Below are 67443 nucleotides of genomic sequence, written 5' to 3'. Positions count from 1 at the left end.
TTTCGCCCCAAAAAACGACATAGTATAGTAAGGCGTTTTTAGCCCGAAAAAACGACATAGTATAGTAAGGCAATTTTCGCCCCAAAAAACGACATAGTATTGTAAGGCGTTTTTAGGCGGAAAAAAAAAAAAAAAAACGACATAGTATAGTAAGGCGTTTTTAGCCCGAAAAAACGACATAGTATAGTAAGGCAATTTTCGCCCCAAAAAACGACATAGTATTGTAAGGCGTTTTTAGGCGGAAAAAAACGACATAGTATAGTAAGGCGTTTTTAGCCCGAAAAAACAACATAGTATAGTAAGGCGTTTTAGTCAAAAAAACGACAGTATAGTAAGGCGTCTTTAGCCCGAAAAAAACGACATAGTATAGTAAGGCAATTTTCGCCCCAAAAAACGACATAGTATCGTACGGCGTTTTTAGCCCGAAAAAAACGACATAGTATAGTAAGGCGTCTTTAGCCCGAAAAAAAACACATAGTATAGTAAGGCGTTTTTCGCCCCAAAAAAACGACATAGTATCGTAAGGCGTTTTTAGCCCAAAAAAACGACATAGTATAGTAAGGCGTTTTTAGCCCAAAAAACCCGACATAGTATAGTATGACGTTTTTAGCTCGAAAAAAACGACATAGTATAGTAAGGCGTTTTTAGCCGAAAAAAACGACATAGTATATAGTAAGGCGTTTTTAGCCGAAAAAAAACGACATAGTATATAGTAAGGCGTTTTTTAGCCCGAAAAAAACGACATAGTATAGTAAGGTGTTTTTAGCCGAAAAAAACGACATAGTATAGTAAGGCGTTTTTAGCCCGAAAAAAACGACATAGTATAGTAAGGCGTTTTTAGCCGAAAAAAACGACATAGTATATAGTAAGGCGTTTTTAGCCGAAAAAAACGACCATGTATAGCAGCAAGTTTTTAGCCCAAAAAACAACCATGAATAGTAAGGCGTTTTTAGCCCGAAAAAACGACAATATGTCGTAGTGTAGAGGCGCACTCGCCGGCTTTCGGTCCAGGCTGCCTGGGTTCAAACCCCGCTCAGTCACATGTGAAAATAAAATACACCAAACACTTTTTTCTGTACACTCTCCCAAGTGAATGCCAAATACGCCAATAGTGCAGGGCAAGTCACAGTCACTGGCAGTGTAGGGGTATACGTGCAGGTGTCCGGTCCAGACAACCCCGGTTCGAACCCTGCTTGGTGATGTGTGAAAATACAACACCAAACACTTTTTCTTTTTAACTGGCAACCCTTCATAGTGCATGCCAAATACACCTATCGTTCAGGTCAAGTCACAGTCACTGGCAGGTAGGGGTACACATGCAGGTGTTCGGTCCAGGCAACCCCGGTTCAACTGATCGTGTTTTTTGGGTTAAAAACGCCTTACGATACATGGTCGTTTTTTTCGGCTAAAAACGCCTTACTATACTATGTGGTTTTTTTCGAGCTAAAAACGCCTTACTATACATGGTCGTTTTTTTCGGGCTAAAAACGCCTTACTATACTATGTCGTTTTTTTCGGGCTAAAACGCCTTACTATACTATGTCGTTTTTTTCGGCTAAAAACGCCTTACTATACTATGTAGTTTTTTTCGGGCTAAAAACGCCTTACTATACTATGTCGTTTTTTTCGGGCTAAAAAAACTTTACTATACCATGTCGTTTCTTTCAGGCTAAAAACGCCTTACTATACTATGTCGTTTTTTTCGGCTAAAAAAAGCCTTACTATACTATGACATTTTTTTCGGGCTAAAAACGCCTTACTATACTATGTCGTTTTTTTCGGCCAAAATACGCCTTACTATACTATGTCGTTTTTTTGGGCTAAAAACGCCTTACTATACTATGTTGTTTTTTTCGGGCTAAAAACGCCTTACTATATATACTATGACGTTTTTTTCGGGCTAAAAACGCCTTACTATACTATGTCGTTTTTTTCGGCCTAAAAACTCCTTACTATACTATGTAGTTTTTTTCCGCCTAAAAACGCCTTACTATACATGGTCGTTTTTTTCGGCTAAAAACGCCTTACTATACTATGTCGTTTTTTTCGGCCTAAAAACGCCTTACTATACATGGTCGTTTTTTTCGGGCTAAAAACGCCTTACTATACTATGTCGTTTTTTTCGGGCTAAAACGCCTTACTATACTATGTCGTTTTTTTCGGCTAAAAACGCCTTACTATACTATGTCGTTTTTTTCGGGCTAAAAACGCCTTACTATATATACTATGTCATTTTTTTCGGGCTAAAAACGCCCTACTATACTATGTCGTTTTTTTTCCGGCTAAAACGCCTTACTATACTATGTCGTTTTTTTCAGGCTAAAAACACCTTACTATACATGGTCGTTTTTTTCGGGCAAAAAACGCCTTACTATACTATGTCGTTTTTTTTGGCTAAAAACGCCTTACTATACTATGTCGTTTTTTTCGGGCTAAAAACGCCTTACTATATACTATGTCCTTTTTTTCAGCCTAAAAACGCCTTACTATACTATGTCCTTTTTTTCAGCCTAAAAACGCCTTATTATACTATGTCTTTTTTTTCGGGCTAAAAACGCCTTACTATACTATGTCATTTTTTTCGTCTAAAAACGCCTTGCTATACATGGTCTTTTTTTTCGTCTAAAATTGCCTTACTATACATGGTCGTTTTTTTGGGCTAAAAACGCCTTGCTGTACATGGTCGTTTTTTGGGCTAAAAACACCTTACTATACATGGTCGTTTTTTTCATCTAAAAACGCCTTACTATACATGGTCGTTTTGTTCAGCTAAAAAACGCCTTGCTATACATGGTTCTTGTTTTTTTCGGCTAAAAACGCCTTACTATACATGGTCGTTTTTTTGGGCTAAAAACGCCTTGCTGTACATGGTCGTTTTTTTCGGCTAAAAATGCCTTACTATACATGGTCGTTTTTTGGGCTAAAAACGCCTTACTATACATGGTCGTTTTTTGGGCTAAAAACGCCTTACTATACATGGTCGTTTTGTTCAGCTAAAAAACGCCTTGCTATACATGGTTGGGGGTTTTTTCGGCTAAAAACGCCTTACTATACATGGGCGTTTTTTTGGGCTAAAAACGCCTTGCTGTACATGGTCGTTTTTTTCAGCCAAAAATGCCTTACTATACATGGTCGTTTTTTGGGCTAAAAACGCCTTACTATACATCGTCGTTTTTTGGGCTAAAAACGCCTTACTATACATGGTCGTTTTTTTCTCAATGTTTTTTTTGATGATGGCGTGCATCACAAGAAGCGACATCATCGCTCTCCGGAATGAAAGCGGCACGGCTTTGGAAGTGCCTTTGGGAGTACCTTTCTTTTGAGGGACTTCTCAAGAAAAAAAAAAAAAGTCAGACACCCCTGACGAGACTTTCCTGTTTCCGTGCCGTGTGAGCAAGCGCAGCAATGCGTGTCCCCGGGACGACGGATTGCGTTTTGACTTGCGGCCGGCATGTCAGCCTGCCTGCGTCGTGCCGTGAGGAGGAGACGTTTTTGCCGTCACCCCGCTCCAGTTGTGGCGCAGGGGCAAGGAGGGCGCCTTGGGGGGGAGGGATTGAAGGAAGTTTGCTTGTCTCACAGTAAAAATCAACCTCAGACCTGGACAAACACACGCGCACACACACACACACACACACAAGCTGGTTATACTCGGCAAATAAGGTTTGCCGAGTGGCACAGACAGGAGCCAGGTGGAGCTAAGCGCAGCCCGAAATAGAGCGCGTCCCCACAACAGTGATGTCAGCGTTGCCTTCCTCGCACCTAGCTGAAAACATTCAGTCGCGCCTCGCAGTCTGACCTGCTTCCTGTCCTGACATTCTGTGCGCTTCCCACCAGTCATGGCAACAGCACTTGAAGTTTATTTCATGGCCAAGAGACAGTGGAAGAATACAGTCTTCGTTCGTTGGCTCGGCGACGTTTGAACGGCGCACAATATCTTTGGCTGGCAAAAAGAAGCGGTAACGCCGTTGCTCTGGTAGACCTCCCGCTCGTCTCCAGTTGTCCAAGTCCGACCACCGGGGTCCATTAATTTGCTGCGCGTACACGCGCAGCCCGTCATCGGCGGGCAGGTGGGACGAAGGCCCGCCGATTTGCTTCGTCTCCGCATCGAGCCGGGGCTAACGAGACCTTTCTCGACCCTCCCCCGACTTTCGACCCAATCAACACACGGATATTAGCCGCGGCGCGCAACCTCCGCCTCGGCGTATCAGCGACGCGCTCTGCGGTAGGAACCTGTCAAAATATCCCACTCTCGTTTGTGTCGGGCGACAGCAACGAGACCGGAGCCCGACAGTCATTTCCCCCCCCAAAACTCTGTCCAAATTGCTTTCGTCTTAAATGAGCCGTAATTGGCCTGTGCCTTAGGTTACTGGGGGGAGCCTCCAATCATGCGGCGGGAAGCAAAAAGCTTCCATAGTCACTTCCAGCTGCTCGGTGTGACCGCCCGACGGCTGCTTACCGACATCACGGCCGTCGGCGAAGGTTACGGGTGGACGAAGATTTGCTCGGGGTGAGGTTGACTTAACTCCGCCACTTGACTCTGAATGGGGAGGAGGCCCGTAGCACAAGGCGGTCTTGTCTCCGAACTCAACGCTTCCCTCGAAAACACGCTTCATCTACTGCCTTGCCTTTCCACTGATCTGATTAAACACACATTAAAAACAAACTTGAAAACACTTTTTTTTGCTGGATAATGTCGCTTTGAATTCAGCCGCCAGTAAAAGTTGTTCAAATAGGACGGTTACTTTACCCCAAAAAATGCTTGAAACATCTCAAGATTTTAGACAATTTGCAATTTGGGTATTTTAGCAAGAAACATGAAGTTGATTTGCAAATGTTGCTTTTCGCGGGCCACGTAAAATGACGTGGCGCGCCCTAGCTGGCTCCCGGGCCTCGAGTTTGCCACCCGCGCTTTAGGGAGACAAGCCAGCAAAACTGTACTGTGCATGACAAGAAAATGTCCTCGACTCCTTCAAATGACCCAGAAACTGTCCATCTGTGGCAGATGGAAAACAAGAATGTCGGCCGGTGTAGCAAACGTGATTTATCCTCTGCAAAGAACCCCGAGTCTGGGTGCAGCTTACTAAGCGATGACAAATCTCAGGGTGAAGCCACACGTCGTCATACGTGAAGCACACCCGACGGAGCGGCACGATGCCCGTCCAATCAAAGTACAACGTCTGACAAAAGCGGCTGGATTCTCGACATTCTATCTCACTGCGGCAGGAATGCATGTTTGGAAACGCTACGGTAATAGAGAGCGCAACGGGGGGGGGGGGGGGGGGGGTCGGAATGGATTTGTGGCATTGACTCGGAGATGCTCGCTAATTCGCCGGCGTGTCACTTTTCTCCGTCGACTACCTGGCTCACCTGTAACGCGAACTCCGCGGAGCAGTCGGCGTACTCGGCGTGGGGTCACGCTGCATTCGGGGTGAACAGACTGGCTCTTTGTGTTTTGCCAGTCAAGTTAAGGGCCGGGGCTAATCAAGGGGAGGGAGCGAAAATGTACACCGCCCCACCCCCAAATCAGCTCCCGTCAGGCCCGGCAGAATTGATCTCCAACTTATTAACTTTGCTGAGAGCGCAAATTGAAACCAGCTCGCCTACTCCGGAGGTGGCGAGTGAGAGAAGTCGCAGCGTTTTGTTCACGCGGATGCTGGGAGGGCCAATGTCCAGCATTGCAACAGCTTTTTCAATGGCGGGGGGGAGCCCAGAGAGCTCATCGTGAAAAGAACGTTGCGAGCCGTTTGCAAACTTTTTTGGGCCGCAGCCAAAGCACGCGCATGGGGCTGTGGCTCAAGCAGCGGGTTTCATCATTTTGCATTTCGTCGGATTGAAATGGAATTTCCGATGCATTTATTTGAGTTACAATGTATTTATTTTATTGACGGCTTCATTTTTCTATTGTCATTACGACTCAATGCAGAGCGTGGTGCACGAAGAACTAAATCAGTCAATTTGTTCAACCCAATAGTTGATCAACACAGTCCATTTTTTCACGAATTATTCCACAAATAACGGCAGTTCATATCACTAAAAAATTTTTTTTTAAAAGGCCGCCTCGCTCGAGTTTGCAGTAGAAGGGCGTACCCAGAGCCCAGACCTAAAACCTAACAACTCAACAAACAAAAAGCGTCTCAATAAAAGCTGCCAAAAAGGGAGTGGCATCTTTTCATTCCATGACGTGTCAACGGCCACAAGAATAAAACAGCCAATCGCCACACGCCGTGTGTGGCGGGGGCGGAACTGAGAAGCTCCTGTTGCAGCAAGAGGTGGAAGAGAAGAACAAATTTTTGGAATGCGGTAGGAAAGGGCACTACCCGGAGAAAAGCCACGCGGGCAGGCATTGGGAGAACATGCCAACTCCACACAGGGAGGCTGCGACGCGCAATACCACCCCGCACCGCTCGACGTGCTAACCAGTCGTCCGCCTGGCTGCTCATATTTAGATCCGTATCGAGAAGTGCAAATGTGTGTGCGTGTGAAGAGGGTTAGGCGTGGGGGTAGGGTGGTGGTGTGGGGGTGGGGTGGGGGGTGGTGCGTTCCTCCTCTCTTCCTGGGCTTTGTCAGGCCAGGTGCGCTCTCATGCCTGAGCCATGGGAAAAGCAAGAAAGCAACGGCATCCTCTCCTTCTCCATCTGATTGATCCCAGCCGCTGTTTGGTGGCACTCAGTATTGATCTCAATCTCCCCTTTTTTTTTTGTTTGGCAGCACAGGTCTGCTTTCAATCAGTTCCCCCGACTTCTCCTCCCCGACGTTTGCTTAATGTCTCATTAGCCACGGGTGGGCGCGGCCTGCGATTGTAGGAAGCGCCTGCGGGGGTGGGCCGGCGAAGATGGCCGAATTTGGGCAAAACCGCCGCGCTGATCAATCATTGGCCGACACGTTGTTTTGTGTTTGGTTTGAGAGGGCTCGCCGAAGGGCCGCGTCGCCGCCGCCGGCCCGCCGGTCTCATTTGGGGTCGAAACGACGCGATTCCCTCCGGCAGGCCCACGTGCCACTTTTCGAGGACCTGCCCATCTGCTTCCATTGTCCGCGGGCAGCAAAGCGAGCGGCTCGTCAATCTGGAGTGCGCCCATGCGGATCGCTCATCACTGTTTGCATTGTTCTTGCTTCAAGACTCCGCTCGGATGACAGAAACGCAAGCGGTCATCTCAACCAATCCGGCGCGTTTCTCACGGACAAACGCAGCATTTCCGATCCTTGTGAAAACGCAGTTCCGCCGTACGTCTGCGGCCGTTTCTTCGATCGTGGCGCGAGCCGTTTTGCCTCACGTGGGTTTCTCGGGCTTCCTCCCGCCTTTGACAAACACGCACGTTAGATTGTCGATGACTCCAAAAGGTCCCTCGATGCGACGGTGAGCGCGAATGCTTTGTCGGCGTCGGCGCGCCCCTCGATCGGCTGCCGAGCGGTCCGGGCCGCGACCCGGACCGCTTGCCCAAAGAAGAAATGGAGCTCGGCTCCGGCTCCGATTCCACTTCGGAGGGTATGCTGTAATGGATGACATCGCTGCTTTACGCACGGAAGCACGGACCCCGAGGGTGTCCCGTCTTGACACCCGACTCATAAGATCGGTGCTCGCCCTCACCCTTCTTCAGAGCTCGCGGATGAGCCGCCCACCGGAATAGCAGGGAGAGACGGGTCGGAGCGGCCGCTTCCGCCGTCGGGCTTTTCCATCCATCCATCCGGCCGGTAGGGTCCATCTTTCCAAAGGAGAGCGGTCCTGCTCCTGCGCGGTGGGGTCATCCGAGACGGAAACCGAAGATCGATGCCAATGGGCGCGGCGCCGGGGGAATAGTCGGAAGCGGCCATTTGGCGGGCGCACCTTGGCGGCCTGCGCGGCGGTTCCCACACGTATCACCCGGAGCGGCGAGCGGCCCTGGAGACCGGCCCCGATTCAGCCCGTGAGATCAAGTGGCGATCAATTAATGGGAGAACAAGACCGACATCCCGGCCGGCCTCTCCCGCTTGGACTCATACAAGTGCGCATTTGCAACTCTATTTGTTTCCTCGGCATGCGGGGACAAGAAGGGGGGGCTGTGAGAACCGCCGCCGCCGCCGCCATCGTTTGCACGAGTGAGGACAGATAGCTGAGGGGGTCAGCGGAGGGGGTCAGTTCAAGCACAAAGGGGCAACTTTATGGTCCAGGTACTAAGCGGCGTTAACCTCAAAGTCCACGTTGACCATATGAACGCAGAATTTACACGGAGAGCCCAAATTGACTTTGATGTCAGTGGAGCCAAATCCCAAAGCATGACGACGTCCTCGGGCAGAACTAAAATGTCGTCAACCCGCAGGAAAGCTGGCACCCTCTTTGCCGTGTAAACAAATGGGATTAGAATGCCCAAAGGAGCGCAATTGTTCAACGATTGTCCTTAGGAACGAGTTAGCGTTGTCCCACTCCAAAAAGCGGGCAGGAGGGAGGAGCAGCGTGAACTTGAAGAATTGTATTCAAACGCAGAGAAAACTCAACCCGAAACAAACAAAGTCCTGAAAACAAAAAGAATCCAAAGAAGGAAACAAAACCACGACTGAACCATGAGCGAAACATGACTGAGAACAAACAGGACAGCAGCAAACACACAAACAATGACCCGAACCCGACACTGTGCCGGGAGTCCTTTTCAAGCACTAATTGCCTAACGACCGGCAGGTGTGCAGCTGCAGGGAGAGCCCTACAGTGCCACCTGTTGGTCACAAACAGAATCATGACAGACACCTGCGTTCCTCCCTGCCTACCTTCCATTCACGTTCAGCTTTGTACAGCATAGTGACAGACAGCCAATCGCTATCAAAGGCAATTCAAATGCTGGCTTTGAAATCCGAGCGCAGTTTCGGTTGCGATGGCGTGGAACCGCTTGACGGCAGGACAGTTCCTGAGCCGGAATTAGGATCGGGAAACCATGAATGATGTATTGTGCTCATGCGTTATGACATTCGAACCTGAGGTGACCGGGGGCGCTTTCCAACAAAGTATTTCGCGAAATCATTGGGGAGTTGGAAAATGTTCATCCAATAGATCTGCGTGGTGTTATCGCTCCGTTACAATTGAACAACTGCATCCCCCTTCACCAAAATACAAAACGATGAAAACACTCAAACACAATTGACAAGACTTCCTCGCGAGGGGCTCGCCAGCCACACAACTTCATGTTTCAAAATCATGATTTCCTGACTCAGGACTGACGAATGACTTGAGACATGATTTCATCTTTACGGCGGGCGGTCGCTCGATCCACTGGGCGCTTCCGTCAATCGTCGCGTATATTTGAAAACGATGCGGACACTGCATGTTGCACGCGCTAAATTGAGGGGTGCCCGGGGCCTTCTGGGTCCATCTGGGGCTCGGCTGGCGGGGGATCTCTCCCCAGCCGCGGTCCAACGTGGATCCTTCATGCTCTCAGCGTGATTCGGGGCACTTTCAAAGAACGGGAGTTCTGACGGCTTGCTAATTGGTTCAAATTGATGCCAATAAGTAGCACGAGACCCAGCGGGGGTCCCTCTGGCCCTGCTCCGGTCGATGGCCCCCATGCGGATTTTTTTCCTACAGGCGCCGGTAAGTGAGGAGACCGCGGAGGCAGACGAGCATCCGGCCTCGGGCTCGAGAGACGACAGCGCCGTAATCCCGTCGCCATTAAACTGTGACCGATGCCATTCTTCACGGCTCTGAAGCGGAACGAACGGACGGCGGTGTCCATGTGTGACGGAGACACGGGACGGAGGCGCGTCCTCACACTTATCACCCGCCAAATGATACTCGTGTCGCTTCATACTGATACGAAGCCGAGTCAAAACGAAAGACCGGACCAAGTCCAAAGTGTCTCTGAGCTGACTTTCAGCAACAATGGTATCATTGTGGCGCGTTTTGGCTGCCGCTGCTCAACCCGTATTGTTTTGTGTTTTTTGTTACTGTAAAGTGTCCCTGGGTGTCTTGAAAGGCGCTTATAAATAAAATGTAATATTATTATTATTATTATTATTATTAAATCAATCACGACAACAGCCTCCGACCGACTTAAGACACTTGTCCCGACCGCGCGAGCGTTGCACGCGCCGAGCGGACCGGGATCAACTTAGCCAGGCTTTTATCGGCCGCGGACCGGATGGTTGTCATGGTCTTTTGTTGGGCGAACTCCCTGCAATGAGCGTCAAACAGCTGCGGCTCAGTCGCAACGCCGCAGCTCAGCTTCTGAGCAGAACGCGTGACTCCCAGCTCAAGGTCCTGAACACCGGCTCCCGGTCAGCTGTAGAATCCTTTTTCAAATTCTTTGACGAATGACTAAAGGGTTTGGGTCCGGCATCGGTTGGAAAAATGCGAATTGGACATGACGCCCCGTGGAGCGCCGAGGTCTGCCGACCCGCATGTGAAAAAGCAAAGCTCCAAATGAATAGTGCCACTGTCGTTTTCTTGTTGTCCAAACAAAGGGGAATTTCCTTGCCGCGCGTCTGCCCGGTGTCACACTCGGATCCATTTCGAGATCCGTACTATGTTGAATAGTCGCCTTTGTTTGACTTTTGAAGCTTCGCCGACTGCCTTTTCAGCGGTTATGACGTGGACGTCGAAGGATCACAACATGGGGATTTTCTTCGGCGGCTCTCCGTCCCCCTCCTTGTAAAGCCCCGATAAGGGGGTTTCTCTAGCCAAATCCCATCTCCCAAGTAAAATCGCCGTGCCAAATTGCCCCCCCCCCCCCCCCCAGCGTGTCCCCGTCTCGCTGATCATCGCAAGCCCCGCGGCAACCGAAAGCCGCCGTGCCTTTCCCCGAACGCTTAGCACTCGAAGAGCTAACGTGCCCACCCGCAGTGCCAATCTTTCACAAGTGGCTCCCGCTGACCGGGACCGACTGGCCTGAGGGACGAGCTGCTTCAGGCTCCGGCTCCTTGTTTGGAGGTTACGATGCCTTTTGGCGCAGGGGCCGCACCCCGCTGATTTAAAGTCGGCTGACTTTAGCGCATGTCATGATTGATTGACTCGCATGGATCCGCGCGAGGGAGACGGCGACACTTTGACGCGTCGCCAGAAGTTTTATTACTTGCAATTGGATTCAAGTTTGGAGAGGTCTTTTGGGGGAGGCGGGGGTGTCTGTGACTGATGTCGGGCAACTTCTTAAGAGGCTTTTGCAAATTTTGGATCAAAATTCTGAAAATCTTTCCGACTTTTATCTTAGACTCCCGCAAAGGTATTTTGTCAAGATTTCAGCAGACTCTAAAACCTCCTCGAATCTCACAAAACTTGAATCACGAGATTTTGGTTGAGAATCCTCCAAAACTTGGGCCTAGGGTTCCGCAAATCCGACATGACTTTTGAGGTAGCCTCTCCTTCCGGGCGAGGGGCATCTGCGCAAGTCGTCCGGGAAGTCAGCCAATTGGGGAGCCGTCGTGATGGCTACGCGGTAGCTCTCACGTGTCTGCTGTCCTAACTTTGGGTCAAAGATTTTTGACCGCGTGAGGATGTCGAGCGCGACGTTAGGTTCGCAGGCCGCGTGGTTTCGGCGGCACGAGCGTCGGACGTAACGGTCCGCGCATCTGTTGGCGCTTTGTCACAAGAAGGAGCGGCGGGTAAAGATGTGGAGCGCCACGGCGGCTTCTCGCTAGTTGCCGTGTCGCTTTTGTTTTGAAAGATTCCCGGCGTCACGCAAAAGTTCCGGCTTCGAGGTCCCGTCGTACTTGTGCAGAGTAGCTCTCGCCATCCGAGCCCCAAGACCGCCACGTTTCCCGGGGAACCGCCGCACCGATGACGAGCCGAGGCGGGGGGGAGCCGCTCCGAGAGCGGCTCGCCGTAATGCAAATAAACGGTCGCGCGGTGAAACAAAATGGCTTAGCTGCGCAGGCTTGGTCTTGCGCCGAGTCACAAAGGCTCGAGGGAGGTTACGCTTCCACGCAAGGATTATGGTAATCCTCCTGTAATCGCACGGCCTTCTGGTGGGAGCGCCGGGGCATTCTTTTCTTGGCCGGTACTTTGAACGCCGCTCAGAAACACGACCGCTCGTCGGTCCCGAGGGCTGCCTCCGAGTTCCGACGTAGCGCTCGCGTGGTCCGGTTTGGAGCCGGACCCCCAAATTTCCGGCTTTGGCCGAGACTCCCGCTCAGGCGACCGTTGTATGGCCAAAACCCCCGCGCATCTCACAACAATTTGGATGCGGGGGTCCACGAGACGCCCCACGAGAGTTTGCCTGCGACTTCCGCAAACCTCACGTGGGGAGAACTCGCGCGAAACCCACCGGACCTTGGCAAAGACGTCGGCAAACGGCACGAGACCTGGGCCGAGAGGCCCGCAAATCTCACTCGACGTTCGGACAAGACTGACTTTGCTAAAGACTTCCGCTCGCCTCACCGGACCTTGGCTAAAACTTTGGTGAATCTCACCAGACCTCGGCTGAGTTGCGCTCACCCGTGAGAGGAGAGAAAGAGTCAAACAGTGAGAGTCGTAATCCTCAAAGCACAGCTGACTTTTGTGAGAGGGAAAAAAGGTGCCTTTCTAATGAAAACGGTGTGCTGCGCGGCACTTCTCCATGCCATTCTTGATTTTCAACAGTTGAATGACACTTGAAACAGGACTCGTACACTTGGTCGAGATTTCATGCCGTCAAATCGATTTGCAAGGGATCAATGTTGCACTGTCCCACAAACAGAAGTTTGGAACACAACAGCTTTGGAGCGCCGCCTCCTCAGCCGGGCGACTCCTTTCTGGCTTTTGACAGGAAGCTCCTGATTTCCAAAGTACGCCTCATGCATCATGAATGAGCCGCCGCAGGATGTGTCGAGCCGCGCGTCCACGCGGAGCACCTGGGCCAGACAAAGACGCCCTTTCTGCCGCGGCCGCCGGCGCCCCGGCTCACGCCCAGCTGCGAGGCCTTCAGGTTCGGCGCGTCCAAGTCCATAAATCCCAGTTCGATTGACTGATTGATGGAATCGACCGGGCTCGATTCTCTTATCGTTAATTGTGGCGGTTTCACAGCGGCCGGACCGAAACTGGGAGGGACAAATCAAACGGTTGAAGCAAGCACTTTTTGGGCTCTGAGCGAGGGAGAGTGAGAACAGGCGCTCAGCGTCAGGTTGAAATGTGGAGGGGGGGTAACTGTTTCAAACTTGTTTTATTCTGTCTCGCTTTCATGCTGATTTTCACCGATCGCCCCCCCCCCCACCCACGACAAATGAGGGCCGACTGCATGGCCGCGCCGTTGCGAGGGCTCACGTCATCTAGCGACGCTCCACACGAGTCTCCGGTTTGACACATGACACCATCTCGTCTGGCTCTCCCCGAGAGACAATAGCGACACAGCTGAAAGGAATAATTAGCGGCGTCTGAGTCGAGGAATTATAAATGACGACTATCTGCATCCCGCCGGAGCGCGGGGGCGGGCGAGGAGGAAAACAAACAACCCAAAAAAACCCCCGTGTGATTCGTCACAACACACGACAACAAATTGGTTGTGCGCGGCCTCGTCCGCACTTGGCACGGAATGAGCCGCCGCCATTGTCGCACGCGCCCGCGCGCGGCGAGATTTATGCCGGCGGGAGGAGTGCTGGAATCCAGGCGCTCTCCTCCAGCCCAGCTGCGTGGGCGACAAAAGCAAAAGGCCCAGCTGCAGATATTAGCATTCGGGCGGGCGCTCTCTCTCTTTTCCTCTCGCCGTGGCCCCGCGTGCCCCCGCTTGTGTCATGCTAATGCCCAGGAAAAGGAAATGTTCAAAGTCGATTGCAAAAGCCACGGGAAACAAAGCGCAGACGGCATCGAAAAGAATGCCCAATTCCCCATTGAGTTGCGTCGCGGAAAGTCCGGTCGCTGTCGCACGCTCGCCCCCGCAGACGATACCAACTTGTTGCTCGACTTGGGCGAGGAGCGTTTGTTGACCCTAAAAACGTTTGACATCGGGCTCAGGGTTGTCGGGAGAAAAAGGCACCGTTTTACAAGAATAAAATGATCAGGAATCTAGATAGCCGCGGGTACGCTCGTCCTCATTCTTTTGGAATGTCATTTTCCAAGAGTGGAGGCACGACGTTGCAAGAAAAACGGCAGTCGTATGAGAAGCGAGGTCGCAACTTTAGCATCAAGAGAGCCACGCCATCACAAGTTCAAGGCAAAAGTTGGAAGACACAACATGAGAAGGTTGCCATTTTAGTGGAGGGGGGGGGGTGTTGATCTTCTGAGGAGAAGGCCCCACTACGACAAGAATTGACTCTGACATCTTCCCTCCATGTACAGAGTCAGGAGGGAGGCCCGCTTGATTTGCGTCGCCCTCCGTTTGCCGCGAGCGTTCGGAAGCCCCGCGTCAATCAACAGAACGCGTCGGTCCGGGGGGGGGTCAAACGTACGCCGGTCGTCCTCGTGCTTCACTCACTGACGCGATATTGACCTTAGACGGGCCACGCGGATCGGGAGGAATCGGCGTTGCGAAAGCATCCCCCCCGGCTAAATTCAATGCGCTTCCAAAGTCGGGGGGGCCATTCATCGGTTGGCGTCAGCCTGGGACACTTAAGTCTAGCGGGGCCACTTTTGTCCAAATAAACGTGGCCACGCACGGCTAGCGGAGAGTGACAAGTGTGTATTTAATAAGCGCAGATTTGTTTACCGGCCGAGCACTTTCGGAGCGGGCGCTTCCTGAGCGGCGGCGCGACATCTGACTTGACGCGCGCTCGTCGCCGGGCGTCTTGCGCGCGGCACGGAAGCCTTCGAGCGGACCTCGGCGCGCCGCTTCCTTTCGTCTCCGTAGGTGCGCTTCGTCGCCGTTCGGGTGCCGGCGGGAACTTCCAACGGATGTTTGTTGGCAATACGGAACGGGGAAAGCGGCGAGCGGCCGGCCACTGCGAACGGAGCGCGATCTGGTCTCGCCTGGCTCCGACGGCCGCGCTCGCCCGAGGAAGCTCGTCCGGAAACGACGGCGGCTCCCGAGGCGCATTGAGTACTTGCCAACCAGACAATCTTTCCAAATTTTTCGCACAAAAGACGACCCCTTTTTCCATGTCACGACATCGTAAAACACTCTCCGGTCGCACCGTGATGTCTCGGATTTGAAAGCGCAACAAAGCAACGTATTCAGAAAAAGCGCTCTCGACACCGAGCCCCTTTGCCAGACCGGCTCTCGGCGGGGCGCCGTGATTGGGGCCCTCAACAACGATCGGGGCCTTAATGGCCTCACAAAGGCCAGAGCCCCCGTTTGTTGAAACCCAACCGGCAGAGCGCTGAAAATTGCGGGCCTCCTGAAAGGCGATCTAGTGGCAGAACCGCAGAGCTGCCGCTGCCGGCCGGGGTGGGGGAGGCTGAAGTTTACGTAGCGTCCGCGCAAACAGAAGCTCGCTCGCTCGCCGGCCAAGAAACGTGCCGTGCCTTGTGCCGGGTCGTCGCCTCTCGGCGCACGATGTCAAGCGGCGGCGAATCGCTTGACCAATGGGGGAAGGGGGGCAAATGCCACTTTCATGCGGCGGTGACTTTGCTCTTTGTCCGCGGGACAATTGGAGGTGACGGCCTCGTCTGGGACGTCTGCGCCGGCCGTGTGCTAATCAGCGGCGTGGAAGGGGGGGCGGGGGCATGGCGGTCTGGATTTCACGGCTGCGCTGCTGAGAACTTCCATGGCTGGCACGTGAGGCAGAACACCTCAGCACGGGCCCGTCGGGGCCAAATGCATCCCGATCGTCACGGGAAGTCGTCCGCAGAACGCGGTCCGAGTGTCTTCTACGCCGGCCGCCGGGTGCAAAGAGCAGCGCGTGATGCCGTCTGACGCCGTTGGCCCGTTGCGCCGACTTGACTTGTCTGAAAGGACATTTGACACCCACGCCATCCGTTGCGTCCAAACGGATGTTCCATTCAAAGCTTGTCACGCGCTCTCTGATGAAAGAAAAGCAAGACTCTGCTCATCTTTCAAATGAAACTCCTCTCCTCCCAACCGCAACCAAGAAGTCTCCTGTCCGAGCCGCTCGGTGACAAGAAGTCAACGCGAGACGTTCGCCCAAAAAGACTCGCTCGGCTAAGCCGAGGAAGCGATACCACGTTGCGACGGATGCTTGCCGCCACTCCGGCCGAGGAAGCCGGAATGCCGGCGGACACTCGGGCGTCGCGGCCGCGTCCTCTTCTTCCCGGCGGGTGATTTCCCCGGCAGTCGGGGCTGACGGGTGACGTGCGGAATCCGCTCACGTCCAGCGGCTATGTCACGCAAACGTGCGTCGCGCATTCTTGGCCCGCGCGGACGGCTCGAACGGGGCCGCGAACGGCGGCCTTTCAACAAGCTATCGTGAAGCCGGATGCGATGCCGTTGCTTGACATCGTTTGGAAAAACACCGGAATCCCCCGAGGTGATGCCGACCCGGCCGCCGCGTTGTCAGAACCGGAATGCGCCCGAAGCGCACGCGGATCCGCTTGGAAGGTCCTCCGAATACGTGACGCGTATCCATCCGTCCATTTTCTCCTCGGGAGCGTCGCGGGGCGTGCCGGAGCGGGGGGAACGCGCAAACTCCACAGAGGAAGGCCGGCGCCGGCGCGGAACCCCGCACCTCCGCGCCCACGCGCCAGCCGGCGCACCGCCCGACAAATCACCAGAATGACCGAAAGCGAGGACGGCGCGGAGCGTGCGGCTTCTCTACGAGGAGCTCGCCTTGTTTCTTTCTCCCGTGAAACTGGCTTCCAAATGGTATTTCTCTTGCGACTCAAGCAGCCGCCTCGTACGGCCCTCCGTGGCGTTCTGCAGAATGGACTTGCTCCCCCTGGTGGAGAAACGCTTGCATTCTCCTACTGGAGAACTCTGCGAGTGTTCCATTCTCTCCATTCTAACGAGAAGCGGCTGATTCACACGATTCAATCAACAAAGTCAAGCTACGCAACGGCGCAATGCAAATGGGAAAGTCCCGGCTGGCGTGGCTTTGCACCCCACCCCCCAGCCGCCCCCCGTCGCGCCAAATAATTTCCGCTCATTGCCCGAGTCCGCGTTCAAGTAAGCGCCACGCGCCTACGACCGAGGCCCTTGTGGCCTCGCGGGGCCGCTCTCCGCTACGAGCCTCGGTTGTCCCGTCGTGTTGTCGACCTCTGCCTCCCTCGGGATTTATTGGCTGATCCGGAGAGTTTACAACGTGTCCGGGGGCTGCCTGCCGGAGGATAGCTGGAAAATCGACTTCAGGTCAGGAACCGGTTCTTTGCCGCAGGTTAGTCTCTTGGATCAAATGTGCGCCAGGAGACCCGAAGCAGGCGCTCGGAGCGTTTCGCTCGTTGCTCTTGATCGACACGTTGACGCTCAGGGACGGGCGACGCCCTCTCATCAGTGCGACCGGGCGCCACTTCGGACCACAAAACGCCACTCGAAAGAGGGACAAAATATGGGCAACGAGGGCTCTCAACACATTTTCCGGAATACACGCAGATCAAAACATTTTCAACAACAAAGGCTTTGAACAATTCCCCCCCCCCCCAAAAAAAACAAGCACATACTGTGAGGTCCCCCCCCCCCATAGCGAAGGGCGAGCACGGAGGTCGCCTGGGTTTTCCGCGGGTGCGACTAGTTGGGGGTGTCCGCCGCCACCTACTGGCCCAAAGTCATCTGGGAGAGGCTCCGGCACAGAAACGAAGGGAGGGATGGATCAAGTTGGACCACTTGAAAGCCGTCGAGCTGGCGAATGGGCCACATGTGGAATCTTTCCGTCCAAATTCACACCGTGGCATGCGGCCTGCGACGCAAGCGCGCAAATCAAGTCGCCTGCAGACGCGCGGCTGCTTGGGCGTCATCGGAGCGCGGCGCTCCGATCGCCGTCCGCCCGCCACACGGGCCGGTGAGAGTCTGTCCGGGCCCCCGCCGCGCAGGCGAGCGCTTGAAAGTGGCACAAAAGCGAGCGTCGGTGCGCTCCGGCGGGATCCTTTGTTTCCCCGCAGCCACGTCGAGGAGGGGCGTTTATGCGCGGCCGGCTCTTTTCCGCTTGAAATATTTGCACTGGTGATTGCGGGCCATACAATCGGGCTCTTTTTTTGGGGGGGGGGGGCATTCTCTCTCAAGCGTGGCACGCGTTCATGTTGTCTTTGCGGTTTGCTCTAAATTGGAGCCGGGCTCCGGGGGGGCCGCGTTCCATGGTAACCTTTAGCCTTATTGGCTAAAAGTGTTGACAATATGCGCTTTCACATTCCTAAACCTGTTTTTTTTTTCCTTTTCCTTTTCCTCCTTCTTCTTCTTCTTCACAAAGACCAGCCTTAAACGATATCAACAGAAGATCATATCTAGTTCTGGCTTAGGCTTCAAAAGCATTCGGGTCATGACCTGGCTGAAAAGCGGAGTTCAACCGATAGGTCGAAAGCAAAACGACAGTGTCGCCGCGTGTGACGTTAGCGGTTGGGACCTTCAATGAAGTCGACGTCCATCGCGGACTCAAATGAATTTCAACAAGCTGATGCGAAGAGTGACAAAGTTTCTTGGGGCTTGCCGCTCTCAACTGAACGTGGTTGTGCGAACTCCACATTCAAAATGACAGCTTGCGTGCTCGAAGCACCCAAAAGATGGCGAAAATTAGCACGGGCGGGGCGGCGTTAGCACCCTTGCCGTAGACGGCAGCGGCGCACTCGCTGGCACGTGTTCTTTGTCCTCCGCAGACAACGAGCGCGATGCCGCGTTGTCGTCGGGCCGCCGAAAGCCTAAGAATGGGCGGCGCAGCGGCGGGAGGGAGAGGCCCGAAAGCGGGGGGGGCTCTTTTCCAAAGCTTTTTGGGACAAATTTGTGCTGCGGGTTTGCCCAGGGGGCGCTCGCTCATTTTGCAGGCAGGCTAAGGACACAAATGGTTGACAAAGCCTCGACTTGTACGCAGCGGAAGGAACTTTCTGCTTTCTTCCGTCTCTTGGCTCGGCCCGAGAAAAAGGAGCGCCGCCGCCGCCGCGAGATGATGGATGCCACGTGTCAGCGGGGCCAGCGCCCTCAGGGAGCAATGCCGGTGGCCCTTGCATGGACGTCTCATTGGGCAAAAACACACACAAACACACACACTGACTGAACAGCAGGTTGTCGGTCGGTGCTTGTCTGAATTCAGAAAGGCACGCGGTATAAATAGGGTCGGCCGGTGGCCATTCGGAAGGCCCGCTTTCTCCCAAAACGTGACTACACGTCGACTCGAATGACATCACAGGCTCGCAACGGTACAAACCATCTGGCGGCGGCTATCTTTGCGGCCGGAGCTCTTCCGATACCGCCCGCCCCCTTCTGCTTGATCTCCGTCCGCCGGGAGATAACCTCTGTTTGCGCGGAAGTCATGCGCGCCGGCGGGGGCGGAGGCAACTGCCGCAACAAGCCGTCGGCGTCGAAACGCCGCCCGAGTGAGTCCAGCCGACGTTCGGCTCCGGAAACGTCCTCGCTACGGGACGATAAGAAGACTCGCCGCAATCGCCCGCGTATAAATAGCTGCGCTTGGACCATGGCGTCATTGCGGATCCTCAATGAGCGGAGGTCCTCGAGACCCGGACCCGGCCGCTCACGTTTGCCGCCAAAGGGACCTGCGCTAGCCACAGGAGCGTGCGAGCGAATCGGTCGCTCCGAGGCTCAAGAAATTGCGCGGCAAAGTCGACTGACGCAAATCTCCCGCGACGGGGGATTTCATTGCGCCGTCCCCCGCGCAGATTCGAGACATTTTGTGACACCGAAACGGCGTGAACATCCTCCATATTATTTGGAGGAAGATTTGCGCGAGTCATTTCCCCGAGCGAGGCCGATTTTTGGTTCCCCACATTTTGCACCGGGGCAAATTTGGGCCCGGAATTTTGGACCAACTTTATTTTCGCTCGGCCTCACTTTTGGGGGGAGGAGCTCCTCATTCAAAGCTCCGACGCACCACGCCCGACGGCGTTTATCGGCCTGGTTAAAATGACGAAGGGATGCCGCCCGAATCCAACGCATCTTCCGATGGCGACGCGCTTGATACGTAGCCGAGGTGAACGCTTTGCCTCATTTGGATTTTCGTAGCCGGCGGCGGGACTCGGACGGGCTCCGTCGGGGATCCGCCCTCTCGCCCGCGGCCGGAACGGTGGGGGGTTCCGGCCGCAGCCCCCACCGTTCCGGCCGCGGGCGAGAGGGCGGACCCCCGACGGAGCCCGTCCGAGTCCCGCCGCCGGCGCGCCTGTCAAAACGGCCGGCGCGCGTTGGCCCTGACAGTGATAAATGGCCCCGTCCGTCCAGCGTGACGTTTGGAACCGCAAGACCGAGAGTCCGCGGCCACTTTATTTTGACAGCGGCGCGGATGAGACGACGCAGAATCCCAAACCTTATGCGCTCCGAGCCACTGGAAGGAAAGAATTCTCCCGGCGGCCCAGAGGGGAATAGAATACCGTAGCAACCGTCTCGAGGACTGTCGGACTTCAGTTGCCTTGACACCCAGTCGCCTTCGCGGGGATAAAAACGTCCAGAACCCGGCCAAGTGTTTCCCAAGCAAAAGCCGATGCCCCGGGGGCTTCCCGTTTCGGAGGACAAAGCCGCCGCGTACCGGCCCGACCGTCCCCACGTCAGGCTCGGGCCCCCGCCTCGGCAACAACCAAAGCAAACGCTTTCGACGGCGAGGGCCCGCCGCGGCCCCGGCCCCCATGGCGACGGCACGCAAGGGCGCCGGATCGGACCCGATGAGCGAAGCGGACAAAGAAACCGATGCGCGGGCCCGCGGTCGGATGGCCGACGAGAGTTTGGATGCAAATCAAACGGCCACCAAAACAAAGGGCGGCGTGCAAAAAAGGGGCGCCTCCAATCAAGCCGCTCGTGCGAACGCACGCCGTCACTCGAAGCGGAAAACGCAGCGGGATGACCATTTGCAAAACGGACGGCTCCGGGTCAAGCGGCGGTGAGAAAAACGGTGCGTTATCCGGTGCGTGAAATGGGGGCTTCCTATTCAGCACATCATGCTCACCAAAGTTCGGAGGCCGCGGAAAAGCTCAAGACTGGACATCGTTGGGGGGGGGGGCTCAATTCACCGCAGGATTTAGCGTTCACAATCACCCCGCCATAGGTGGCTCTCAGAGAGCACCGGAAAAGAAAAGCCAGTTGGGATTGGACTCTTGAGCGCTTGAGCCTCTCTCGCCCCGCCGTCACATCAAAAGCGATTCGAGCGCCTGCCCAGACGGGAGCGGTGCGACCGCACGTTCCCTTTGCTGAAGGAACGCGCGTGGAAAGTCGAGACGATTCTTTGGAAAGCTTCATCGACAAGCGCGCCGACCGGGATTTCGCGACAACGACGGCATTCGGGAAAGCTTTTTGAAAAAGAGAAAAGAAAATGACGGCGGCGGTCCGGAAAAGACGCTTTGAGCGCGCGGCTCGATCGCCCCCATCTCGACCAGAAAACTCCGCGGGCGCCGTCTCAGGTGCGGCGAACAAGCGGAGGGGCTTCTGTTGTCACAAGGCCGTGTTTATTTCTCTTTTTAATTCAACCAAATGGTTCCCGTCTGTTCAAGTGTTCTTATGGTCCTTGTGAAAGGGCGTTTTTTTTTTTTTTTTTGCCAGACAGTTGATTAGTTGAACGCGGTCCGCGGAGTTGCGCTCCCGCCGGCCAATTATCCTGATCCCGGGCTGTTGATTATTATTTTTGGGCCCCGCCGCCATTGCCGACGCCTCGGCGGATCGCTGAGCCGAGAAACTCGCGATAGGGGAAGAAAAAGATTGAAAGCGTCCAATCGCTTGACTTCCGCCCTCATTTTTGCGCGTCTTCGTTCGGGGCACGAGAGGACTCCTCGTTCATCGCGTACTCGGACGGCGCGCGTGACTTGACCGCCGCGGGCCGGCTTTTGCGAGGCCGCGGGTACATCGTCGGGTGAAACGGACGGCGCGCGACAATAGAGCTCCGCGCCGATGTCGCCCGCTCGCTTCGCCTTCGATCCGAGTCCATTGAGCCGAGTGCTAACGAACCGCCCTCGGCGTCGCCGTTTTGGACCCTTCCAAGCAATGGCTATGAGAACACAAACGGTGCAGCAATTCATGCGAGACCAAAACTGACGAATCTTCTCTCTCCTCTCCAAAAACGCCAATCGGAACCGCAGCCGACGGAGGAGCGTCTTCACGTGAGGCGATTTTGTGAGGGCGGCAAGTGAGGATTTCACACAGTTCAAAATCACTTTTCAGAGGCGACAACGTCATCTGGTCTTTTTCTTTGTTGTTTTTTGTTTCTTTCCCCGCCTTGCCGGACTTGAACAGTAGCGCGACAGGAAATTCAATTAGCTGCGGCCCTTGAACATGCGCCACAGATAACAGAAGCCCGCTGCCGCCTGCGGCCCTCGTAACGCCGACAACACCGCCACACCCGGCGTAAACCGGCGCATTCACCCACTCGGCGTCCCGGCTCGTCGCGCCGGGCGACTGGCGAGGCCAGTCTGAGTCAAAGTGAGGAACGGCTGGTTTTCCCGGGCGATTCCCCAAAGCAGGCCAGATTGCGCGATCGAGAAATGGCTCCTTTGCACGGCTAAAATGGACAACTCGAGATGGGGGGGCTGGGGGCGCTCAATGCGGCCATTGTGAGAATCACACCCAAATGTGCGCACAGAACCAGAAGACATCTTCGGCTCACGAGCGCTTCCCTTGTCCAGTGAGCATTTGGCGCCCCATCCCGAAAAGGCCGAATGTCAATCATCCAGTTTGGAATCGCGCGTCTCCGCAGGAGAGTCGCGGGGCGTGCCGCGGCCTCTCTCGGCCATCTTGGGGCAGTCGGCGGGGCGCGCCCTTAAGGGGTCGCCGGCCGATGGCGGGGCGCACGTCGACGGACAAACCCTTGGCATTCACACCCGCACCGAGAGTGCACATGGGAGGAAAGCCGAGTACCCGGAGAGAAGCCACCCGGGCGCGAGAATGACAAGGCGAGTCTCATTGTTTTCCGCCGCTCTTGACATTCTCTTCCAATGTCCGACTCGCGGCTGACCGTCTCCCTCCCGCCCGCGCTTCCGTGGAGCCAGACTGCCCTCAACAGATGAAAGGGGGCGTTGCAAGAGAGGGGCCCTTTCCTCGGGCTCACACGAGCCGCCGGCGGAGCGGCCCGACTCCCGGTGAGGAGTCATCCGGCGGAACCTTCGCGCCGCACCAAGTCCTTGATTTTCGCGCCGCGCGGCGAACGGAATATGCGGGACATCGCCGGCCCACCTTCGAACCCCTTCCGCGAACCGACGAGCGATTTCCTCCGATGAGGCTCGTCTGCCGGCCGGTTGACGGTTCGATTGCGTCGAAGAGTTGAACGACCGAGTGCAGGCATTGGGGTCGCGTAATGATTGCGCTTTGGGGCAAATCCGCGACGTGCGGAGAAATGTGCGGCCGCGCGGCGCTCCGACTGGGCCACGTTCGCCTCTCTTTGCTCCAAGAGAAGAGAGGGGGGACCGTCTGGGGTTGAACTCACTCGGGACCGAGGGGGCGGCGTCGGACTCAAGGTCGCTCGGGTTTGTCTGCGGAAGCCCCCCCAGCCGCTCCGCGATCCGCGCGGGTCCAACGGAGGATAAATATTATCAAGTGCAACCGGAGAGGGCTGTTGCGTATTTGCGCCGGGGCGCAGGGAGTAGCAGAGGTGAAAGGTCAAGCCGCAGAGCGCCGTTGCCATCGGGGCTTCGGTCCGAGGGACGCTTTTTTCCAAGGCCGCCCGCGAGGCTTTCCTCACGCCTTGCAAAAGCGTCGGCGGCGGGGTCCTCCAAGGCCGCTTTGCTTGCCCGCATCTCGGTGCCAACGGCGCCGGGCTCGTTGGAAGCGGGGGCATTGCGGCAGGCGCACGCGGAAGGTGCCCGCCGGAGGACGGCCATTCCAAAGCAAAGCCACGTCGAGTCGGGGAGATGCCGCTTTTTCTTCTTCTTCTTCTTCTTATGTTGTGAGGTGGATTGCAACGTTTGTGCGCGACGTCGCGCCGACGACCGCGCGCCGTGAGTAGGCGCCAGCCGTTTAAAAACCGCCGGCAGGCATTCTGCGGGTCATCGCCGAGATGCGGCTCGCGTGACACGTCCGTCATTTGGCGCGCGGCCGGCCTCCGAAGCCATTGGCCCCTTCGGCCATCGCACCCGCAACGCGGCTCGGGGATCCGACGGGCTCACAAGCCGTGACCGCGAGATGAAGAATGCGCAGCTCCAGTGACAGCGAACTGGGGTGGGGGCGGGTCGCACCGCACGACGGAACGGGGAGGGGTGGCACCGCACAAAGGGACATTTGCTGCGCGCGGGGGAGGGGTCGAGCGACTCCCCCGCCCCGTCGCACGAGAGCAATTACCGGGCGGGCGGCTATAAGAGCAAAACGGCCAGCGGAGCGCATCCTCGCTCGCGACTGTCGAAGGCCAAGCTCCACATGGCGGCCCGACGCCCGCTCCCGCTCCTGCCCTGCGCGCTTCTCTCCGCCCTGGTGCTGTGCGGCCCCGCCGCCGCCTGGTACAAGCAGGCGGCCGCCCCCGGCTACCGCTCGGTGGGCAGGGCGTCCGGCTTGCTGTCCGGTCTCCGGAGGTCGCCCTTCGTCCGAAGAGCGGCCCGCGAGGAGCCGCCGCCGCCGCCGAGTTGGCGGCCGCAGACGCCAGCGCTGCCTTGGAGCCTCAAGACAACGGTCGGTGCTTTGCCTGACGCAATGTATCGTTGGCAAAAGAGTTGTGAAGTTCAACTTGGGCCCGTCGGCGTGCGCATGCGTAAACGCTCCGACGTTGGCTCGGGGGGGGGGGGGGGGGGGGGCTCCGTGCCGGCGGCTGTCGATTTGCTTTGCGATCAACGGGCGACCGCTCCGTCCGCGCGACTGGACGCGGGCGCCGGGGTGGCGCGTGCACGTGTGCGGGGTGGTGGGTGGAGGAGCCCAAAAAGCAGTGGGGGGGGGGGGCGCACTGAGCAAAAGATTGCAACTGGCGAGAGCGCACTGCACAACGGGGCACGTGAAGGAACAAAGCCAACAGAAAACCCAAGAGCCGCGTTTTCCGGCCGTCGATGCGCTGCCGTATATTGACTGGATTTTTTTCCTCTTCTGCAGCTCACCTGTATCAGGAACGTCGTGCCAAACCTGTCGAGTTGCCAACCGGTCTTTGGCCACGAGACAACGCTCAAGTGCAAAGCCGACGTCTTCCTCTCCCTGGACGATGCGACGTGCGCAGCTTTTTTCTTTGCTTTCTGATTCCCCGTCTCAATGTTGCGCATTTCTGTGTCCGTTCTTGTCCCGATCACGTCCTGCGTATTTGCGCTCCGTCCCCGATGCGGCAATTGTGTCGACGCCAAAAGCAAGGCTCATGAGAGCACTTGCCGACGGCTGCCTAAGCTTCAATAGGTCCAGAACTCTTCTTTGTGTAACCCCCCCCACAATGGATCCCGGTTTAACTACGAATATATAGTAAACTTTCTCCCCCTCTCCCTCCCTTGTTTCTTTCTGACTTTCGGGTTGAGTGAACGCTGGCGCGTTTTGGCTGCCGCTGCTCAACCCGTATTGTTTTGTGTTATTTGTTATTGTAAAGTGTCCTTGGGTGTCTTGAAAGGCGCTTATAAATAAAATCTATTATTATTATTATTATTATTCCCTTGTTTGCCATCTGAGCCCGTCGCCGATACAAAGTACGTTCCCGAAGGGACCCGAGAAGTCAAATAAAGACAACTACTCGTCCTTTGGCCTCACGGCATTTTACGGCCCGCGGTTTGCGTGGCACCGTGGGCCGTGCGCTCGCCCGCGACGCTTGTGGCGCGCAAAAACGACGCCGGGGTCTCTTTTTCTATTCTTAAGCACGTCCGCGGTAACGTTGAAACTGCGCATCTCGTTATCGTGGCCGACAAGAAAACATTTGGGAGGAAATTCAATGGAACGTCAACGGCCAGCGCGTCGCCGTGCCGCGAGGCAACTCGATTCATTGCGCTCCCCCTCTTGGGGCGCCTACCTCGGCCACCGGGAGGCAGTACGTCACGCGGTCGTGCGGACGAGCTCTCGACCGTGCCGCTCGCCGAAGTAGGGCGCAGGAGTGCTCGTGGCGTTTTTCAGAGGACGGGTATCGGACGGAGTGTCCGTGAGCATCGTTGCGATGTCTGCCGAGGCGTCAGGTCGAAACTCCCCACGACGCGACGAGGCACGTCGGAGCCCATCACGCCACAAACGGAAACAAACAAACGAGCGGCTCTCGAGCGTCGGCATCCAGCTGAATCGCTACGAGTGGCGGCCATTTGTTGGCACCCGAAAACTTGGGCAAAAAAGCGTCAGGCCACGGCAAGATGCGAGCGCCCGCCGGCTTCGACCGGCGTCCCGAGCGACGCGAAGCGGCGGCTTGAACGCGTCGGTCCCCGACCGGCCCCGACGGGCCCGAGCCCCGCCAACGTCACTCCGTCGCCGATCCCAGAAGGGACTCTGACGCCGCCTCGCGAAACATGTGGAAGCTTATGTCATATTATTAATTGTCATTTGATGTTTGAGCATCATATTATTTCACGTTAAGCATACCTAAATGATACTCTGTTGTTTCATAATTGCTTAGACGCGTTTTCATGTCGATACGTTCTGATTGGCTGTCAAAGTAAGAGAAGCAGGAAGTGATTTTAGTTCCGAGAGTTGTGTTCTCGAACGCGCTGCGGTGCAGACGTTTTTTCCCCCTTGAATAAACTGCATTCAGGATCCCATCTCTCCTTTTGTCATTCGTAAAGTAGAGCTCCAGCCACTCGAAACAACCAAGCCTTCGACTTTCACATGCATTGGCCTTGGCCATCTGTGCAACCGATCCCCGAGTCGGGCCGGGAGGAAAATCGTTTCACGTCAAAGGCGACGCGGCACTTACCGAGGGCCTCGGTGACACGGCTAACGAGCCGCTTCCGCCGGGGTCGGGGCGTCTCCGCCGGCGTCTGATTGCAGCGGCACTTCAGACAAGCGGAGGAAACGATCGCGCGTCTGGACGATGACGCGCCGCTCCCAAGGAGGCAATCTTCATTATTTCCGATGCGCCGCAAAGTGCGGGAGAGGCGGGAGGGTCGGGGGGGGGGGGGTTCACGGGAGAGCGAAAGGTGCGCTCAAAGGAGAAAGTCAACCGGAACGGTGGATCATTGAGTGGAGTCCTGGCCTCGGGTGCGAGCACGCAGAGCAAGCGCTTTGTCGGCAAGAGCTCGAAATGACGTTTCGGAAACGCTTTCGAGTGTATGATGAGCGGCGAGGGCTCGCGCGATCGAAAAATGGACGGAGGGATGACGGGAGATGAAAAGGTTGGCGACGAGGCTCCTCCGGATTAACTCGGTTCAGCCGCTCGCTCAAACGTCATTATTCTCCGATTTCGGTCTTTTCCGATTGGCTTTTGCGTTTCATCAAAAACATTTATTTGCAAACGCCTGCTTTTACTTTGGAAAGCGACGAGCAAACCGGTCGCTGAACGTCAGTCCCTCTTGTGTCATGTGACTTAATTGTTGCTCAGCGATTTTATTTGGCTGTATTTAGTCACAAAATACCAAATAAACAAGTAAAATCGAAATTACGGTTCAAGAATAAATCTATAAAAACCATCTCAATGCACTAAAAACGGAACGGACAACAAAAACTCAAATCAACACTTTTACCGTAGTAGTTCCACGTTACTGCCAGCAGGGGGCGGCAAATACCCATGAGAGGTGAGCCGATTTGAACACCCGACCTTTATTGGTACCAAGTCGTTGAACAAATGAACAACTATTTGGAATGATACTGTATTGCACGCGCTAACAGTTTCGTCGAGTGTAAATTCTTCATCTTCATTTCTTTTTGGGCATCGGCTGAGTGATTATTTTGGTCTTTTTATTTTTACTCCCTCCGTTTGAAATCAAACGTGTACTTTCGACAACTTGGTCAAAGTACGGTCGTTCATTTTTGTCAGGATGAATCGCGGCGTTGGGGGCTGGCAGGGGGGTCTTTGGTGGGAGGGAAGTGGGTCAGGCAGGCGGGCGGAAGTCGTTGAAGATGAACACTGCGGTCCTTGCAGGAGCTCAAACTGTCACTGGGGCCCGCCGTGGCACGTCACTCGACCGCTGGCAGCCAGGCCGAGGCCATGCGGCAAGGATGCGGAAGCCGAGGGTTACGCTTCGCCCCCTTTTGAGGGACCTGCTCATCCGTGTTCAGTGTCGGGGGGCAAAACATTTTTCTTCCATTAAACTTGGGCTATTTGGACACAAAAATATTGTTGCGAAATTTGCCAGAACTCTGCTTTGTGTGAAATTGTATTCTAGTTTTGTACTTTTTGAATGGGGGTGGGGGGGGGGGGGGGTCTTTGTACGACTTTTGAATGACAAAGAACAGACGATTATTATTTGTGGCCATCAATCTCTCTTCATGGTTTGGCAAGGCATGATCGAGAGCGCCACCCGGGTGGGGTGGGGGGCGGGCTCGGACCGACTCCACGAAGGGGGTGCGCAGCGACGACGAACTCGCTAATCTAGGCCAAACTCGCCTAGACATCCTTCATGACTCTCGCGTTTTCCTCGCCAGAAACGCGTCCGCGGAGGTTCGCCGAAGTGGGTCGCCCGGTGGCTTTTTTTGGATCGTGGAAGGAGAAAAAAAATGATGCCATGGAAAATGATGGGGCCATCCTATAAATCCGCCCGACCGCAATGCAACTGGGTCACCGAGTGCGACAAAAGCAATGTGGAGAAGTCCTTTTTTTCCTCACCCCCCCCCCCCCAAACATTTTATTGATCTTATAGAAAACAAAAGAAGCTGTATAAACAAACGGACAATATGTACACCAATAACTGAAGACACCCCACGTTGAACATATCTACAGATTGCAAAAAGGTACAATAATAATTAGATTTATAAATAGTTACAATTCACTGTTCTCATACAAAGTACCGCAGTGCGTTATTACAATCCATACAGAAAAGAAAGAAAACAATGTACGCGTCGCGTTTGTCGAACTCGCTTTTGTTCAACTTTGAAACACGGGGCCCGCACGGAGGAAACAAAACCACATCATCGCACAGTCAACTGGGTACAAAGCTTCCCAAAAAAGAAGCGCAAGCGCCGCTAGTTACTCTCCCCGATTATCCGTCGATAAACCGCAGAATGAAAATAGGAGCTCATGAGACAGTCTTCCAAAAAGTCGCAACATAGAAACGCAATTCCAAAAACGATTGTGGCCGCGTAGCGTCACGGGGACCTCGCTCGTGCCGACGACACGCAAACAAAATGCGGGACGGCGGCAAAGAGAGATCGCGAGTGGCCCGCGAGGCGTTTTTGACAGACTCTCCCGCGGTCATGCTCAAAGCGTGGCTCCCTCTAGCGGCACGCGCGATCATCGCCGCCTCCGGAATACAGGTCGGTTGCGGATCACTTTGAAGTTCGAATGATTTGCGTTGCATCTTTAAGAGCCGCCGCGATCGAAACATTCGCGTCGCTAGAGTTTTGATCGGATGCGTCGGCGCAATCGATTGCGATCGTCCGGGAATGATTGGAAAGTGCCGGCTGAGGAGCGGACGGAAGACGGCGTGGAATCCTAGCCGGGTAACGGCGCCTCGAGATGAGATGAGCCCGCCTGGATTTGGCACCGGCGGACTTTGCAACATTTGGCCGCCATCGACTCACATCGGTTTCCTTGCGGTGGAAAGACAAGATGGGTCGGTGGCGCTAACGAGCCATGAAGATGGCCGTGCGCTTGCCATATTTTTTGCAGGTTACGTGGCCAAATGTGTTGGGCTACCTGGGTCGGACTGCTTGCGAGCAAAACGCTTACAAAAATTTAAAAAAAAAAAACACTTTTTGTCTTTATTGCAGCAACACCATCTTTTCTTCCCACTTTGTAAACTGTTTTTTGGGTGATTTTTTTTTTTGTAAATTTAAGGGTCCCTTTTTTTTTCACCCCGCGTTATCCACGCCGACCGCAGCTACGTACGCTTCGCCTGCGCACACCCCGGCGGTTGCCTCACTAAGACGGCTTTGGAATGCCGCCCTTTTAGGACTTTGCGGTTGCTGGTGGCGTGTCCAGCAAATTCATCCAAATTCCAGGCAAAAGCCCGAAGACGACAGGATCCCCCCCACCCCCCCCCCCCCCCACGTAGAAAGTTACTTAACTTGATACAAGTGTGGAAGGAACTAACACAGGCGACACGGCGAGCGAGTGGCTAGCGCGTCGGCCTCACGGAGCGCAGGTGCACGGTTCGATTGCACTTTTCCGATTTTTTTTCTTCCTCGGCTTGGGAAGTAAAAATCTCAGAGGAAGAGCGGGAGGACGACGAAGCGAGAGGAGGATAGCGCGACGAGAAGCTGACCTTGTTTACGCCACCTAAGTTTAGCTCTACGGACCGGCTTCAAAAATAGCGCGCCATTGATACCGATGCGGTCGACTTGCCACTTGAAGAAGACGTCACATCAGGCGCTAGCTCACGGCACGCGTCCAGGCTCACTAGACAAAAGCTAGCCGACTTCAACCGTAAGCCACTTTTGGTACAATTGCAACAGAAAACGGGGGCAACGGTCAGAGATGATGCCCCCCCCCCCCGCCTTATATTTCTAGAAACAACAGAAGGTATTCTAAAAAAAAAAAATGGGGTTGAGGTGGGGGGGCCCTCGTAAAGCCAGTATTACACACCAAGATGATTTTGTTCCTTTTCACGCTGGACTATTTTTTCCTTGCCTAGGCCGGCAGAAGATCGGCCATTTTGGCCGGCTGCAAAGCGGAAACGGCGCACGCCGGAGTTCCAAAGTGCCGCGTCCCCGCGTGAAAACGTTGTCGTCCGGATGGCCAGCGGTTACGTTTGGCACTTTGGGCTCGGCTCGGGCCCGACTTCCGCCCCTCTCGCGGAAAGCTCATTTCGGAAATGGGCGGTGGTTCTTGGGCTCTTTCCCCCATTTGGCATCCATGTTTTGAAGACACCCGGGAAGCCTTTGAAACGGGGAAGGGCGGGGGTGTCGGTTCCGTCTCTTTGAGCGGACTCCAGCCGGTCGGGGCCCGACGCGATTGCCGAGCTCACGTCTTTTGGGATCGTACCGGCGAAAAGGCGCCGAAAGACAAAGGAAGCCATCCGCTTCCGACAAACATCAACGACGGCGGCGACATCGCCGCCGGAACGCCCGGTCGGACGCGCGGGCCGAGCTCGCGCTCCTACGACCCGGCCTGGGTTTTGGATTTGACGATGGTGATGACGCTGGTGGCGGCCACCTTAGCGGGGACGGGGGGCCCGCGGGCCGAGGCGGCGGGGTGGCGCGCCGCGGTCCCGGCGAAGCTCCGCAGCGCCTCGTACTCGCAGCGCAGCGCGTCCAGCTGCGCCTTCATGCCGGCGTTCTCCGCCGCCAGCTTGTCCACCTCCCGCTGCAGCTGAGCCTTCTGCTTCTCCAGCTCCTCCTTCTGCGTGACGCGCTTGACGCGGCAGCTGGCGGCGTAGCCGCGGTTCTTGAGCGTGCGCCGCCGCCGCTTCAGCCGCAGGATCTCCTCCGCGGTCAGGCCGCGCAGGTGCCGGTTCAGCTCGCGCACCGACACGCTCGCCAGCTCGTCGTCCGTCAGGCCGGTGCCGTTTTCGCCCGGCTCCCGCTTCACCTGGCCCGACGGGGGGAATTTGTCGTCAGCGCTCGCCCGTCTTCCGCGCGCGAGCGGGAAGTCGTCGGACTTCCGCTACGGCGGAGAACGGATGCCCGCCGGCCATCGGACGCGGTCGAGAACGAGAACGAGAACGCGACGACGGCCGTGCATAAAAGCATCTGAAGTGCACCTCGCGCTCCAAAAGTACATCGAGATCAAAACGGATCACGCTTTGGATAAACCACACGTCACCCAAATTTGGAGACGGTTACGACTATACTTCACCCTACCTAGCGCTTAGCCCCCCCTTAGCAACTTTACCAGCCACCAGGAGCTGACGCGCCCGTGCTCCCCCATGACGCCCGAAAAGCATCCTCAATGTCAGCGTGGCCCCTCTCCTCCATGAGGCATCTGAAAAGAACGCCCGCACTTCTTCCCAAAGGACTCGGCGCACAAGCGCAGCCCTCTCATACGCCCGCAGGAAAGAAAATACCGCACGCAGAAATCTTTTTGAAAAGTAGGCATTTAACAGTTTTGGAGCTGCGCTACGCCGCACTCTGAATCTCGACCCGGAACACGAAAAACCAAAGAAAGCGTTGCGCCAAGTCCCCGCGGGTGAACTGGACCCAACCAAACAAGCGAACGCGCGCGCGCCACCTCGTGTCGGTGAAGGAACTGGACGTTGCCCGATCCGACTCGCTTCAGAAAAGCGTTCCTGCCGCGCGGGGCGCCCCCTCGTACAAAAGAGGACATCGGCGAGGACGCGATTGTTTCCATTGCCGGCCGCGTCCTTGCTCCTCCGTCGGGGGGGGCGCTTCTTGGCTTTTGGCTACATTCCATTTCGGGTGAAAACGGACGCCGTCACGAGTCGTCGGGCGGTCGGCTTTTCCCTACGCGCCAAACAAGGCCCATATTTCAGCACCTGCGCAAAGTCGCCGCCCCCTCGAAATTCACCGAGCGCTCGCACCCCAAAAGACGGACGACGCTCGGGAAGAGCGAGATCTCCTCGGGAGTCTGAACGGGCTCCGGCGGAAGAGCGCGCTGGTGCCGCTCGGTACCTTTAAGGCCTTGTTTCCCTTCTTTGGAGTCGTCATGCCCCGAGGCCGCGTCCACCCGCGCCGCCGGCCGCTCTGCGGAAAGAAACAGGCGTCAACAATGGCACGAGTGTGCCCGAGGCCAAGATCGACGCAGGTGCGTTGTCTGGTCTTGGCCCGCCGCCGCCGCCGCCGGGCGACTCTTGATCTGCGCCGCTCATCTTCCCGGATGAAGGCTGCGATCGAGGAAGTCGCCCCCCGCCGCATCGTCGCAAAACGGGTGCGCGGACGGATTGTTCCGCACGCATCCGGCGGCTGAAATCCGGCAGAGCTTCCGTCGAGGCCGAGCCGGCGTTCTGCCCGCCGAGTCATCCCATCAAAATGGACTTTGCAACACCGTCAATACAAACAATTCTTCTTTTCCATTTTCGCGGCATGCATTTCATTCTTTAAGAGAAACGAAACGAAAGTGCCAACGAATGGCACACTTTCAAACAGTAACAATCGTACATTCCATCTCGCAATTTCTAATGGTTCGTTTGCACCGTCAAGTCCGGGTAGGGTCTCGGTACGCACGCAGCCGTTTCCGAAGCGCCTTACGCTCGGGAGGGTAAAGCGCCGATGCCTCCGCCGTCTTCGGGCGCTCACTCCTTTAGGGTCAAGCATTTTGCCTTCCCCGTTGCTCCGTCCCGACGCGGACGGAGCAACGGGCCGAGCCTCGGTCAAATCGGAAGCGCAAACGGGTTGAAAGAATCAGCGGCAGGCGCCATCAAAATAAGAGAAATGGACGCCCGATGCCCTCGCCTGGATTGCAATGCCGCAAAATAAGTCCAAATATGGAGCGACATCGTGGGGACGTGAAGCAAACAAAGCTCTCCTACATCTGGCATGCAAAAACGGCACCTTTGCATTCCATCGCCAAAGACAAAAAGCATAACCGCGAGGATTAGGCGAACGAACTTTGGTTGTTTGCAGTGGACGGATGGGCGTTCTGTCTTGGGCTCATACAAAAAAAGCTTTGAAAAAAATCTGATTTGACATGAGGAAAGAATGAAGGATGATGGAAAGAAAGAAACGCAGAAGAAAGAAAGAGACAAGACGCCCGGTCTGAGGCAAAGAAAGGCAGGCAAGAGTTCGAAAAGTGGGTTTGCGCAAAGGAATTCATGAGTGAAGGGAGCAAGGGAGAAATAAAAATGCCGCGAGGACGCATGCATGGGAAGGGACCCTGGCGACGTCATCCAACGGGGAAAAAGCGCAGACCCCGGCGACATTTGGAATCTCGCCGAACGTGCATTTTGGACGCGGATGCGACAGCCTGACGCCGATTTGCCACTTGCGGCGCGAAGGCTTGAAAGACGAAGACAAAGTCCCAAGTGATGACGCTCATCATCACTTGATGCTCTTATCGACCCGGCTCGGCCCACGGAGCCCCTTTCACACGATTCGGCAGATTGAAATGACAAGAACGACGCTACGGACAAAACAAAAGATGTCTGCTTTTTGTTTCGCCGTCTTGCAATTTGGGGGTATGCGGCAGCAGATTCGTCACAAAAAGATGATTCGATTTTCTTTTCTTTTTTTTAATGAGTATTTCGCCTATTATTATGACTGATAAACCCACAGCATATGAAGCGGTGATTTCGGTCGAGCTGCAAAACGGCGTCGGCGGAGCGGAATAAAGAGGACCAACCTGGCTTGGTTTTGTGAATGATCCGCTTCGGGATACCGTAATCCCCCTTTGACGGCGCGGTGATGAAGCGGCGACAGGTTCGCATGAGTTGAAGCTAGCCCAACACCTCGGACATTCCGCGACCCCCCCCCCCCCACCCTCCGCGCGTCAAAGTGTCAAACTCCCCCGCCTACGGAATAAACAAGCAGTACCCAAGGGAAGGACCCCCCGTCCCCAGCCCCTGGTAAACATGACGGAGCTACCCAACGCTTCCTGGCGTCACGTCTCTCCCGGCGCCGACGTGCCTAAAACCGAGCAAAAAAAAATCGGACATTTTTCACTAAAGATTAGCTCGCGTTTCCTCACTCTTACGAGGCACAAACAAGGCACTTCCGCTTTCAAAATTAAACAAGCCGCACAAGCGGAAACGAGGCCCCGGGGTTTGTGTAAAGACATGCGAACTATCTTACTTTGAAAGTCAAACACCGCTGTCTAAAATATCGCAACTCTGACAATAGGTGGCTAATCCCAGCCGGACGGTACGATGTAAAAAACAAAGAAAACAAACAAACAAACACAAAGGCTCAGCACAAACGGCGGACCCACTTGACCTAGTTTCTTCTCGAAACAGGAAGAACACACATTTCGGAGGTCTGCCGTTTGTGATTTGGATGGCGGCGCGGGTTGGCGCTCCTCGATTCTTTTCTCTTGTTGGACGTCGTCGCGTTTTGTCACGTGACTTCATTCACGAGTCGCTCTGAAGAGATACAATCGTGCAATAGGGACAATGATGTAGGCCAACTTTTTTGCTCACCTTTCGCATTTTATTAAGTCATTTGTCATTTTTACATTTTTTTTGTTATGTGTGGAAAAAACAGTAATGGCTTTCAATTGTACGATTTGGAATTAATCATCCATCCACGATCCAAATAGTTTCTCCTCAGGAGGGTCACGGGCGCGCCGGAGCCTCTCCCAGCCGACTTCGGGCAGTGGGCGGGGGACAGCCTGTGAACTCATTGCCAGCCCTTCCGCCGACGTTCCGCAAACATGTTCGGCACACCGAGGACCGTTAATCGTCGAGCGACACGAACGTGACCGTGAACGGTTGTCCGTCCATGTGTCCCGTTGTTACGATTCTGCGGGCGGCGATCCCGACCGTTCAACTATCTCGCCCGTGGGCCCAACCAGTCGGGCGCGTCGCTCAGGGCGTTAGTAGGCCATTCCGGTCGCGCTCGGCAAGCCTTCCGCCGTGCGTCCGATACGGGGTCAAAGATTGAATTTTCTCAACGACCGAAAATCGGTTCCCCGGGTAGCGTTTCTGAACATCCCGGTCGGCGGTACACCTTTCCCACCTGGTGGCGAGGCGTCTTCTCTAGCGCATTCTGGGCACGCTACGGACGTCGCCCGGACTGCGGCGTCTGTGGAGAAGATGATGTAATGAGGGACGGCAATTGTAGGTTACGGGCCCTCCATGAGGAGTTGGGATTTGTCTTTTGCCAGTTTATCAGCCCTCCCGTTCGCCCCGGACTCCGTGACGACGGGTTGCTTAACCGTGCAAACGAGAAGATTGTCCGTGGGTTATTTCGGGTTTTCGATGTGACGTAAAGCGGCAATTTCAAATGTCAAGGGAAGAAAAGGTCATGCAAAATGGTGACCGTGTTATTTCTCCATCAATTCTTGTTTGTTCTTGGATTGTTGCTGCGATTAAAGATACTGATCCCGCGTGACGGCGCGTCCACGGCCTCCACCGTCACTCCCGGCTGCCGCATCACTTTGTCCAGCGTCGTCTTCTTGATGGCAGCCGGGGAAATCCTCTCCCGGTCCGCCAACGACTGCAGTTCCCTTTTAGGGGAGGAAGCAGGCGAGGCTTTGAGTAAAATTTGAGCGCAGCAGTATAAAATCAAGAAAAGCCGCCGATGCGTGCGAAAGGCGACATTCGTCAGGCTACCTCTTCATCGCAAGTGAAACGCCAGAAGACACCAAGATAGCCGTCTAGATCTTTACGCGGCGTTCTTCGTCGACGAGCAGAAAGCCGAAGGGAATGAGAAGATTCGCAGCAAGTAGAACCAGACCAGAATGAGCCCATTGAGAGCATAAACACTCAATAACGATGAGGAATCTTCGAGTGAGCGAGTCTACGGTAGCCGTGGACGTACGGCGTTCCTTCTTGCCAAACATCACCAACAAATGGACACCATCCGTCCGACGGGGCTTCTCCTGAACAGGGTCGCGTCGCAGCCTATCGGAGCCGACTTTGGGCTCGAGGCCGACTCCGCCCCGGTCGCCGGTCAGCCGCGGGGCGCATAGAGACACCGACAAGCGTTCGCACAGTCACCGAGTGGCAACCGATCCCGCGCTGCCCGCGCGCAAGTCAGGCGAGCCGACCGCTACGCGTCAGTGACTTTGGGAAATAGCTTGACAAAGCCAATTCCAATCAAGCCGGGCTGTCGGCTAAAAACAGACGAGATGGCACCGCGGCGACATCGGCGGCAAGGGCTTCGCATCCGGCGGCCGCCGCGACGCGGAGCCCTTTTGCGGCGGTCACCTGGTCCGAACGCAGGAGGCCTCGACCGCATTGATGAGGAGGCTGCGGAATCCGCCGCTCTCCGTGACGTGCGGGGCGTGGATGGTGGCGCCCCCCGGCGAGCATACGTTGTCCTTCAGCTGCCCGGGGTGCCGCTCCGAGTCGAGTAACATCCGAGCGGCGCCCTTCCAAAGACACAAAAGGAGGAAGATTAAGACGGCATCGGCTCAGCGCTGATTGTGCGATTGACTTTGAGCCGCCGGATTTCAGGAAAGTGTGCAGAAAAGGGAGGTACAATTCGGAGAGAGGGGGCGTTTATTTGTTCAATTGGAAGGAGGCGACGGAGCGAGGCACCGCGTCACCGCCGACATTTTTCACAAGGCAAACAACGCGCGGCTTGCTTCAATGAAATTGCTTTTGCGCGTACAAACAACTGAAAAGCCAACTCCCGAAAGACAACGGATTTCTATTTCCTTGCATCAGAGAACATGACAAATGTTCAAACTATCCAAAAAGGTCGTGTTTTATTTACAAACCGATTTCAACGAGAACAGACCGACGACCCATTCGCACTCGACGTAACCGCATTTTGTCCCTTCACACAAACAACCTTTTCCACTACACTTGTACAGTCGTCAATCGTATTGAGCTTTCCTCGTCTGCGGTGGCTACCGAGTCAAGCGCGACACCGAGCGGTTAAGGTCGGTGTCGCCGTTTTGTCCTGGCTAGCTGCGTTCACTGGGGATTTGTATCGATGCAAATGACTCGCGTGCGGTCGAAGGCGCTCGGAAATGTTCATCGACATCGAATAGGCGCGGCGCTCATACCAGCAGGAGCGTGAGCTCCGAGGCGGACGGCGAGTCTCCTGGGCGGGCCCATCTTCACGCCGCCGTCAGCCAGCGCCTCCACGGCGGTGAAAGCCTGCGAGAGCGCCGGCGGTCTTCGGTTAAAAGCGGGGTCCTGTCCGTTCACGGAAACCGAGCGAAAGGCAGTTAGGCGCGAGGCGGCAGCACGAGTGCGAGTGACTCACGTAAGCGGGGCCGCTTCCGCTCAGGCCCGTGACGGCATCGATGAGGTCCTCCTCCACCTCGGTGCGGTAACCCACGCTGGCCATCAGCTGCTCGAGCAGCTTCCCGTCCTCCACCTGCGCGTGCGTACCCGTGGCGTACACCGTCGCCCCTTCGCGCACCACCACCGGCGTGTTGGTCATGCAACGCATGACCTTCGGGGCGGCGCGATGCCGCAGCAGCTTCTGCAAAGGCGCGCCCCGGTTACAATCCCGCCGCCGGCTGGAAACCGAGACGGCGCGCGCAACGCGTCAGCCGAAAGAGGCTCCGGTAGGGGGCGGGGGCGCAAGAAGGGGCGTCGGAGCGCCAAAGCCGCGGGAGGAAAATTATTTCCATTCAGTTTCCAGTTTAACCGTTGCATTTTGGAAACCCGACCGCAACGGGGACCGCATCGAGCAGCGGCTGCCGCCGCTATTCCTGCACACTCTTTTTTGGGGGGGTTGTTTTGTATTCACCCGCCAGACTCCGTAACTTAAAATCAAAGTTTTATATCCCCTGAAAATGAGATTGACACGTGTAAACATATAAAAAGGAAGGAACAAATGTCGGTCGTTGCGTGTCCGCATAGCGCTGGGAAAGTAGGCGGTCGCGCCCGCGGCTAGAGGAAACGGACGAATGACTCCTTGAAAGCGGCACACCGACTCGCCTTTTCGATAGAAGCGATGGTGACGCCGGCAGCGCAGGATACGATAAGGTGGCGATCTTCCATGCTCGGTCCAATCTCGTCCAGCACGAAGGGAATGATGTGAGGCTTCACCGCCAGGAAGAGGACGTCGCTCTTGCTCACCGTCTCTTTGTTGCTGGTGGTGACGTGCACCCCTAATGTCTGCACGGATATTGTCACCGACTTGCAATTCTCACGAAGAAAGGGAGAGCTTTTCAAAAGGTTTACCCACCCGAAGTCCCTGCACTGTGGGGAGATCGGTTTCCGGGGAGCTGGCGGTGATCCTGCGGGCGGCTACGACACCTGAACACGTCCTCGGATCAGCTCGCCGTACGCCGTTCGCAACATGACCGAATGAGCGTTGGAAGCCAACCGTACCTGCCGCCGCGAAGCCTCGCACCAGGGCGTGAGCCACCTGGCCCGCTCCTATGAAGCCGACGCTCATCCTAGCGGCTGCCCATGGACAACATTTCAAGTTAGACGACCATAGGAGAGTCCCGTCGACCTCCATTGGCAGTCATCGAAGCTCAAGGCCGAGAATCTGGCTCGCTGCTCAATTTAGGGCCAAGCGAAGCAAAGCGATCAAGATGAGAGTAATATCGCAATGTGCTATCCGAAGAAGGAGGCGCCTCGGAAGGAAAATGAGCTGAATCACAGGTTTATTAAAGGAAACTTACAAGATTCAATGTCAACTAACTACAATATGATCAGACAAATGATGAAAGTGGAGGATTTTTATCACTTTAAGGGCGACAAATACTGTTTCTATGCGTTTCACATCAAAATGTGTTCAAAAATAATGTCAAATAATGGGCCAAATATATTTGCAGTCCATATAGGCCGTAAATGAGCTAAAATGTCAATTGTAACCATTCGTTGAAATACTTACACGCGTTATTTACCTGCGTTGCGGAGAGAACGTGAAAACGACGATTGAAAATGATCGGCTAAGTCGCTGAAAGCTGAAGGCTAACTATTGAAGTTTCGTTCTAAGCGAATCCAAGTTGTTAAACAATGTCACCGCGTACCCAAAAAAGAGAGAAACGGACATAAAGACAAACTACTGCAAGAAACTGTCGTTTCACGTCGCTCTCGCCTTGCTGTCACTTGTGCCTGACTACCTGAGGGCCAAACGTTTGACGGACGGATGCGAGAGCCAATTCAGGCGCACGTTTTGTTCAACGTGTCACAACCGACCAATCCTGTCGTCGGAAACCACAAATCGAGGGCGGGCTATTTTAAAGGGCGACCGGTTGCACCAGTTTGTGCCGCGGGAGGGAAAGACGAGCACAGTCGCTTGCGATCAGGTGGGGGCGAAGCTCACATCCGCTGGCGTCAAGTGGAAATGGCGACTGTATCGCGGGAACTGCCCTACTTGGCCAGGTTATTCAAAGGTAACGTTTCAAAATGAAGTCGGATGGGGCTAGCGTTAGAAGGAGCGAAGATCAGTGTTGTGAATTACCGGAATTGTGGCGCTCGTTTGCTGGACTCGCTGGCAAGGAAGGGTTCAAATTGTCGGTAAACTGACAAAAGTTTGTATTTGTTGCCGTTTAGCGCCGAAGACGTGTCCCTGGAGCCGCAATAGCACATCACCGGCCAAAAAAGCCCACCGGTGCCTGTAGTGTACTTTCTCCGCAAACTGAGGCGAGCAAGAGCCCCCCCCCCCTCCTCCTCCCTCCCCGTTCTGCCACAGACGGTGAGTGACCCTGACATCCGCTCATTGCACTTGAACAATGCACTACCCAACTTTCACCCTGTTGATTGCTATTTATGCTTTTATTTGATGATATTCACGTTTGCATGTCTTATGCAGCTCCGTTTCGCCGCCCTTATTTTTCGCCGTGTGTTTTCAATGCACTGCATGTTTGCACTGCGGTTGAGAGGAAAGAAATTCCATCCGTGCTGCCTGTTGTACGTCGATCATATTTGACAATAAAGCTGACTTGACTTTTGAACCACCGCCGACATGAGCCAACCATCGACCCTTTCACCAATCACGTCTTCCCGATGGCAAAACCTCTTGCGGCACTATTGAAAGACAGGGTCACGGTTATTTTTGCTGTGTTCCCCCCCCCCCCCCCCCACTGCTGTAGTTTAAATCCGTGACGACCTGAAAATGGGACGCAGCCCACAGTTTACATTTCAACAGGAAATTTGATTCCAAAATGGTAGTTGTGATCAGATCATCGACAAGCTCCGCGGAAGCCCGATATTCAACTCGTTCATTTGAATCGGGTGCGTCGCAACAGGGAGGGATGGAAAACATGCGGGACCGGAATGTCTTTTGTAATACCTAGACTGACCCGTGAGAGGCGGCATCCCGACCGCCGGAAAACCCAAAGACGGAGGATTAGTCGAAGAAGCGAGAGCAGAAGCTTGGCTATCTGCGCTTTATTAAACACACTACACAAGCACTCGGCACAACCGGCGTGAGCATCGGCTAGCGCGGGAAAAATCTCTCTCGACACACCCCGCGTCATTGGACAATAGTCTTTGAGAGACATCGAAGAAGCGGGCCTTTGCGTAAGGTTGATCCATCGCTCCAAATTGTCCTCGGGTGTGATTGTGAGCGCCAATGCTCTTTTGTCTGCGCGCGCCTTGCGATTGGCAACCGGTTGAGGGTGTAGCCCGAAGACGGCCGGGATAGGCGCCGGCACACCCGCGACCCTCGTGAGGAGACACGGATGAGAAAAAGTACGGACGGGCGGACGGATGGATGGACATTCAGACAGCAGCACTGGCGACAAAGCGAATCCTCTGCGCGTAGAGCAGGTCAACAAAGTAAAGGATGAGGTTGACGACGGTGAACACGGCCACCACCAGCTTGCTGTCCCAGGGGCATTCTCCACGCGGACAGACCTCCGGGCGATCGGTCAAGCCGTACTTCTTGTCAAAGCTGAAGATGGGCCACACCAGCGCGGCGCTGAGGTAGAGGATCACCGCCGCGAAGGTGTAGATGATCACAAACCGATCGAAGGGGAAGCGCAGGGACGACGTCCTGCCCGATATGGTCAGTACGACCACGAGCGCGGTGATGGAGAAGCACAGGCCGTACACCGCCACGCAGTACTCGGTGGCGGCGTAGTTGTCGTACTCGCCGTAATTGTCCAGCGCTCCGAAAATAATGCAGGCCACGAATCCCTGGACCACCTTGAGTAGACCGGAGACGGTCGCCATGTAGCCCGCCACGGCGCCCGGCTTGGCGCGAGTTATGAACACTTCGGCGGCGTAAGGGAAGACCGAGGCGCCGGAGACGACGGTCACGGCGATGCGGTAGGCCCGCTCCTCGCAGCCCCCGTCGGGGCAGTCGGCTTCCAGGAAGTAGACGGGGTACACCGCCGAGGCGGTGACGTACATGAGCGTCGCCAGCGCGGCGAAAGCCACCGTCAAGTTGTCCCACGAGACGGGCACGCAGACGCTGAGTCGCGTGACGTCCAGGCTGAACACCACCAGCGTGACGGCGAAGCAGAAGCACCACGCGAACATGCAGAAGTACCCGTAGGTGGCGCCGTAGCCCGCGCCGTGCGACACCAGGGCCATGATGCCGGAGCCCAAGAGCAGCTGGCACATTCGGGCCGCGCCCAAAGGCGACAGCACGGCTTCTTTGTTGAGGTAGTGTCCGCCGTGAGCGTCCATGGCGCGCGGGCGTCTCGGCCGCTTTCGCGCTTGCCTTTTCGAGCTGGCGCTGAATTAGGAGGGCCTGCGCCTCATTTGCCACGGAGCTTCGCGCTCCGAACGACCCTTCCCCGTCGATTCCCTCGCGTATTCAAAGGAAGCGGCTTACGATGAAGAGAAGTTACCTTCGCTTTCAAGAGGAATTTGTCTCGGCCGCGCTTGGCTTGGCTCGGAGCGACGGCGGCGCGAGGGAACCGTCCAAGGTTTGTCAGCAAATCTTTTAAAAAATTCCAAGGTCAGCCCTGTGCCGCGAGCCTTCCTTAGATCGGGTCGCGCGTCGCTCGTGCGGCAAAGCCGCCGCCGACCGACGGGTTGGCTCGTTCTTTGGTCCCGTCGGTCAAGTCGCTCGGCGTCTCCGTCGAAAAAACTCTGATCGTCCTCTCCGGTCGCCGTTTGTCTTTGGTCTGAACGCGCTCGGCGGCGGCTCGCTCAGGAGGGCTGCTGAAATCAAAGCGCGGGCGCGCCCCGGTTGCGGGCCCCCGGCCGGCGCTATAAATAGGGGCTGTGTTTTCGGCGGCGGCGTGGGAGGCTACGTGTGGCGGGCGGCGGCGGGGGGAGTCGCCTTTCTCGGGAGGCCGAGTCGCAGCTGCAACTGCCATTTATACGCCGCGTAATAACGGGGCCGAAGGCCGAGACGCCCGTTCCGGACGGCAATTACGCGCCGTCCCACCATCAAATTATAGAGAAGCGCCGGCAGATTTCAGCTCGGAAGTTGAACGTCAAGTGGTAGTTACCCAAAATACTTGCCGTACTTGTGACATTTGTCTTCTGGGATGTTCAATTGACATTACATCTTGGCTGTTCTTATGTAAAAAAAAAATGCATGTGTTTTTGTTCATATGTATCACATTGTGAGCACAAGAAACATCAAGTCGCAAGTACGCATCTGAGCACAAACTTGTTTCGCTAAACCACAAAATGGTCGAGCAACACTCGCAACGCTCCAACGATTGAGTGAAAAGTGGACACGCCGTTTACGAGCTCATTACGCTCCGCTTCTGCTTTGTATTTTACAATGAACTCGACTGCCGTGTTTTGCTCGCGTGCCAACGCGCCGGCACTATATCTCTCTTTAGTTTTATGTATTCATTTTTATTTAAAGAAGCCCATCAATGTCTAGTTATGCAGTTGAGTTTAGAGGCTAAAGTTGGAAGAAAAAAAAAAAGATTCTAGGAGGGCGACCCAATCGATACCTGTGCATTTCTTGGCGCGGGTGCTTCGTGAATTGCTACGAATGCCCTCAAAGAGCTCGCCCGGTGGCACGAGAGCAGCTGTGCAGCGCTTCTAACCTGCACGAAAGTCACATAGCAGTGGAAAAACTCTTGGGCTAATAAGCCAACGGCTCAGCGATTGGCAGCGCTGAGCTTTGTCGTGACCTTGGAAAAGGGTCAAATCCGCTAACTTCAAACCAAACCCTTTTATGACCTTACAACTGGACGTCCTTTGGTGTTTTTTCCTTCAACCCGTCTAACAATACAATCATTGTAATATTAATCGATGTGTGAGGGGAATCATCCACAAACATAAACAGATATAAAAAATATACATACACTGTAGATATAGACACACACACACGTCTACTTTGTATGTATGTATTGCGTCTTCTCTTTCGGGTCAAACGCAAAGAAATGCAGTCAACACATGGGGGGGGGGGCAGCCATGTATTTACAATTTTACAAAGAATCACTTCTCTGTGGGAGAAAATAGCACTTATAAATATGATTTACACAACAAAATAAATATGCAAATAGCCGACGTAGTTGAAGTTTCTCCTGTGAAAAATATGTTGCAGAATAATATCATGAATAATCGCGTTCCTTCTGCGGATGGTGTGAGGAAAATACGCCCTTCCAAAGACATGCGTCCGTACAACATTGGCCGTCTCCTCAAAGATGATCTGTATGATGATATGGAAGCGCGGAGTTGACAGAACCTAAACGGAGACTCGGAGCGTCCTCAATGCACAATATTTGTCTCCCTTTGCATCGATCGAAGGGTTCTTTGGGCCTTGAGGGGGGTGATTCAAGAGGTACTTTGGATCAAATGGCACCGTGGCGTGTGCGCGTGCGCGTGCGCGTGGCTCATGCCGATGACCCCAAAGGGCCCGCGGGTGGACCGAGCGGCCGCCGTTTGTAGTTCGATTCGGTCGACGGGGAAGGAAGCCGATTTTCGAACGAAAAAAAAGGAAGACCGCGGCATACGGTCGCGCCCGCCACAATCCGCGTCCGCGCGCGCGGCGGTGACGTCTCGCCTCTGTGATTTTGGACCGGGCCGCATTTCCCCACCGTCGTTTTCTTTTCCGGCTACGATGCTTTAATAGGATTCCCAAAACGCGTTTGTACGAATAAAAGCGTCGCGGGCATCTTCCAAGTCTGCGAACGGATCTCCCCGGCCGCTCGCGCGATCGGTTCGGTTCGTGCTTTGAGGTGCGCCGGTGAACGGGATGTCTGTCGTAAGAGGGAAGACGAAGGCGGCGGGAGCGGTCGGGGGTATCGGGTACGGACGGCGGCCGCATCCCCGCTCGGGCTCGAGCCGGAGCGTAGAGCGGCGCGGGGCTTTGAGTTTGCGGGCCGGCGCCTTTAGCCGCCGGCGCTCAGCATGCCCAGGAGCTTGCCGGGCTCCAAGCCCTGCTGCCGGGCCATCTTCTGCACGTCGAAGCCCATGCGCGTCAGGAACTGGATGACGTTCATTTCCTGGCCCGTGAACTGGTCTCGGACGGCGGGGCAGGTGGGGTTGCAGTGCGGCCACGGGCAGCTGTCCATCAAATGCACGGGGCAGCCTTTGGGCGGGGCTTTGTTGTTCCCGTTGTCCTGGAGGCTGCGGTCCCAGCAGTGCAGCGCCCGGGCCAAGGAAGTGCCTTTGACCTGCACGTCTGTCCAGTAGCTGCAAGGCGACGCCAGAGGACGCTCTTAACTCGCAAGAAAAGCAAGAAAAGCGGCGCCGGCCACTCACCTTCTCGTGATGACTTCGTGCGAGAGGCACGCCGGGGCGAACATGGCTCTGAAACGGAAGGCATTTTTCAATCCGCCCCGCCCCGCCCCGCCCCTCCCCGACACAAACCAGCACGTTGACTCACGGCACGTCTTTGAGCGTATTCCTCAGCTCCGCGCCCAGATTTTGGATGTAACGCCACTGGCCTTCCTGCACGGGCTGTCCCGTCAACTGAATGTTGTCGACGGTCAACTGGGCCTCGTCGAACAGCCACTGGACCACAAAGACCGGGCCTAAAATTGCCACAATATCAAAGCGCGATACGGCACTCCCCGCGGATCGGCGAATTTGATTTGCGCGGGCCCGAAGCCTACTTTTGATGGACGGAAAGACTCGGTAGCCAAAGAAGCAGTTCCACTCTTCTCCTTCGTGGGCTTGTCTGCATTTCTCTGGCACCACTCCTCCCCAGTACCTGGCCAAGAGGTCAAAGACGCCGTGCAGATCAGTGACCGATTCGCCGCGGCCGAGTGTGGCGCTGTCCTAGACGCTCCGGCAGGTGGCGCGCTTGCATCGCGAAAGAAAGACGAGGCGGTTGAGCCGCAAGATCATCGGCTCCGGCCGGTGAGCTCCGAGAGCGGGGCCCGTCCGAGTTTGACAGCGTTGCCGCCGGCTCTGTCGGTTGATGCACTTGCCAAGGGAGCTGCATATTGAGCGGCTCGCCGGTCCGGCGTTCCGCTTTGCAGCGCATCAAGCGGGCGAAAGAGCGCCGCGTTCGCTCGAATCAAATAAATAGGAGCGGCGCGTAAAGCGTCTGCCTACTTGATGCCTCTCTTGATGGTCTCGGCGGGAGCGCAGCTGAGCGCGTCCAAGCAGTCCGTAAAGTCGTACTGCTTGTTGTCCAGGAACCAGCCGGAATCGGCCAGGCCGCGCACGTGTATGCCGCCGTGGCCCAGACCCTCCAGGAGCTCCGACACGCGGTCCACGTTCAGCAGCACCCCCGTCCCGCCGGCACTGCGCGCACACGGGATCGCACGGCTTCAGACGGGCCGCCGGAACGGCCGCGCGGCTCCTCCGGCGAACGCACCTGCTCCCGGCTAGCAGCAGGACCTTGGCGCCGTCCAGTCCCTTCCCCAGCAGCGCTTTAACCGCCTCTTGGATGATCAGCGAGCCCATAAAAGCGTAGCCGCCTCCTCGCGGCAGAGAAAGAATATGTGGCGCGGGTTTGCCTTCAAAGCTGCGATTCGAAGCGTCGAGCGACGACTTACTCTGCTCCGTTTTGGCGGCGGCGCCGCTCCACGCGTCGCTGGAGCAGTACGGCACGTACCTGTATCCACAACATTCCAAGTCACCGGATGTTCCCATCCATTTGAAAGGACTTCAAACAAACGAGACGAGGGAGTCCACCTACACCGTGTTGGCGTTCCACCAGTGAGGGTTTTCCTCCGGCAGCGGAGACAGGATGCCGGCGCCTGCGCAGACACATGGCCCGGCGGATCAGGAGCCATTGCGCGCACCCCCTCTTCTCCCTCGCCGGCGCCGTTGGCCCGCCGATGAGAGTTAGCGAAAGACGGAGACGTCCGTGCTCTCGGGGCGGCCGGCGCCGAGTCGACCCGCGCCGCACGCGCAAGTGATTCGCTCGCCGTCCCGACGGCGAACGGCGGCCGGTGTCGGGGAGCGGCTTTCCGCCGAAGCTTTTTCAACGGACCCGGAAGTCGCGCCGGCAAAACAAAAAAGAAAAACTCGAGCCGTAGCCGCGACCGGCATTTCAACTTCGGCGGACGGTTTCAAATGAGAGGGAACCGTGTTGCTTTGTCGTTCACTCGGACGATGTCGCGCGAGAAGTTGCGGCGGTGAAAGCGAGGCCTTGGCTAAAGCCGTCCGCTTCGCCTCACTCGCTTGAGTCGGCCTCTGACTTTTAGTCACTGTGACCCAACGGTCAAAACACAACGGGGCCCATTCGGCGAAGCCACCGACGCAAGAGTGACTCCGCCATCCGCAGTACGCGAAGCCATTCGACCGAGTCGGCGCAGCTGCGCGCGGGCCCGCCAGCAAACCGAGAGAGCGGAGCCGTCCGAAGCGCCGTCGTTCCGGCAGTACCGGGCGGGGCACGGGCAAGCGGCTCGAACCGAGGCGGCGCACTCTGGATTCCTGATTCGCAACCAATATTTCAGGCAATTCAGATGACCCCCCCCCCCCCCCCCCCGGAAGAACAAGTATGGAGTATCGGACAGGTGAGGCGAGGCCCACCAGTTTTGCTTTGAGGCCACTTGGACGAGCTCATCAGCCCCCTCATGGTCTCGTAGCGGCTGTCGCAGTTCTCTTTGTTGAAGCAGTACCAGCCGCCTGCGCCGAGGGTGCACAAAGAGCAAGTTATTCCCAAAAAACATCTCCGGCTGAGCGCCGCAGAGAGTGGAGTGGGGGGGGGGGGCATATCCGTGCTTTGTACTTACCCTCCAGGAATATCAACCAGCGTCTGCTTCCTCTGGATTCTTTCAGGTAATACCTGAGGGACATCCAAGAACACATCATCGTCTCCCGTACAATCGGCAGTGACGTGACAGCTTGTCGTTTTTGCACCGGCGCGTTTGAAACGTCGACTTTCCAACTCTTAGGTCGCCGACGGCCGTAAAGCCTTCGCAATTTCTGCTGTCGCTTATTCAGACTTTGATCTTGAACGTCAGCGTCCCGTCGCTTTGTCGAGTGCCATCTTCTGAAACAAATCAATCGATAAGCGCATCCTCATCGAAAAGGCGATCGCGAGGGCGGATCGGCGATACGGCTTATCTCGCGGCCGAGAGCGGTCCGGGCGCCGCCGTGTTCCTTTGAGCTCATCGTTCTTCGGCGGTGATGTCACCACAACAGCGATGACCACGTCGATTGGCATTTGAGATCGCCTCAGTCGCTCCGGCTTCAGACCCGCGCGGCCCCGTGCGACCCATTCCGGGGCAAAGCCGACTTTGCCGAGCGAGAGGTCGACGAGACGCGCCGCCAGCCGCCACGAAAGCTTAGCCACAGCCAAACGTAGAGCCGAGTACAAAAAGGACCATCTGCCAGTGAAGCCCCCCCCCCCCCCCCCCACGCCGCCGCGTCTCTCGAGCGCCTACGGCTTCAGCGCGCTCCTGTTACTAACGGAGGAATTATGCAGAAGGGTTACGGGTCGACGAGGCGTCATCGCCGGCCGGCTTTTCGGTCACGTCCGCGCGTCGCCGTTGCGCTCCAGCCAAGAACGACCACAAGAACCGTGCGGCGTCCGGTCGAAAGCGTCCCGCGTCTCCAGACGGCGCCGACGCGGCCGTTTTTGCAGAAACGAAAGCAAAGTCAAACGTCCTCGGTTGCGGTTACGGCGGGTCGTGAAAGCATTTCATCCGTCTTGCCGCGCCAGCCGATAAAACCTCAAGGCCAAAAGGCAGCCGAGCCTCTCTGGAATCATTTCCCCTCAATTCGGATGCCACTTCAAAGCTTTGATTCAATAACCGACAAACAAACGGCCCCTTGTCGGACCAAAGTGAGCGAGCAAGCGACGCCAGTTACTCCAAAGAGGAAGAAGGCGCTCTCGAATCGAGTGGCGCGACTCGTCCGTTGCGGGTGTTGAAATCAGGCCGGACGCGCGCACGCCCGCGAGGCTTCCTGCGCTCAAGCGACGGGAAGGTCCCCAAAACGGCAACATCCACGTACGCGACGCGAGGATCGCCGGCTCGAATCCAAAAGCCCTCGGCTTGGCCAATTCTCGGCGGCCGGGAGGGAATTTCACTCGGCCGGATGTTGTTTTCTTTCCCGCGTTGCCCCGCGCGGATGCCAAACTCTCGAGCGGCACTCCCTCCTCCCCCTCGACGGCGCAAATGTGGTCAGAAAGTGCAAGGAGCCCCTCGACCTTTCGGGAAGCTCGGCAGCAGGCGGGGACGGGATGGGCGGAGAAGAGATGGCGAGCAAACCAAAGCTGAAGTGGACACACGCGGAGGACGGCAAAACCCGCGCCTGACTCCGGAGGTCACGAAAGCCACCCGACAACAGACTTTGCCAATCGCCGACCCCAAATTGAAGTGGAATTCGGGGAGGGGGCGCTCCCAACCTCGGTCATCAAGTCGAACTTTCTTGCCAAATTGTCAACGAAGAGCGAGAAAGAAGAGAAAGGCGAGCGGCGCAGGTGCCGCTTTTTCCTTTTTACGTACCCGGCCGGGCTGCCGTCGTTGCACGTGACCGAGGCGTTGTCCACAAAGTGCAGCCGCATGTCGTGCTCCAGCTTCTGCGCGGAGCACGGGTACAGCGACTGCGCCAGGTTCTTCACTTGCGTCATGAAGTTGTCCATGTTCTCCTCCACGGCGGTGAAATCCAGCGGGAAGCTCTCGGCGGCGTCACCCCGGTTGCCGCTCGCCGCGGGCGGCGGCGGCGCCGCGCGTCGCGGTTGCGGGTTGCGGCCGCCGCGGGACCTCCGCGCGCACAGCCCGGCCCCGGACTGCATCACGACCAGCACGAGCGGCAGCAGCGACGAGGCGGCCCGGACCGCCGTCATCTTTATTCCCCTCATACTTAACGCCGGTCCCTTCTTTTCTTTTTTTTTTTCAAATGGAAATGAAAAGGCGCTTTTGAGAAAGCCTCTCGGAGATCAGCCGTGCGATTCTCTCGCGCTCGACACTGGTGCCAGCCATGCTCTGGTATTTTATTCAAACTTCCCCCCCTTGGCTGCGCGTCCGGCCAATCAGCAGCGGCGGGGCGGGACTCCGAGGACGTCGGAGCGCCCGAGAACGACACCCACCCGGCCGGCCGCCCGCCTCCCCTTTTTTTTTTCAAATGGACTCAACGCCGCGCACACATGCCTCCTTTGATCTACGACGTTCCGGTTTTTTGTTTTTTTTTAATTGGCCTTGAAATGCAACAGCGATTTGTGATGGGCTGACGATCCTCAAAGCTTTGTCAGATGCTCGCATCGTCCCAAACCAAAGTAAGACTCATTTTGCCGTTTCACGGAAGAACGGTGTCATCGCAGTCATTTTCCTTTGATCCGGACACCAACTCCCCCTCTGCAACACCGACTGATCAAGTAGCACTACGCGTGTTATTCTTCAGATGAGCAAAATTCGTATCGTCATTGAAGAGGGGAAACCAAATCTTGGACATCTGTTTTTTTTTTAAACCCGGACAAAATGTCCATGTTGCCATTGCAACATCAATTCCTAAAGTGCCCGTACACAGCATCCCCATTGCAGAAGACAAATTGAAGTCTTTGGTTAAAAAAACAAAACAACAACTGCGATTGGCCGGCGACCAGTCCAGGGTGTCCTCCGCCTCATTGTTGGAGTTTTGCGTGAGTCAATTTCTTAAGTGGCACTACTCCTCTTGTTTGGTGCCTGAATTAATTTGGGAGGGGGGGGGGGCGGCGCTCACGGTGACGCGGATCCCTTTTATTTGAATTTTTTTTAAATCCAGACCGGGCCTCCAAAGATCAAAGCGGGGGAGCCATCACTCTTCCGCAACCTCCCTCCTCCGTTCGTCTCTCTTCAGACTTTCGTATATTCGAAGCCGAGCGAAGCGTCCCGAGCGCTCCCACGTTTTCATTTTTAGTGTGATTTTCACGGCTGACGTTTGCCGTGAAACAGGCGAGCACTTTTAATAGTTGGGAAGATCAAACAAAAACGCCGGCGGCCGCACGGAGCATATCTGCGTGCGTTTACGCGCGATTGAGTCCGTTCCGCTTTCGGTAACGAGCGAGTCGCACCGGGAAATGTCCGATTAACCCGACTTGAAGTCAGGGCCCTTCGAGCCCGTTCCCGGAGGGCCGTCGCCCGCCTCCCCCCGCCGCAAGCCGGCCGATTTCGAGGAGCCTCCTCCGGCTTTTGCGGAGCTCGCCCGCGATCCGCTCGTTTGAATCGGGCGGCTTGCGGCGGGCGGGGACGGCGCGCGCGGCCCTCGGAGAACGGCCCTGCCGCAAACGCCGAGCCCGAAAGTCAAGCTTTGTTGTTGTCACCCGAATAACCGGAAAGCAGCGCGGGAGGCGGAGCGGCAGAGGCCGGGCTGATTTGAAAGTCCCTCTCGGGCGGAACCCGCAAACGCGCAGCGTCGCCGTTTACGAAGCGCCGTTTACGAAGCGCCGTTTACGAAGCGCCGCTACGGTGCGCGGTGGCAATCGCTTTCAACGCGGGGTGCGGACTCTGAGTCTTCGCACGAGCGGCGTTGTGTCCCCGATGCGGTGTCGCGAGCCGGCAAAGTCCCCGCTTGACTTCACCCCGCTGATCCCGCTTCAGTATATATGGAGTCACGCCGGGGGGGGGGGGGGGGGCAAATTATTGGACAGGGGCTGTAATGCGCATGGAGAAGTAGGCCATTGGCACTATGAAATTGTGGTTTCCAAAACCGAGCACAGAGCGCGTCTCCCTGGAGGTGCTCCGTCGCCACTTGGGGAGTATCCCCCCTCGGCGACCGTCCGTTTTCTGAAGGACAGTTTGCCAGTTGCGGGCTGGAACCGCTTGACCGCGTTCCTTCTTTGAAGCGGTCGCACGGGGGGCCGTCCGGCTCCCGCGACGCGTCCGCGTCGGCGGGGATCAATGCCGGAATGGGCTTGCTCGAAAGTGACCCGGTTGCGGTGCGTTCCGCGTGCCCCCGCGCCCTCTCCCGCTGCACCGCCCCTCCCGCAGAGCCCCCCGCCCCGACGCCGGGCCTCCTGTGAAAGTCAAAGCCTCCGCTCTTTCATCTCCAATCTCTTGCATGTGCCACTCGCAGATGCGCAGGTTTTACTGCTTAAGAGCGCACCGGCGGCTGCGATCGCGTGACTGTTGCCCCCCCCCCCCCCACCGACGCCTCCATCATCCGTCTCGGCACGCCTGTTCGCGTCGACGCGCGTTTGCCGTCGTCATCGAGGGTCGGTCCGGAGAGCGGCGAGTTGGAACCGCGAGGTCGGGTTACATCAAAGAGATGAGGAGGGATCGGCCTCTCGAAAGGGACGGGAGGGCGGGGGAGGGGGGCTCTGGCTCAAATCATCAGAAACAGGCGGAGGGACTCAACGGGAGAACAAAGCAGAGATCCCCATGCGTAAAGCAGTCCCGTTTGATGCGGAAAGTATTTGCGAACGAGAAAAACAAGAAGGGCGACCGTATCGTCCGTCTTGCAGTCCAAGACGGACGATACGACGCGATCGGAAGCGGCTCTGACGCGGGACGGACGCCGTCTTCGACGGCTTCCGCTCAAGTCGCTCGGTCGACGCGCGTCGAGGTCGACCGACGACGATTCGGAGGGCTTTTCCAAGGTCGTGCCGCATACTTGAGCGCTCAAAGTGCAATTGAGACTTCCGACGCAAAACAAGTATCGCGACTCCAAGGTGGAAGATAAAAAGCCATCAAAAGCGTGTCCAATTGAGGCCGAATTTGGCCTTTTTCAGAAACTGCGTTCAAGTCGAGCGTTCTAAAAAAAAAAAACACGGATCGACCGCGCTGAAAGTGCGACGAATCCCAACGCAATCCCAAGAAGGCAGTCCCACTTCCAAGAACTCATCCGAATGGCGCAGAGCAGTCACCCGCGGGCGCGCCGTTGGATGAATGGCACAAAGCGCGGCGCCGGCGAGCGGCCGACAAACTCCCGACCGTCGTTCGATTCAACGGTGGAAAAGAAGCGGTCGGCGGCGGGTCCCGCCAGAGTTTGCCCGTCGCCTTTGCGTGGCCGAAAAGCGCCTCGGCCGACGGGGCTCGCTCGCCTCCGGCGCGTGCGCGCCATCGAGCGGATCCTTCCCGTTTTTGCGCGGCGATGCCGTCGGCTCGATAGGACGCCCGACCGCAGCCGGCGGCGGCCGACTCTTTAGCCGACAAAGGCCTTTGCTTTGAAAGGGCCGCGATGGGTGGCGTGCGTCGGAGTCCATCTGTTTGTGATATTGCAGGAAAAGCGCTGAGCGAAGACCTCGACCGCTACCTTCTGCTCTCACGCTAACCGGCTCGCCGCCGAGCGGCTGGCTGGCTGCCAGATGCTCGTCGCTTTGGATCGACGCGTGCGGCGCGCTTTTAACCTTTGACGTTACGTCGGCGGTCGACTCGATTTGACGTGCGCGCCACTCGGTCGCTGCGTTATCACTTTCCATGGAAAATATTCCATGGCTTCGCTGGTGGTTAGCGGGGCTCCCTCTCTGAGCTTCAGGGCCACGCTTCAAATCTCCGCGCGTATGGTGTGCCCGCGCGCGCGGGGCTTTTCTTCAGGTAGCCGTGCCCCTTTTGGGCCCGCGACCCCCGCCCGAAACAGTGGCCGCAGCGACTTTTGCTTCGGCGGGATGGTCGGCCCCCTTCCCCACTGCACTCCGCTCGCTCGGTTCTTGTCTTTATTGAGGCTTTTCCTCACGGCGTCCCGCAAAGTCCCGTTCGCTCGCGGGAACGCTGAGCCGATGCCGTCGGTTCGGCGTCGAGCGAACGTTGCGTCTTTGCTCCGGCAAGACTCCGTCGGGCCGCATTGTCGGCCTCCTCTGGAGTCTCTTCAGCCTCGGCCACGTAGCCCCCTTCGCCCCCTTCGCCCCCCCCCCCCCCCCCACGATTGCCGCTTGTTAGCGTGTCCGATACGTTCCGTGCGGCCGTTTCTGTGGCGTTGGAGCCGAGTCAGCTTACCGCGACATGAGAGAGCCTTTTGTAGGCACCCCCCCCCCTCCCAAACAAACAAACAAACATGTGCCTATGAATACGCTCTGAATTGTTTCCTTGGTGTACGTCAAGACCCTTGAAGAATCGGGCCAGATTTGATCAACGTGAGCACCCTCACATCTGGAGGACAGGCGCAGAGCTAATTCTCACCAACTTCCTGCTTTATCGACTTACTTTAGGAGCCCCGCCAAAGCCAGAGCCAGCCGTCCGCCGCGGCGCCGGGTCAAATGAAGGCAGGCGAGTCGAGGCGAGGGCCGGCGTTAAGGCGTTTGTCGGCTTTGAAACGACTCACGAACGCGCGGTTTTTGCGTGGGCCCGGGTCGGGCCCGGATCGGGCCGGGACGGACGCTTCGCTCGGTTCCGGAGACTGCGCGCGGAGGGCGGAAGAGGGACACCGCGAGCGAGGTGCGCTCGGGTGCGCTTTCATGTCGGGGCCGAGCGCTCGAGCGCTCGACGGCCCTCCGCGGCTCAAAAGCGGGCGCTCGACGCCGCTTTCTCCCGGCTCGCCTCTTCGACCGCGCCGCATCCCGACGCTCGCTTCACGAGGCTCGCTTCACGAGGCTCCCTTGATGCGTCCCACCGAGGGAGGGAGGAAAAGCGCGGCGTCGGAATCTGGACGGCCGCCGACTACGCCATCAAAGGCTCGACCTCCGAGCCGCGCCTTCCCGCGAGAGCGCGCCCGCCCGCTTTTGAAGACCGGTCCAAAGTGCCACGGCGGCTTTCGAATCCTCTCTTCGCTGGCCGAGCGCTAAAGCGGAGGCCGCGCGGAAGGCCGTCCTTTTGGGCCCAACCTCGATCGTGCCAAATGCGCTGACTGACTTTTTTTTTTTTTGGGGGTGAGCTTCGACTTCCCGTGATGCCCTTCCATGTGGGAAAGGAGAGCCAGACCCCTACTTTTCCAGACTCCTCTTGACTGCGGAACGCCGGGAGAGCAGTCGTAAAAGGTGTCAACGGAGTTGGGCAGGAACAGCCGTCGCCCGCGGCTCGCGCCCACACACCCGCTCGCGTTGGCGTGCTTCGTGATGCCGAGGGCGCCCGAAAGGACACGGTGCCATCTCGAAGACTGTCCGATTGAAACTCGCAAGGCTTATTTGGCACGTGCGCCCGCCCCTGTTGAAGGCGCCTCGCTTGGAGTGAACGCCGCCGTTTCCTACGCCGGGGTTCCGGGGTCGGGCCAAGTGTTTGATGTTGCCGTTTTATTGTTCCGGAGGGTCGAGATCTTCGAGGCTCTCCTTCCGTTTTCGTCCGCGGCAGCGGCCGTCGGAATAAGCTCAGCTCCGCGTTGTCTTTTTTGATTTGATTTTTTAAAATAGATGCGAGAAGAAGAAGAAGAAGAAGAGGAGGAGGTGGGTCAAGCCCACTCTCACAGGAAAAAAAAGCTTTTACGAGACTAATGTTGGCGACGGACGGCGGGTGAGAGGGTGCGCCCGGTGCACGGCATATGAGACAAATGAAAGATATCTTAACTTATCTTTCTAATATTACTGCGCTCGATGAGGACGGACTGAGCGCGGGCGGGACACACGAGGGCCAAGATGCTCCCGACGGGAGTCGGTTCAGGAAGTCAACGTTTGCGGGCCACCAAAGTCAATAAAGTGGATCGACCTCACACCAATTGATCAAGTGATTTTTGTTTTGGCAGAAGATATGCCAAAACATGCCATTGCCATTTTTCTTCACTTTTGCAAGTTTTACAAGCATTAGTTTTCACCCATTCTGAAATTGAATGTCTGTATTCGAGCTGTCGGTTTAGCCCGTTATTATCGACATTCATTTAAATGAATTTTAAGGTGATTCAATTTTTTCTCGCGAGATTACCGCGGCACACGTCACAGCGGATTTTACGTTGCTCTCTAAATAAAACGGAAACAAAACAACGAGCGCGCTGCAGAAGTCCACGCCCACGTCTGTTTAGCCAGCCACGGCAGCGCGAGACACCGAAAACGGAAGCGTTTAGGAATGGAAAGTTTACTTTTACAAAGAGGCCAGATTGTTCCACTGACAAGACCAAAGTGACCCGGATGTTTTGCAGTTGTAAACCGAGCTATCATCACAGCGCGTCCAGTCTGAAATCCCACTTAACGGCCAAGCACACGGCTGATGTGAGATGATCACTTCAAAGCGACGAAAACGGAGAACACGAAGAACACATTTGCCGAAGCCGTCGCTACATGTATGGCGACTGCATGCGAGCCCGTCAACGTTGTCCGCGGCTCGACTCGAGCTGAAATCATTCGCATTGCGTCGAACGACTCCACGACGGATCGCCAGCGAAAGTCTCCGTGACGAGTATGTACGGTCATCCCTCGTTTATCGCGGCGAATGCGGACCGAAACCACCCGCGTTGAACGGAAATCCGTGAAGTAGCGACCAATTAACAAAACATTAACAGGTAAAAAAATAATAATTTAAGCTTTTAAGAAGCTGCAAAATAACAGCGAGTCACATAGAGCGACATATACAGTACTGTACCCCATGTATATGAATTTTATTGTACCCCGTGTTTCAACGTCGTTGACAGACGACAGGGCAAATGACGCACGCGCTCAACTTGAATATCGCGAGAGTTTGCGCCGATGTAAACCCTCTACGCAAAAAATGTAGAGGGTTGTTTGAAAAAAAAAGAAGTTTTTTTCCGATGTAGAAATTCTCGGTCGGTCGGGTTACCGGAAACGCACGACTTTTTTTTCTACGCCTCATCCGAAATGATGTCTACACAAAACCACAGAGAGACTTCCGCGCAAGAAAGACCAACAGAATCAACATGGCCTGACTGCTGTGTTCAAAGCAAACGGAATATGCGACCGTGGCTTAAATGCACTCTAGGCTGAGTACTAGTTTACCTTCGATGTGCACTTTATCATTTTCTATTGCTCTGTTTTGAGTCCCTAAAAGGAGCTGTTGTGTGGCAAAATATTTTTTTCACTGTGTCTGTGTGGATATATATATATATATATATATATATATATAAATATACATTATATACAAACTGTGTAGTATTCCCCCACCCCCAGTAGGCAGGAGTTCACCCGACGGCGTGAAATCAGGCATTTGCTGCGGAGCCGCTTCCTCCGTACCGTGCGCGTTTCACACCAAAGGAGCCCAAAGTGCCTTCACGACTGCCGCGGCCTTTCATTTCAAGTGCCCCAAACGCTTCTGAAGCTCAGCGGTTTGCGCCTTTGATCGCCGGAATGCTTTTTTGGAGCGCTTTTCCCCACTGCCGTTCAAAACCCCAGGCCAATTTAGTCTCCGGGTTTAGCGACATGACAGTGATCTTTCCAAATCTGTGTGTGTGAAAATAAAAGCCAGCGTGTCGCAGAGGCAAATAAGAGCTTGTTCCCAGCGAGCTGATCGGTCGCTCGATTGCGAGAGCAAAATCTTGCAATCGCAAGAGCGGCAGCGCACTCAGTCGCTTGTTGGCTTTGATTTTCACTGCTTGGGTTGGCGTTCGGTCGGAGCGATCCAAACGGTTGCGAGTCTTCTCCAAAGTGGAGCTGCTTTCTGTCCCCTTCGGAAACGCGTTTCACCTTTTGGAAATTGCAATTTTATAATTTTAGATATTGTTTTATTTTTAGAGTTGTTGTTGTTTTTTTGCCTACGCCGTCATGCCGCACGCCCTCCAAATTCGGAATGGGGTCAGTCGCGCCGCATCTTACGGCTGCGCTTTTGTCGTTGACGCTTCCGAGCGGGACCCGCCGGTAGCGGGCAGGAAGCGGTCCGCTCTCAAACAAAAGGCGCTCGACTTTGATCATTTTGCGCTGCCCTTTGATGCGGCTCGTGGTGATGTTTAGTCGATTATGTCGAATGAGCCCGAGGGGCCTTTTATTTCCTTTTTTCTTGTCGTTGTTGTTGTTGTTGCTTTTGGTGCGCTCGCTCCAAAAGGAGATGGTTGCGTGCCACGTTGCCCCATTCCCTTTCTTCTTCTAAAACAAATAAAGACGCCCAACATCAAAGGCGCTCTGGCTTAATAAAAGAAGACCTCAACTATTTTCCATTATGTCGGACAGGGTTTTGGGTTTCGGAATAACAAGACCCGCCGCCCCCCTTGCCCGCCGCCGCCGCCGCCGCACACGCTCCTCTCCGCTCGCTTTGCTATCAAGTCCAAGTCGGTTGAGGCCAGTCAATCGGAGGGATCGCCAACTCGGGCCCGCGGCGGCGGCTCGCTAGCAAGCGATGAGAACCGCGAGCTCGCCGGGATCTCACGCGGTCACTTTCCAAGCCCCAAATCCAAACGCGTACGTGACGTTTCGTCCCATCCCTCGCCGCGACCGTGGGCAACATTCCGACTTTTCTGGCCGGCCTCGCTTGCGGAAAAACGGCGAAACCCAATTGGACCTCTCCGGAATTGGACATTCGGCACGTAGCGTTCGTACACGGCGGCCGTTTTGATGGACGGACGCTCCGGCCCCGCCCCCGGCCCCGCCCCCGCCCCGCGATGGCTTTCTTCTTGTCCCGCGGACGTTCTTTTATCTTGCCGATATCGAGTCCGCATGTCCGCACGCGTCCTATCCGCGCCGTCACGCAAAGGTAAACGAATGGAAATGCCGGCGCCGGCCAGCTCAAAGCGGCCGAGCCGTTGAGCCCCCGCGTCGCAGAGCCCCGATTGTGTCGAAAGGCGGAGCGGAGGCCGTCGACCCTCGGCCACATTTGGACGCCGGCGTCGAAGGCATCGCCGGAATGACGTGAAAGTGGTGGCGGGCTCTCATGCGAGGCGCAGATGAAGATGAGCGCTCTTCATTCCCCTCATTCTTCACCCAAATTACGGCCTTTCTTCTTTCTCTCTGTACTCTCGCTTGGCTCGCCGTGTCATTTTCTTTCGGCTTTCCTGCGGGAGAGCGAGCGAGGGGGGGGGGGGGGACAAGCCTCGTGCCGTACTCCCCGCGGAGCTCAGAATAGTAAACTCGAAGCCTTGTAATTTGCCCCATGCTTTTGTCATCCGCGACTCGCAAGCGTCACATACGAAGGGCGGCAATCAAAGGCAGCCGTGGAATGCGTGAGGAACACGCACGGATGCTGCGGCCGCCTCGCCTGATTGTTTTGCTCTTGACATGTTTGGGATTGGACACAAGATGCCTTTCGGCGCCTGAACTGATTCTCAAGCATCAATTATTTTCCATCAAAACACAATGATTGAAGCGATGCGGGAAACGCATTCGCGCCGCCACCTTTTTTGCAAAGTGAAAACACTTGCAAGGAAGCCGGTCTCAGCCACCCGGTTCACGAATCGCCCGCGACTCCGATTGGGCGCGGAAAAGCCGGGAGTGAATGGGAATTTTTGCAATGGCAAACTTTGCGAGCGGATGGTACCGACTGGATTCTCGCGAGAGCCGCAACCGCCGCCACACGGCACGCACTTGGAATCGTACAAAATGCTTTGTTTCCCCGCGTTTCAAATTGAGTTGGCGCACCCGGCGCGCGGTTGTCGCGCGGGGCTGCCGCAGTCCTAAAACACGGATGGAAATGGCCCAAGCCCTCCGTCGTCGTCGGAGGGGTCGGCGACCGGAGCAAAGCGAGGAGGGTCGTCGGCCCATTTCAAGACCACGTCGGATGTCGCTTGTGCACGTCGCCTCTCATTTTTGGCATTCTTTTTCAATATTAGCCTTGTACGCACCGGGCGGCTAGCTAGCTGGAAAGAATACAGTCGGTCCCGGCGAGCGAGAATCGACGGCGCCGACGGGCGGAAAACCGACCGGGCTTCGACTTGGGCGGCTTCGAGTAAGCCATTTTCAACTCAGAAAAACGTCTCGCCGATGTCACGGATGGCGAGGCGGACGGCCCGCCGCCGGAGTCGGGCCGCCGTCGGCCTTCGCCGCGTGCCCCTCCGCAGCTTCGCTGCTCAAAGCGCCCGTGCGTCCCGAGCCGGGCAAACTCCTTGTGATTTGGCACCGCCAAGCCCGTCGTCAAACGCCCACGATGTCTTCCTTTCCCGACGCGTCGACGGCGGAAGCCGCGCTCGGGGCCACGCTGAGCCGGGGGCCGACCGCCGACGGGCTCCGGCGCGTTCTCGACCGTCATGCCCGCGAGGAGCGCTTCTTTTTCTCTCATTTGTATGAATGGAGTGCGCAAAAGAGAAGAATGGCAACAAACCTCGTCACGAGGACCAAGACGGCGTTTTGCTTCCGAAGTTTGGCGCGCGGCGGTGTTTCGAGACACTTTCGAGGTGGCAAAGCAGTGAAAATAGTCACGTGTTGAATTTGCAGCGCGATCGGGACCTTTGTTGAAATCAAAAGCCGTTTGCATCCCGAGCAGGTCGGGGTACATTTTCACAAATATCGGACCTCCAAATCGATAGCGGCCGTTGCGTCAAACTTTTCAAAAGTTTTTTTTGTCACCGCGTTCTGCAAAAAACTTCCGCAGCATCAGAGGCCTCTCGCGTTTTAAAGGTCCCGCTCGGGGGGGAAAACCCGTTGAAAGTAGCGCGGGAGGCCGTGGCGACGGAGCGCAGAAAGCAAAGGTGACGTTGGCGACGAGCGGACACGGACGCAAAGGCCAGAAAGCGGTCGGGGCGGCCGCCGGAAGTAACGGAAGGAGCTTCGGGGATTTCTCGCAAGTCCTGCCTGCTGAGTGCGCGACGACGCTCTCCCGTCTCCTTTGCGCGCTCCGCTCCGCTCCGGCGGCCGGCGGCATGGAAGGAAGCCTTCCTTTCCGCCCGTTTCTACACCCAAATGTGCCGCTTTCTTCTGGAGATGACGCTCCACCCTTTCTACAAAAGCTGGGCTGAGTCATTTTGGCACCGAGCGCCCTTGAAAGCGTAGGCCGGCCTGGCGGAGCTACTGAGAGAGGCCCCGACGAGTCGGGGCGCCCTTTGCCAGGATTCCTTTTTGTCTTTATTAGTGCCGGCGGCACATGCTTGATACATCCCGGCCACGCCGTCTTCCGCTTTATGACGTGCGCGGTCTGCCCCGAAAGCTTTGCGCGCCAGTCGGCGCGCCGTTTGTCTCGCTCCGGGCACCGCGCGGCCTTTTATGGACGGCAAATGATTCGATTTGCACGCGTGCGAACCGGCGGGCCCGTTTGCGCATCCTCGCGCTCGGCCTCTTTGCCGCTCGAGCGAGCTGAAAAGTCATTTCGGCGAGTCGCGTTCGTTCCTCCCAAAATGGCGCGCGTGCCGACGAGTCCCGGAATGCGTCGCCGGTCGGCTCGCCGACCGAGCACTTCCGGTACTTTATCAAGAGGACTGCCCGTTTTTTGGGGGGCGGCGTTCGTTGAGCTGCTTTTCTCAACGACACGCTCATTGACATATTGGCCGTTGTTGTTTTTTTCTTTCTCGTTGGCCGCGCCCGTTGTCGCCAGAGTACGTCGTCGTCGGGCAGGGGGACCGGTTGACGCTACGTCGGGCCGTTTCCATTCCGGACGCATTCCGGTCTGGACAATGACTGGGGTAACGGGCGTGCGTCCCTGCGCTTTTGTTGTACGAGCCGGTCCGGTCACGTTTCGCACCGGAGGCCCGACTGTCATTGGCAATCCATCTCAACGGGGTTGGGCTTTCGGTGCCGGTGTCGGCGTGAGCGCGGGTGGTGTTTTCTATAAGAGGAACATGAAAGCGCGCCGATTTCCGTCTCCGGCCAACACCTCGCCGAACGTCACCCGCGCATGCCGGAGGACAACGATGGTGCGTTTACGACCGCCGGCTCCGCGCGGCGGGCGCGTCAAACCGCAAAAGCTTCATCTTCGCTGGTGAGCTCATGCCGAGGAAATCGTCAAGCTGTGTCAGACGACCACGTACAACACAAAGGAATGAGCGCCGCGCTCTCGCTATAGAAGCGGCTGTTTCTCATCGAAGGGAATGACGTCGTCATTAGCTTTCAAGTTGCCGAATCCCGTCGCCCGCTTTCCTACCAGCTTGTGCCGATAAACGCGCTCGTAAAACGGCGCGACCCTGAACCGTCGGCTTTTGCCGCGCAAACATCCGCTTAGGGGAGCGGCGCGCCTCCTTTCGGTCGCGGGTGAGCCGGAACCTTCACGTAGGCTCGGTCTGGAATTCAAAGGGCCATTGGCGCTTTTCAACGAGGAGCTTTTTCCCCGTCTTTGTTTGCGTGCGGCGAGAGCGAAGCAAACGCCTTCCGGCCCGGCCCTGAAACGGAGTCTTTTCACCGCTCGCCGGGCGTTCGCTAGAGGCGCTCGCCGGAGGCGCTTTGGTTTCGCGTCCCGCGCCGGTTCTTTGGTTTTGGGCCCGTCCGACCGGACGATCCCAAAGGCTTTGGAGCGCATCGAGGACGGCAAAAGAGGCTCCGGTCGGACGGCCCCGCCGCGCCGAGTGGCCTTTCCGGCGTCGAAGCCGCTCGCCCGGCCTCGGCCTTTGCTCCGGAGGAGACCCGACCGACTCCGTCGCCTATTCCAAAGTGAAAATGTGACGACAAGCGGACTGTAAAGAATTATCTGCGGTCCCGTGGTTTTTCTTCCTCAAAGTACAGCTTCGGGGCGCTTCTTCGGAGTTCAATAACAAGCCCCCGCTCTGCCGCCGAGACGGCTTTTGACATGACAGTGACGCACCGGCGTCGGCCGCGGCCGTTTTGCTCGGACGGGGGGGCGTCGATAATAATCCTCATCGTGACGCAAAAAGGCACAACCCGCCGATTGAACCGGATGCTGGGGACGGCTCGGGCCGACGAATTGAAGTTCCGAAGGGCCTTTTATGTGAGCCGGACATGAAAGATGGCACGCGGCCTTCTTCAAAGGCACTTAAGATGTATAATTCATCACAGAATTCGGCAATATGGGGAATGACAAAAGAGGAGCGCCACCCGGGTCTCGGATGAATCGCCGCGCTTTAATTAGACGGGACGAAGGAGACGGGGCGGGGCGGCTCTGCCCCCGAAGCCACCGCAAGCGCCGGCGCCGACACCCCGGACCGAAAACATTTTCCTCCCGTCTGACCCCAAACTGTCAGTCAGTCAGCGGCGATTTTGCAATGGGACGAGCGTCCGCCCGCCGGGTGGCCCGTGACGAAAGGCCGTCGACGATGCCGCTTTTCTTCTTTCCGCGGCTCCGCCCGCGCCGAGTGACGGATGGGCGACCGGCTCGACTCCGGGCTCCGGTTCTCCGGTCAAACGCTCGTCATTCGGAAGCATCGAAGCAATTTCCACGCGGCGCGTCGGCGGCTTTGAACGCTTGCTGACTTCGCCTCGCCCCATCGTCGCTCGCGAAGGAGCGGCCTCCTTTTCCAGCCGATCGGAGCGGCCGCCCGTTGACCCGCGGGGGTGCCGTTTGATGAGCATCGCGCAACTTTCTCCGCCCGCTTTCGCCGACTGTCCCGGCCGTCAAATTCGAAGGGAACGATGAGTCGCCCGAGGCGAAGGTCATCGGTCGGAACGGGACGCATCTTGCCTCTGTCGTTGCGTTCGACGATTTCCAAATCGACTCTCTTCTCTGGTCCATTCCGACGTCATCGGAGTCGGCTTTGTCCGTTCATCTTCTTCTCATCTCGCCTTTGCCTTTTTCAGCAGCTGTCCGGTCTAAAGCCTCTGAACGGAAGCCGGCTTCCGCTTCCGCCGCAGACCTGACCCGCTCGCTCGTCTTCTTGCCTTCTCTCCTTCTCCTCTTGTCCGGGCTGCAGCATTTTGATTGTTATTTTTTGGGAAGCGGGTGACATTTTCCAAATTCTTCACGGTAACGGGAGACGCCACTTGGCCAGCGGCCCTCCCCGCCCCCTCGCAACCGTCCGACAGCCTTTTGACGCCGCCGCTTACAAGGATTTTGACATTTTCTCGATCCGATTCTGAATCGTATGAGCTCAACTTCCGCCGTCGCGCCGTCTTTGTGTGCGCGCGCGTGGTGGATTTTGCCGATGAGCAAACTGCCGAACACGCCTCGGCGCTCCGTACCTGACGCCCGGTGGTCACGGATTGCCATCGCAGATGGCCAACACGATGAAAGTGTGGCAAATAAGAGCGTCGCGTCTTGCGCGCGCGCTTGGCAAGACCGCGCGCTTGTTTTGGAATTATTTCTCGCGCCTGTCTGAGAAATGGCGTGAGAAGAAAGCGCCGGTTCACGGAGGAAGGCGCCGGAAAATGAGGAATCGGCCGCCGCCGTAGATGCTCGGGTTCTGCCTCGACGACAGATTTACCTGCCAGGAAAATCCACCGCAACACGAGTTAAGGGTGTGAGCGCGTGCGTATTATGTTTCCATTTCAGTCGGCGCTCGCTCAGATCCGTTGCGCGTCGTCGTTAGCGCCAACGTACATAGAGAGGATGGAACATCAAAGGCCAAAGCGAGTCTTGCGCGTGACGCGCACTTGTCCGCGCACAGTTGATGTGGAATTTCGCTTTGGGGTTCTCCCCCCCCCCCCCCCTCGCACGGACCCCGTCCCCTTTTGCTCTCTGTGAAGGGACGCTTCCATCTGACCTCATCTGTGTTTGATTTTTGCCGACTCGGGGCTAACGTTGGCGCGCTTTGATCAGGCCTGCGAGGAATTGGCCGCGTTGCTCTTGTTTATCCGATGACCGCAGCCCCTTAAAGGGGGGGGGGGGGGGTTCACACGCTCGGCATGCCTTGATGTGGGCCTCGATAGCCGCAGGTCACCGCGAAGACGTCGTGATGGTCGGAGGTGAAGGAAAGACCGTTGCAGAAGTTTGTCAGCCTCCGTGAGACTGACGAGGAGCTGAGCCCGACGTCCTAACCTTTGAATCCATGGCCAATTTCAAGTGCGCTCGGGTTTTGGTTCCGGCCGGAAGCCATGGAGGGACCTGACCGCGAGACCGCTCAGACGGCACGTTGTTTCTCTGCTGGCCTAAACGCTACGGAAAGCACCGTGTCTACGACGTCGCTTCTAATAATTGTCTGGATTGGTTCCCGACGGCCTCTTCTCTTCATTTTCGAGACTTTGTCCTCGACTCAAGCGCTTCCTGTAAATACGCCGTGCGGCTATTGGATCGTTTTCACGCGGTCCCAGTTAAGCGCACGCGTCGCCATCTCAAAACTCATCCGGCCGGGGCCTTCGGAATCGGCACCGTCGACCCGCGTTACTTTGACGACACGAGCGACATCGTAGCCAACGGGGGAAAAGGCGTCCGCATTTTGGCTCGTGCGAGCTGCGCGAAAGGGGCGCCTCACGCTTCTCCTCACGCTTCTCCTCACGCTTCTCCTCAGTCTCCTCCCCATCCAAAATCCACTGCTTGGATGCCGTCCCGGCTAGGAGTGGAGATGAAGTCGGGTTTCTAATTTCAAGGCGAGGTTTTTCGGAAATCCGCCCAGGAGGTGTCGCAGTTAGCGTGTTTGGTTTCGCACGACACAGCCGGAGAGGTACGGAGATGCCCCCCCCCCCCCCCACCCCCCGCCCCGCCCGTGCCACTGCACACTTTCTCTACATGGGAGAGCGTTTAGTCCGTGATGTTGCGGTCTCGGTCGTGACATTCCTGCACTTAAAAGCCTGCCGTGTAAGTAAACGAGCTCACGCATGTGGCTGCAAGATTGCTCTGTCCGGGGAGATTTTGTTGGGAGACTCGAGTCCTTTTTGCTCGGTGAGGCGAAACGGGAATTCAACCGAAACAAAAGCCACATGAAAAAAAGTACCCGGCCATTGTCGATAGCGCTTGTCCTCGTCGGGCTCACGGGAGAGCTTGAGCGTTTTACAGATGACTTTGCGGCGGGAGGCCGGTTCCACCCCGGATGGGAAAGGGCAGGCGGAGGGATTAGGTGCTTCGCTTCTGTCCGTTTACTGCGATCCTCTACGGTTCCACTGTAGCCGCTCTGGCGTCTCACCCCAGTCCGCCTCTTAGTGAAAGGGCACCCGCAGATTGTTTTTGAAACCGTTTTTTTTCTCTTCGTTATAATCCACCACGTCTGTCTGATGTGGGTTCCTTCTTAATCACGCGACATTCCAAGTTGCGTCTTTCTTTGCCCAGCACTTGTGGACCGAAGCATGTCATCGCTTCCGCGCGTTGACCGCGCACCGACGCAGAAACGCAGGAGGGCCACTGTGGCCTCGGCCCATTCGAGAAAAGATTTGCCACCAATTATCGTGACGAGAGAATGCGATATCAGTAGAAACCACGGAGGAATGCTGAAGAGATGATGCTGAATTGACATGCTGTGAAATAATTGAATCGTTGATTGGCAAAAAACAAACCAAAAGAAACTTGCTGTTTTGGACATTTTAGAAAAGTTTGGAATTTGTTTGCACCCAACGATAGCTTGACAGCTTTCAATGTTGCCTCGAACTCCTGAAGTTCATCCAATGCTACCTGAAACATGAGCGCTATTAGCTTTGGACTTCAGCTCCAATGTGAGCCTCCAACATTAGCTTTCAAATACGGTTTCGGCTTCTGAAGTTGGGTTCCACTGTTCCCAAAGGCGCCGGGGTGGAGGAGCATAGAGGGGTCCTTGTCAAGATTTCAAGACAAATAGAAGTGTCTTGAAACAAACTAGAAAATGCACTGAGAGCCAGTGACGGGAGGCCAGAATTGGGGTTATGCGCTCGCTCACTCTTACGAGTTCCCACTCGGAGGCGAGCGGCAGCATTTTGGAGCGACCGGAGACACTGGAGGGAGGGCCGGCTGACTCCGAAATAAAGTGCGTTGCGGTAATCTTGCCGAGATGTAACAAAGGCATTTATGACCCTTCCTAAGTGACGCTTGTTGCGAAAGGAGGGGCTGTCCCTGTGCCAGCTGCCCAAGATGAAAGAAGCTGGACCCAACAACAGCCCCGATTCGCTGCTCCGATTTAGAATCGTCGTCCAATTTAAAAGCAAATTTTGAGACTGTCGGCTTTCGACGGGGGCGCCCAGGTCAACGGGATGAAATGTACAAAGGACCGACCGCCGAGACTTCTGTTTTCCTTTCATTGCAATTCAGTGACATCCGGGCTTTGATTTCCTCGAGCAAGGACAAAAGTGGTCTTTAGGAGAACGCATCCTTTCTTCTCAGCGGGACATTGATCTGACCGTCACCCGCGAGTGCAATGAAAACAGCAAGGGCCCCAAAATAGACCCCTGTGGACCACCATATGACAGAGGGGCAGAGCGGGCCTCGGAGCAACCTGGGCTAACGCAAAAAGTCCCGCCAAACCAGTCGGATCCAAGCGACTTTCGAGCGCTCTCGCTAATGGCCACTTGGCATTTGCTAATGGAGACCAACGTTCGTCGACGACTCTGATATTAGCTTCGAACATCAGCTTTCAATGCTACCTTCTCAAGTTCATGAGAGCCAAGGGAGAGCAAAATTTTCAACATTCCAATGATAGTTGACCACCGGGTTTTCTCTGCCGTGAACCCCTCAGGGAGCGTCTGGCCTGTCTCCCCTGTCCTCGCCTGGAATCTTCCATGATGCAGCTTTCATCCCGAATCGCCTCTGGCGTCTCTTTCCACCAAAGGCAGTATTAAATGTCTCCTTATGGCGAGCCTAACCATCATGATGGAGATGCTGCGAACCTTTTTGGGGGGGGGGGGGTGCTCTTTAATGACAAGCATGGCTGCGCTTCGTCCGAGATGCCAGAGAAGGCGGCACTTTGCGGCGGCGACTCTCGCAGAGGGTTTAGAAGGGAGTGGGGCGGGGTGCGCTGGTGTCGAGATGAAAGACTCCAGTAGGTGGAGGATGGACCTCGCTTGTTAACATATCAGAGCTTCAAGGGCGTCCAGTGAGATCAAAGCGCCCACAAAAGCATGAACGTAATCCATCAAAGTCCCCGATGAGGAAGTGAGAGAGGCTTTCACTGTCCCCTTAATGGCCTTTCATGATGAGCCACAAAGAGAGCCTCATAATGGGCCTCAGACAAAGTCGAATGTGGCTTTTTTGTTTGTCATCAAACCCGAGCGGCCCCCTTCTCCCACCGCCGCCTTTCGTGTATTCATCAAATCAGAGCTTCTCAGGGACCCTTGCTGGGAAGACCCTCCTAATCCAAACAGAAGTTGAACAGAACCACCACGTGTTTCAACGCCAACGTGAATGTCTTCAGTGACCCTTTCAACCTAAGCG

General features: G+C 56.1%; 5 protein-coding genes and 1 long non-coding RNA gene across 17 annotated transcripts; 2 read left to right on the top strand and 4 right to left on the bottom strand.

The window, feature by feature from the left end:
• The first annotated feature begins 24223 nt into the window (after window positions 1-24223).
• Window positions 24224-25516, top strand: LOC147192227 (neuropeptide B-like). Its single transcript, XM_086132217.1, has 2 exons — window positions 24224-24485; window positions 24897-25516. The coding sequence occupies exons 1-2, from the start codon at window positions 24237-24239 to the stop codon at window positions 25035-25037; spliced, it is 390 nt and encodes a 129-aa protein (XP_085988343.1). The 5' UTR covers window positions 24224-24236; the 3' UTR covers window positions 25038-25516.
• A 3019-nt stretch (window positions 25517-28535) lies between these two features.
• On the bottom strand, window positions 28536-34236 carry LOC147192226 (transcription factor MafK-like). Of its 2 annotated transcripts, XM_086132859.1 has the most exons (3): window positions 34087-34236; window positions 32421-32492; window positions 28536-31380 (listed from the first exon to the last, which is right to left on the bottom strand). In XM_086132859.1, the coding sequence occupies exons 2-3, from the start codon at window positions 32454-32456 to the stop codon at window positions 30949-30951; spliced, it is 468 nt and encodes a 155-aa protein (XP_085988985.1). In that variant the 5' UTR covers window positions 32457-32492; window positions 34087-34236; the 3' UTR covers window positions 28536-30948. The 2 variants fall into 2 exon arrangements, with proteins under 2 accessions (XP_085988985.1, XP_085988984.1); XM_086132858.1 differs by lacking the exon at window positions 34087-34236 and having other exon boundaries at window positions 32421-34071.
• Window positions 34237-34867: 631 nt separating this feature from the next.
• Window positions 34868-39442, bottom strand: LOC147192225 (pyrroline-5-carboxylate reductase 1, mitochondrial-like). Of its 10 annotated transcripts, none has more exons than XM_086132853.1 (8): window positions 39210-39442; window positions 38699-38773; window positions 38553-38623; window positions 38303-38482; window positions 37620-37841; window positions 37417-37510; window positions 36611-36774; window positions 34868-35907 (listed from the first exon to the last, which is right to left on the bottom strand). In XM_086132853.1, the coding sequence occupies exons 2-8, from the start codon at window positions 38763-38765 to the stop codon at window positions 35770-35772; spliced, it is 936 nt and encodes a 311-aa protein (XP_085988979.1). In that variant the 5' UTR covers window positions 38766-38773; window positions 39210-39442; the 3' UTR covers window positions 34868-35769. The 10 variants fall into 10 exon arrangements, 7 of the variants coding, with proteins under 7 accessions (XP_085988979.1, XP_085988983.1, XP_085988978.1 ...); XM_086132857.1 differs by having other exon boundaries at window positions 37409-37510; window positions 39223-39442; XM_086132852.1 differs by having other exon boundaries at window positions 39223-39442.
• A 154-nt stretch (window positions 39443-39596) lies between these two features.
• LOC147192224 (uncharacterized) lies at window positions 39597-40275 on the top strand. Its single transcript, XR_015103195.1, has 2 exons — window positions 39597-39714; window positions 39875-40275. It is a non-coding gene; the product is annotated as an uncharacterized LOC147192224 (long non-coding RNA).
• A 430-nt stretch (window positions 40276-40705) lies between these two features.
• myadml2 (myeloid associated differentiation marker like 2) lies at window positions 40706-42054 on the bottom strand. The gene has a single exon (XM_086133225.1). The coding sequence runs from the start codon at window positions 41954-41956 to the stop codon at window positions 41045-41047; it is 912 nt and encodes a 303-aa protein (XP_085989351.1). The 5' UTR covers window positions 41957-42054; the 3' UTR covers window positions 40706-41044.
• A 1588-nt stretch (window positions 42055-43642) lies between these two features.
• Window positions 43643-49578, bottom strand: notum1a (notum, palmitoleoyl-protein carboxylesterase a). 2 transcript variants are annotated; one of them, XM_086132846.1, is made up of 11 exons: window positions 49096-49575; window positions 47377-47429; window positions 47174-47269; window positions 46335-46395; window positions 46192-46250; window positions 46011-46113; window positions 45746-45937; window positions 45301-45398; window positions 45072-45219; window positions 44948-44995; window positions 43643-44878 (listed from the first exon to the last, which is right to left on the bottom strand). In XM_086132846.1, exons 1-11 carry the CDS (start codon window positions 49449-49451, stop codon window positions 44575-44577), a joined length of 1518 nt encoding a protein of 505 aa, XP_085988972.1. In that variant the 5' UTR covers window positions 49452-49575; the 3' UTR covers window positions 43643-44574. The 2 variants fall into 2 exon arrangements, with proteins under 2 accessions (XP_085988972.1, XP_085988971.1); XM_086132845.1 differs by having other exon boundaries at window positions 46011-46250; window positions 49096-49578.
• Between the last annotated feature and the right edge of the window lie 17865 nt (window positions 49579-67443).

The sequence above is a fragment of the Hippocampus guttulatus genome, chromosome 16 (genome assembly GCF_054856545.1).
Source record: "Hippocampus guttulatus isolate MCC_2025c chromosome 16, RoL_Hgut_1.0, whole genome shotgun sequence".
NCBI lineage: Eukaryota > Metazoa > Chordata > Actinopteri > Syngnathiformes > Syngnathidae > Hippocampus > Hippocampus guttulatus.
The sequence above is the reverse complement of the archived record's forward strand: the minus strand, read 5'-3'. Positions and strand labels throughout refer to the sequence as shown.

What these genes read in the sequence shown, in the direction of transcription:
- LOC147192227 (XM_086132217.1), top strand. Translation starts at nt 24,237, where the DNA reads ATGGCGGCCCGACGCCCGCTCCCGCTCCTGCCCTGCGCGCTTCTCTCC. An exon ending in CTTGGAGCCTCAAGACAACG is followed by an intron (nt 24,486 to 24,896) that starts GTCGGTGCTTTG and finishes CCTCTTCTGCAG; the next exon opens with CTCACCTGTATCAGGAACGT.
- LOC147192226 (XM_086132858.1), bottom strand. Translation starts at nt 32,768, where the DNA reads ATGACTCGGCGGGCAGAACGCCGGCTCGGCCTCGACGGAAGCTCTGCC. An exon ending in AGGGAAACAAGGCCTTAAAG is followed by an intron (nt 31,381 to 32,420) that starts GTACCGAGCGGC and finishes CCGTCGGGCCAG; the next exon opens with GTGAAGCGGGAGCCGGGCGA.
- LOC147192225 (XM_086132851.1), bottom strand. Translation starts at nt 38,765, where the DNA reads ATGAGCGTCGGCTTCATAGGAGCGGGCCAGGTGGCTCACGCCCTGGTG. An exon ending in CCACAGTGCAGGGACTTCGG is followed by an intron (nt 38,483 to 38,552) that starts GTGGGTAAACCT and finishes ATATCCGTGCAG; the next exon opens with ACATTAGGGGTGCACGTCAC. An exon ending in GCGGAAGCGGCCCCGCTTAC is followed by an intron (nt 37,511 to 37,619) that starts GTGAGTCACTCG and finishes GCGCTCTCGCAG; the next exon opens with GCTTTCACCGCCGTGGAGGC.
- myadml2 (XM_086133225.1), bottom strand. Translation starts at nt 41,956, where the DNA reads ATGGACGCTCACGGCGGACACTACCTCAACAAAGAAGCCGTGCTGTCG.
- notum1a (XM_086132845.1), bottom strand. Translation starts at nt 49,451, where the DNA reads ATGAGGGGAATAAAGATGACGGCGGTCCGGGCCGCCTCGTCGCTGCTG. An exon ending in CTGGTTGATATTCCTGGAGG is followed by an intron (nt 47,270 to 47,376) that starts GTAAGTACAAAG and finishes CCCTCGGCGCAG; the next exon opens with GCGGCTGGTACTGCTTCAAC. An exon ending in CACGAAGTCATCACGAGAAG is followed by an intron (nt 44,879 to 44,947) that starts GTGAGTGGCCGG and finishes GTCGCCTTGCAG; the next exon opens with CTACTGGACAGACGTGCAGG.